General features: G+C 31.7%; 2 protein-coding genes across 2 annotated transcripts; one reads left to right on the top strand and one right to left on the bottom strand.

Annotated features, from left to right (window-relative positions):
• The first annotated feature begins 18,358 nt into the window (after positions 1–18,358).
• On the top strand, positions 18,359–28,054 carry LOC129284964 (uncharacterized). The gene is given in 7 exon segments (XM_054920488.1): positions 18,359–19,378; positions 20,231–20,352; positions 22,294–22,866; positions 23,505–23,949; positions 24,609–24,747; positions 25,558–25,645; positions 27,807–28,054. Coding segments are annotated over 7 exon segments (2,370 nt in total). The 5' UTR covers positions 18,359–18,493; the 3' UTR covers positions 27,925–28,054.
• A 4,603-nt stretch (positions 28,055–32,657) lies between these two features.
• LOC129285532 (ABC transporter C family member 12-like) lies at positions 32,658–61,246 on the bottom strand. Its single transcript, XM_054921272.1, is given in 28 exon segments — positions 32,658–33,589; positions 34,071–34,316; positions 34,941–35,062; positions 36,013–36,246; positions 36,249–36,768; positions 37,368–37,691; positions 37,901–38,081; positions 38,376–38,761; positions 38,930–39,082; positions 39,174–39,272; positions 39,436–39,636; positions 40,390–40,530; positions 42,039–42,206; positions 42,964–43,057; positions 43,152–43,258; positions 43,755–43,889; positions 44,792–44,899; positions 45,042–45,116; positions 53,294–53,359; positions 55,914–55,970; positions 56,851–56,875; positions 57,015–57,095; positions 57,191–57,305; positions 57,685–57,841; positions 58,823–58,862; positions 60,181–60,359; positions 60,499–60,888; positions 61,104–61,246. Coding segments are annotated over 27 exon segments (4,506 nt in total). The 5' UTR covers positions 60,832–60,888; positions 61,104–61,246; the 3' UTR covers positions 32,658–33,430.
• Positions 61,247–72,089: the final 10,843 nt, after the last annotated feature.

Genomic DNA, 72,089 nt, shown 5'->3' with positions numbered 1-72,089 from the left:
GGTCTTTAAATCTGCAATATCTTTGTAATATCTTCACTTTTTTTTTAATTTTCTTCCCATTAATATGCCATATTGATTTCTCACTACTTCTTCCCATGGGTGAACTCTCACCCCTTATAATCATACTCACATACAAACCACTTGTTTGTATACAAATCCATATATATATAGTCACATAATCTTGTAATTTCATTTCCTTGAAATACATTTGTTTGAAATCTATTTTCACGCACAACCATTTATTTTTCTCAAAACATATGTAAATCTAAAACCATTTCGTGCAATAGTTATAACACTCACAAGTAGTTACATTGGATAATTATATAGAAAAAGTTAAGTTACCCCAACCCTTCTACCACAAGAAAGGTTTCTTGTGAGTTTTTTCTCAACCGTTAATATCCCCATACTCATCCTTTCTCAAGTCTCACACACAATAAAGTAATCTACAAATGATTAGCACTATTTAGTCAATTAATAAAATTAACCACAGGTACTAATTATTACTTAAAACCACATTTAGCTATTCTTTTCCATCTACTTGGTCAATTTAGGTTCATTACATCCCAATCACCCCTTTCTATCACTTCTATTAGCTCTAACACACTTTCGTCTCAATTTTTATTCTCATTTCCTTTTAGTTTAGGGTCAATTTGAGCATACAGTCTTAAATTTTTATCGTTTAACTCTAAACCAGTCACAAAACCTTAATTTGACTCTAAAGAACCTTTTCATTATCAAAAGGTTTGAAAAAAACCCTTTAAAATGCCCCGATTCAATTTCTCTATAATTTATATTAACAGAAATTAGGATAGAATTGAAGCTAAGGGCAATACATGTTGAACTATAGTTTTGATTATTACAAAATAAGAGAAGTTTGTGTTTGACAAGTTTAATAATCAAGAAGTAATGGCTTGTAAGGGAATTAATCAACTTGGATTTAAATTTTTATATCTTGTATATCTTTCTCTTAGAATTCCTTATTCTTGAATACATGCCTTATTCCCAAATAGGCAAGAAACACGTAAACTCTTCTTAAATCTTTTTACTTTGTGTTTCTCACTAAAGAGATTAAGATTAAGTATTATACTTAATCCTAATCTCTTAAGGACCTCTTGTATTGCTTAAAAGGTATCTCAAGTGTTCTTAGAATCAAAATCTCAACATCTGAGTGCCTTTATTGTTTTTCTACTCATTGGTCTTTATTTTGGAATAACGACCTTATTCTGAAATAGCTTATTCCTAAGTAAGCCTTCCTTATTCCCAAGTATCATCTCTTTTTCCTATTTAAGAATAGCCTATTTCGGAATAGCTACCCTTATTCAAGAATAGTGATATGATCTTCATAAGCTTATATGTGTTGAGTCTTTCTGAAGTTTAACTTATACAAGAATAGTTTGGTCAGGAATAGCTTATTTGGGAATAGCTCTTCTTTTTCCCAAATAAAGTCTTTCAGAATAATGTCTCATAACTCTCTTTCAATACATGCTCTTTTCTTTGAAATAAGCTCTCCGTATTTTCAATTTGTTTGTTCTTCCTTATTCCTAAATTGTCTCGCCTATTTTGAAATATACACACTCATTCCTATTCTAGTTCTTATGAGAAAAATAGGGGTTCTTTGTAACCTTTTTAAAACTTTTTCCTTTTGCATTTTGTGTGCCATATTGATCATATAATGTTTCAAGAATCATTCTAAATGTGTTCTTAGGATAAGTTAAGCTTAGATTGATCTTAACCATAAAATCCTTATTCCCAAATAGCTTCTCTCTTCCAAAATAGTATCTCACCTACCTTGTTGGAATATTTAATGAAAAGTGGTATTACTTTCCTTACTTGCTGTAACAGAGAAAGCTTTGCCAAAAAGCACTGTTCCATTATCTCAGTTTAGTGATTGTTTAGACATCTCAAAGAAAAGAAGTCATTAACTCTAACGGCTATATCCATAAGTTTAACGGATCCTTTATGAGCTTCAACTATAAATACAAATATTTATGAAGACAAAAGTGACACAAATGAATAAGAGAAAACTCAAGTCATTCATATTTATTGGTCACCAACCTTCTGAGTTTATATAAATTTCTAGTGAGCTTCATTGATTATATATTAACTCTGAGTGAGAGTATCTAACAGTTGTTGTTCACTTTTGAACATACTTTGTTTGCCTCTATTTTATTGTTTCATAATAGAGCAACTTAGACTCAAGGAGTTTAAATAGGTTATTTCATTATCCTTGTAAGGGAGAGTGATTCAAAATTTAGTTAAAGTCTAGGATTGTACCAAGTCTACTAAGAGCCTGGATTAATCTTGGTAAAATTAGTAGAGAAATCTTAAGTAAAACTTGAGAACTAGATGTAGACTCAAGTGGTTGGAACTGAACCAGGATAGATATCTGTGCAAGCTTATCTTCCTTTATCTTCCCCATGTTTGATGATATCTCTCTAAACTCTCCATGTTTGATAATTTAGTTATCATTTGTCAAATTTTTATAAAGCCCAATTTACCCCCTCTTAGGTAAACCTTTAGTATGAAACTTACTTGATAAGCTATCAATCAAAAAAGTCTCCCAAGCTTCCATAACTTGATGCCTTAATAGAGAATTATCTTCTCTTTTCATGCTTCCTCTTTCTTTTCTTTATTTTTCATAAGCTAACCACGTCTTTATTAGCTAATTTCTATGCTATGCATTGCAACATGTGGAATAGTAAGGAAAATCCTCATCACGTGCACACGCTTCTTTTCAAAACCCGATCCTCTCACCTATATCTGCTCATGCAACATTTCAAAGAGTCAAAATATCAAATTATCATCAAAAATCCTAATCACTCACTAATTATTAATTTATGCTCAATTAGCAATTAGTTTTAGAATTAGGAAATTAGGATGTTACACCTAAGTAATCTCACTTCTCTCTGCCATAACTCGCATTTGCTAAGCTTGACATTCAAATTGTTGTTTTTTAGCAGTTGTAAGACAGTACAAAGATGCTTCGTTTGCTCTTCCTCTTCTTGAGAGTATATTAGGATGTCATCTATGAATACCATTACAAACTTATCAAGGTAGGGACGAAATATCCAATTCATATAGTTTATAACACTACTAGAGCATTTGTCAAACCAAATGGCATCACTAAAAACTCATAGTGCCCATATCTAGTGTGAAAACTAGTCTTCAATGCATCCTCAACCTTAACTCACAACTAATGGTATCTTGATCTCAAATTGATCTTGGAAAAGACAAGAGCCCCAACCAACCCATTTAAAAGATTATCAATTCTAGGCAATGGGTATTTGTTCATCACTGTCATCTTATTCAGCTGTTTGTAGTCAATACAGAGTCTCATATTGCCATCCTTCGTAATAAATAATACCATTGATCTCTACAGAGACATACTCAGTCTTATAAAACCCTTATCTAATAATTTCTCAAGCAGCTTTTTTAGTTTTTCCAGTTCAAAAGGAGACATCTGATGAGGAGGCTTTGTATTGGTTCTGTCCTTGGTATAAGATAATAGAAAATTCTATCTCACACTCAAGCAGTAATTCACACACTTCCTCAAAGAAAACTTTAAGGAATTCATTCACTATCCCTATCTTATCAATACCTTCATCATAAAGCAGCATAGACAGAGAAGAATATCATATAAGCCTGATAACCTGGCTGGATATATCCCTCTGCTTGCATCACCGACAAGAATCTTAACTAGCTAGGTTTTCACTATAGATGTAATGTACATATACAAGTATATCATGTTTCTTGCACAATCTAGTGTCGTATTATTTGCCAACAACTAGTCTATAGCCACTACTCAATCTATTCCAATTATAGGCTAACAAATCAAATCTATTGTAGTCATTCTATTTTCAAACCTCATATCAACTCCTAAACAGGCATGGTTAGTCTTAATAGAGACTCTCACCAGCATAAACATATTTATCACATAAGGCAAGATATGAGTAGACAATTTTAATCTCAACACATAATGTCTTCTTCATCCTAAAACTCCCAGAATTACTAGAGTTGAAGCTAGATCTCTTGCTAATCCTACCTGTAGGGCCAAGCGATTAGGAAAACCTGTCATGGCTATCTCTTCTCTTTTTTGTCTCTATCTCTTTTCCCTTTCTTGCAGTAATTCTTAGCTTGTTGCACATTTCACCATAAGATGTGATCTCAAATAAGGCCAACTGTTGCTAATACTCCAGCCTCATTTTCTCAAGTAACCTCTTTACCTTCCACTTAGAGTCATCATTCCTTATGAGATATGTAGAGTATTTGAATAACTGGTTGAACTTGGAGATAAAGGCTTCTTCATCTAGATTCACTTGTGTAACTCATGGAACTCTACTTCCTTCTCAACTTTAAAGGCTACCAAAAAGTAGAAGTCAAATTTTTTTTTTCATTTGCGTCAGGTTAGGCTTATTTTTTCTATTTTTGTGTAGGTTAAAAAATTTCATCTGTTAGCAGCACAATTTCATCCATGACTGGATGAACTGAGGAGATGTAAAATTATCAACAAAAGTCACTTTAATGAGCGTTGATAACCTTCACAAGCTTGTCTACAATCAGATGAGCTCTTTTTGGCTTGCTTCCTTGGTCCTTAACTCTAGCTTCATGTTTTAAGGCCTTTTTCATGCTATTTTATTTCCTTTTCTTAAATTACATTAAAATCTCCAAGTGAGGTATTATATCTCATTCTATGTTCAAATCACACATTAATTAGTCAAAATAAGGGTACAAAATATATATAAATTATCAATTACCACTATTGCTCACCTTAAACAGGAAGATATGGATGATACTATATATGTTACTTGAATTGAGGCCTTGATTTGAGAACTTTAATGTCTAATACATTCCTTTTTTGAAGTTTAATAGCTTGAGTGGGACAAGTTCTTCATAGTCATGCTCTATCCAATCTAAGGTACTAAAAACTAGATCAATAACTGAACCGATCAAAGTCAGAGGTCATGGGTCAAGGGTTCAACCAATGGTCAAACTAGCATAATTAGAAAATATATTTTAAATAAAAACATTAATTCTCAAAATACTCATCTATATCCAAGACTTAATATCAAACTATTGATATTTGTTTATATATATATTATGCCTAATTAATTTCCTCCTCCTAATTATTAATGTAAAAAATTAGAATAGAAGAAAAAATTTAAAATAATATAATAAAAATATGAAAAATAAAATAAACAATAAATAGATGTGTATATATAATTATATAATTAATAGGTGAGAGAATATGTAAATTAATTATTTTATTATTTTTCATCTCAAGAAACAAGAAAAAATAATTAAAGGCTTGCATTAAAAATGATTTACATACAATTTTTTTAATTGAAAATGAGAAAAAAAAGAAGAAGAAATGTGCAGTAACATGTTTTGTTAGAATCATGATCTCTTTTTATTTTTTTCAATTTCAAATTTTTAATAACTCAAGCCTTAACTTTATTTGATGCTTGCTTTCTCACCCCCATGCCCTTTCTCCTCCCTAGTTTGATGTTCTCTCCTCCTCTCTTGACAAATGCCACTTCTCTTATGGAGCCCTGGTTCCTAAATCTTACTTTTCCTTTCTCATATGTGTTTTCTACTCAAAATTTCATTTTTTTATAAAGAATTTTCCTAAAGTTGTCTTCAAGGGTAAGTTTCTATTTTTCATCTCTTATATTCTCCTTCTCTTCTTCCTTTTCCTTATGCTCTCCCTTCTACTTCTATCCTAGAAGAACTGAAACTTGGAGGTAACTAAAACTCATAGAAGTAGGGAGGAAGCCATTTTAGGGCTTTTAAATTTTTTTATTTTTAAACCCCAAAATGATAAGGTTTTGGGATGTCAAAAGGAAAAATAATTAATTCACTAAAACCTACTAGACCGAGGGATTGAATAAGTTAATCTAGTTTGTTCTTAAGTTATCTAGGTCAACTTGGGTAAACTAAATCCTACAAAACACAGCAAATTGGATCAAACAAATGGCCAGTTTGCCAGCTTACTATATGATTGGCCGGTTCGGTTCAGGTTTAAAAATAATGATCTAATCTACAACCCATATTGGGACATCTTCAAGATCAAGTTCTTCATGGTTTATCTCTTCGATCATTAGATGATGTTCTCTCTTAGCTAGTATGATTTCATTTAATAGCCAAAGGGGAGGACCAAAGACTACTCCAGATGCATTATTTATGGTTTCACATAGTTATGATAAAGGCAATAGTAATAGAGATGGATGTAGTAGTTATTGGATACATCCTCTCTATACTTACTGTAAGAAAATTGGTCATACTAAGGATCGCTATCCTAAACCATTAAAGAAAGTGTCAAGAGATAATAGGTTTTGTAACATCCTAAATTTTAATCCGTAGATTAAGTTAAATTAACCAAGGTCAATTAAGGGTATGAAATAAAGTAATAATGGGTTAGGAGTAAGTGGAGTAAGATTTGGGGGCTTAAGAGTGAATTTAAGGAGGAATTTAGGTCTCTATATACAATCATCCATGGTTATAACCCCAAAAAGGGATTACCATCCATAGTCAAGCTTCTTTAGAAGAGGGACATGCTCTCTATTCAAAATTGTCTATGATTGAGTTCTTCATTGCAGAAAACCATCCATGGTCATGGACATAGGGAGTAAATTTGGATTAGTAGCTTCAACTGCAACTAGTCATGATTATAATAGGCATAATTATTCATCGTTGAAATATTAGAAAGGAATTTTAAGTGTTCAAAAAACACAAAAAACTGAGGGAGAAGAGAGAAAGGTTAGAGAGATCGAAGAAGCTCCACTAGGCCTTAGTTTTTCTTGTGTTTTAGGCATCTTTGAGCTTGGATTTGCTAGAGGTAAGTTTGCCATGCTTCCTCTTCCTTTCTAGCTTCCTTTTAAGGTTAGGGTTTCCATGTTTTTCCTTGAATTTGAACCTTATGAGGATTTCTGAGTTTTTTTGGTGTTAATGGCCAAATTAATGAAGTTAATGGGAGTTATTTGAAGTTAGTTTTTTTCTTTTAGAACACTAATTACTAGCTATTTAAAGATCAGATATGAATTTATTGAGTTTTGATAAACTCTAGACTCGTTGAGAAAGAAATTGGATTATAGGTATCATAATTGTTGTTATTTAAGTTGTTGGCAAATAAAGGGAGTTAATGAGAACTAATAAACTCATTAGATTTGAGTTTGCTTGTGGTTTGGAATTTTGGCATTTAAAGTGTGTGACTAGAAATTAGAAGTAATGTGTGTGTGTGTTGATTATTAGAGATGATTGTTGTTTTAGATTGTAGATTAACTTTGTAACACATTGTTTGAGCTCAATTTTATCTCAGGAAGCCATTAGTATAAGGGTAACCTTTGAGTTCTCAAACGTTTATGGTAACCAATGGATTTTATCTTGTGTAAATGCTTGGTTGAATTGATTAATGGTTATTATAAATTGAATATATCTTTTTATATATTAAATTGGTATTTGAATGTTGTAGGAAATTATGCATATAAAGTCCCACAAATCACCTCAGACTTTACTTACACTAATCACACATCACAACACAATTACAACATAAATACATATATATAAGCCTTTAAATTGTTTTAAAAATGTGGGATCCTGACTTTGTTTGAAAACATATCAAACACACTTTTAAAGTTTAATAAAAAGGACATATAAAAGCAGAGACACCATACCCACGCATAAGAAAAATAAATAATTATTTTTCTTAAAAAAGTGCAATGTGCCATGACATGTTGTATAAAGCCACAAAATCTAGCTTTGTGTTATGCACCGTGCGTTGCCATTATGCGTTGCAGCACATGTATCAAATTTTTCTGCACTGATAGTAATCTAATATGAATTTTATCGTGCGCCATTTTCATATATGGTGTCTAATTGAAGTGATTCAAGCCATAAAACTAGTATGATAAACTATCTAATGAGACAAGTATGGGCACGATCTAATGGCCTAACCTTAATTTGGCTACTTAAGGTGCAAAAAGCCAATTTTCTTTAAAAAATAAACACCCTAAGTGTTCAAATTCCACACCTTACCTCATCAGATCATTTTAGGCCTTTAGCAAAGTCTAAAAAGACCTAATACACCTGATTAGCATATAAAATCACACATCGTAGATCACATGCACAATACAACCTCTCAATGCCACTTTTAACACTTATGGACTTACATGAGGTATTCCACTCACCACGCTGTATATACATTCACAATTGTTCCACTTTTACACATTTGAATTTCACATATGGGGCTAAGCCTTACCATATAATCAAGATTAACAAACATAGTTGACTTACACAAATAGGGCTAAGCCTCACTATTTAGTTAAGTTTCACACATATACACAATCATCACCTAAAAGTTCACATATAATAATAGTAGAACAAGTTAAAGAAATTAAATTTACAAACTTGCTTGAATAGTATCTAGACCTACCCACATATTCACCATTGTGATAACCTCGACAGGATACAATACAAGTTATACAAGCAAGTCATGAAAATAACACTACGAACACAGATATGCATCCTAGTTGGAAACTATAATACATAATGCAATTATACTTTCATTTTATTTCTAAGGTGGCTATATGACTACTAGAAATGAAGTTACTCCTTTCGTACTTCCTTTCCCAGCCTCCGAGAACTCTTTTTACCTATAGACAAGAAGTAATGGAGTGAGACATACATCTTAGTAACTTGGATAAGCCTTAATTATCAATTAGAAAGTAAAATCAATCAAAGTGATAGAGCAACACTTTTTTCTTCAATATAGCATATATACACAATGTGATATACATTCAACCACAATTAGTATGCACTCTTAAGTCCCACATAGAGAATACTCAACATTTGAACCAGGACTTCCTAGCCTTACACAAAATAGGGCCCACCAACCACTGCCTCAAACTAGGGTATTGTATATGGGTGGTTACATGCCTCTTGTGTGCTCACTAGAAGATCAAAATCAATGCTTGAATTACTAGGACTTCCTAGCCTTACATAGAGTAAGGCCACGACCTCCTACTTTAGTCTAGGGTACACTCATGGATGCATTCCTTAATTCCACTAGCGAATGAAATCAACACTTAGACCACTAGGACTTTCTAACCTTATATAAAGTAGGGCCATGGCCCTTACTTTAGTTTAGGGTACACTTGTGGATGCATATATACATGTGTGTGTGCGTGCGCGCGCGCGCGCGTACGCCACCACAAACATTTCAAGCATCTCTATACACACACACATGCACCATTTTTCATAAAATTTCTACTCTATCATTTTATAAAACATAGTACATATAATTTATATAAATTACTTATAAATAATTTTACAAGACAATAGATAAAAGGATTAATCTAGTTACCTTTCACCTTTATTACCAAGGGTTATTATTTCCATTAATTTTACTCTAAAGGTGTAGATTCCCTAAGCAATCTCTCAAATGTTCAATCTACATAATCATAAGCCCTTAATCAGTTCCCAATGCTTAATATAGAATATTAATTTGGCTAAGCCACATTCTTTAGCACATATAACAACATCATTAGCACCTTTTGTGTTCACTTAACCCATTCACTATAATCACTCACCTTACCCCATCTAATGACCATAACACCCTTTTTGCTCACTTAACCAATACTTAACCCTTTTTAAATTAATAATTTAGGCTAATATAAGCCTATATCCCCTAGACTCAACCATCAATCCTTATATCAACTATCAAACCTTAGTTTCACACATAAAATCCCTTTCCCAATATTTTCCTCAAATTTTAACCCCTTAAAAGAACTCAATCCAATTTCTCTATAACCCAACTAAGATAAATTAGGGTAGAAATGAAGTACAAGGTGGTACAAAACTTACCCTGCAAGTTACTAGTCAGAGATAACTCCCAACAATTTGAAAATCCAAGTCCTAGCATAGTTGACCTCTTCTCCCTCTCTCCCACGTGTTTTTCCCTTCTTTTCCTTCTAAGCCATGAGCTGATTCATGTCAAATTTATCTAAATTCTATGCCATGTGCCATGGTATATAGTACAGTGTGGCACTTATTATTGCTGCTCACGCTTTTTATTTTGAATTGACTTTCCACTACTCAATCTTATCCATTCACCTACTAATCAACACAAAATATCAATCCATTACTTAAAATCACAATTAATATACTAATTACTGATTTATCCTTAGTTTGTAATTAGTTTCTCGAATTAAAATTCAGGATGTTACAATGCAAGTGTGGCTAAATTGTTTCTTTAGTAAAATTTAATTATTAAAATGAATATGTGATCTAAGAAAACATGATTTGGCTTGAAACTTTAGCTTGTGAATATATTACATTATGGTTGCTTTAATGTGTTGGCATGATCACATGTTTGGGTGGGAGTTTACCCTAAGAGTAGTTAGTGTTATTCTTTTCAATATGAATATAACTAACACTATGGGTGGTCTTAGTGTTTGATTTAGGGTTGAGTCTTCCTAAAACTCACAATAGGTGTAAGCATAGGTTGCCTATATCATGTCCTTAACTCACTTTAGACTAGGTGTATAGTAGGACTTACAACACCGCAATGGATTTAAGATTTAAGAAAATCTATGGTCTGAAAGTGAGCATAGCACCTTTAGCTAGGTCACTCCTTATGATTGATGAGATTAGACTAGTCCATTCACATAGACATAGCCTTATTGATTTGACAGCCTATGGATTTGGTCAGCAATTATAAAGGTTATAAGGAGTATTGATCATGCATTCACTAATATCGTGAGATGTGATATTGTATTATGAACATCATTTGATTTTAGCTGCCCATGTTACATTCACTGATATAAGGAGTATTTGATTTTAACACGTGTATGATTTAAAGTTTTCTTAGTTACCAAGTAGTTTTACTCATTCCTATTTAATATTTTACAAGCAATAGCTCCTGTCAGAATAAGGAAAAGACATATGAGGCTTAGGAACTTAGCATTCCTACTGTATGCCTCTTTTGAATATTTATGTGTAAATTGATAATGATGATGCCAAGTAAGAACATTATTTTTTATTACTTGCACAATTGCTTAATGTTGGTAATGATTATTTATATTTAGTGGCCTAAGTTATGTTGTATTAGCTATCACTATTTTTTCAAGGCCTAAATACTAGTGCAAGTATGTTGTTAATTATTTTATTGATTGTAATTGTTTGCACTAGGATTTTTATGTTAATTATCTCCCCCTCTGCTTTTTATTGAATATATGGTTTAGGATTGGAAATGAGAATATTGTTCTTGTTTTATATATTGTGGTGTATTGTATAGGTTGTCTTATGTCCCTTAGGGCTCAACCTAGGCGGTTGTTTTGGTTGCAAGCACTATAGGTAATGTTTGGACAACTTGGAGGTTTTTAGTGTGTAGAGTGTCTCTTTAAATTTGAGTGTCTAACTCTTTGTTATAATATATTTTGAAAACAAAACCTATACCAATAGTTAGTTCATTTTCTAAACTCTCTATAAACACCTAAGTCACCTAATTGGATGTTGGGCAAAGAGCCAGGGTGTGTCAGAAGTTTGCCCTCATCTTTGAGTTATGATAGCACAGTGCAGTCTTTATGATTATTTAGTATGCTGTGGTGTATGGTGCCTACATCATAGTGCATGACATAGAAGAGGTCAAGGAATAGCTAATATGTGTAAGCCATAGCAGATGCTCTATAATATGTTAAAATGACATTTTTTACCTTTCTCTTCAATTGGTTTTTAATTCAAATGTTATCCCACATTTCCAATCACTTGTCAACTCTGACTTGTGCTTGTTTAAGGCTTGTTAATATATTCTCTAGTGGTTAGATTTTTGGGATCCTTATGGCTTGGAAAAAAAAATTATATGTTCATTTTCATTAACCATAGTAGACCTTCAACCTGGGTCTTTTTTTTCTACTATGGTTAGCTCTTTTTAACTACAATTAAACCTTATTTACTATGGTAATCTTCTAGTTTATTGGTTAAGTATGTGGAGTTAATCAGGTGATTTTGCAAGTTTCTTGTAGGTCAACTATCTAATCCTATCCTTGTTCATTTCTTTATCCTTGTCTCTTTGTTCTTGTTTTATTTAAGTCTTCTGCTTCTGCTATATTCATTCTATCTTATTTGTGTAGTATTTGACAACTGCATAATGATTTGTTGAAATTTAGAAGATCTACTTCCAGGTGCAAGTAGGGATTTTTGTGTTTATTGAAATGAAAGCTATGATCAAGTCTATGTTTTCATCTCGTTTTTCCTCTTCTTCCATTTTCCTTTTCTTTATGGCATGATTATCCTTCCTTTTTGTGTTTCTAAATTTTTATCCTCTCATGTTCTTATATTGCATATTAAAACAATTTGCCACCTTTGAACTTCTCATTTTAACATTTGATATTCCTATTAATGGCTCTCAGTGCCCGTTCAAGATTCTAGTTTGTGGTTATAGGATAAACAACTACTTTAAAATTAGCTCATCGCCTTCACACGCACCAGATATGCCAAATGAATGAAACTTCTATCAAAGTGATATAGTTCCCAAGTTTATTGACCTCTTTTTTCCTGAATCACTGCATCCACACAATGACCTTAACTTTTAGGAGAAATCGAATGCATTAAAGGAAGGGTTAAAGTTCATTTTTGTCCTTGAACTTTTTTTATGGAGTGCTAGGCACCTTATATTGATAAGTGAGGTAATTTTCCTCCTAAATTATTTTTTCGAGGAAAAAAATCCCTTCCATCAATTAGCTATTTAGTCTCCCATTTTGTGGTGATGTGTTATAGTGTGGGCTCCAAGAAATTTGATAGGTTAGTAGTTTAACCATCCTTTTAGCCCTCCAACATGGCCCTCCTTATTATCTATACTCTTTGCCTCTTGTTACCTTACTTGTGCTCCTCAAAACCAAAGCATTGTAGCAATGATTTTTTTTATTGTAGAACATTTTCTAGGGGCCATTCCACAAACACTTACAATACATTAAAAGTCTAAGTTTCAAAGGAAAAATATGATTGAATAGTGGTCTTCATAACAGAGAAGTAAGCTAGAGAGTGGAATGGAACACCACACAATTCCAAAAAATAGTTTCCATATAGAGCTAGTAATTCAAACCAATTAAGCTTTAACCCTCAAAATTAAACTAGAACTGACCCTAATATGGTATAGGGCTAACCTTAGGTCTTCTCACAAGGAGGTGATTCATACTACCTAGGCAAATTAACTTGGTGAATAGATTATCCAAATGAGTGAAATTGTTAACTAATTAACTAGTGAATTAAATTTGTAAACTAAACCTAATTATGATTGGTGAACTTCCCTGTTAAAGGAGGAAACATAGGACATTGTTAATGCAAGAATCATAGCTTCTAAATGATTATGGAAACTCACTCAATTTCTCCCCCTTAGCTGAAAAAGTGATCACTCAAAATAACTATCCTAGGAAATCTAGCATCACCAATTCAATTCCTTAGTTTCTAATTACAAGCCCCTTAAGTAACCTCACTAGCTTAGCTTAGAGATTAACTAAGTGTTTAATCAAATCTCCTCTCCTAAGGCCATGGTCAAGAGCTATACCCAAGCACAAAACCATGCAACTTGAGAAATTCATCAAGCATTTACCAAACAATTACATGCAAAGTCAATGTAAGACATTTACTAATAGAAATCACATATTATAATGCAATATCATGAGGTGGCTGAAATTACCATTAGCAATTCAAGCCAACAAACTTGTTCCAATACAAACATTTACAATCCAACCATTAAACTAATGTCAAATTGAACTAGAATCAACCATAGTCATAGTCTACTAATGAAATTGAAACAAAATAAAGAATAAGTTGAGCTTAGCCAAATATAGTCTTTAATGCTCCACTTCCATCAACTCCTTCCTAGGATTTCATGGAGAATTTAGCTAGAAAACATCAAAAACTATCTTGCTCCTTCAAGAACTCAACATAGCCATGTGGTGTTCCATGGCTTTTAAGGATTTAAAGCTTCAAAACGCTATGAAAATGATAGGGTTAGGTTTGGCCTTGAGAGAGGAATGGAATGGTGGTAATTTTATAGAGGTTTGATGTCTGGACGTGGAGATGGAGTGGCTGGATAGCTAGAGTTTTAGATAGAAAGAGGAGAAAAATAAAGAATAAGATAAACTAGAGAGAGAAAATGAAAGAGATGAATGGGTGTGTGGTGGAATGAATGTTTAAATCTAAAAATCCTTTATGAAAGAGCTGAGTGGCATGTTTTTGCATCAGATTTGGCCTGAAGAATTAATTTAAAAAGAAATTAGAATCAAGGAGAGCTTCACACTATATGCACATGCCCTTAGGTGGTACTTTCTCATTGGTTGAGTGATAATTCCTATGCTAATATGAATAATCTCATGCTTTGCATTTAGGAAATATGATCTACCCCATCCATTAGCCATTTTGCATGCCACCTCAGAGTCACAAATTGATACAAGTCCAAGTGCACATATGTCGCTTATATCGTAAAATAAACAAAATTAATCAAATAAATGCATGTGACATAATAAATCATATTTTGGGTCATGATATTAATTATTTAGATGTGAGAGAAATAATAAAATTCAATCCAAGGGCTGCTCCACATAAAACATTTATGCACGCACACATGGACAAAACCATAATTAGGTCAACAAAGTCAACAACCCTAATTTTGTGATTCTTAATTAATATCTCTCAAACCATATTGAATTTTCAAAATATAATTTTACATTCATTCTCCTAGAAAACAAACACATTTGGACTAATCTATTTATACATTTTCGAACCAAAATAGCCCTGGTACACAACTTTGCCCTTTAGGCGATTTTCTTACTTTTAAGACTATGAATACACCGAAATGAGGAATCTGACATATAAAATGGGTCCCAAATGAATAGATAAATTGTGTAAATAATGTGTTTTATCAACAGGCTAACTTGAACAAGCTCAAAAAATTTAAGGCTGACCTTAACAAAATAAGGCTTTTTTCAATGTCCCAAAAATTCAATCCAAGCTTGATCAAATTTAGGTTTGAAGGCCCAAATAGCTGAATAAAATAATTTAGGTACATTTTAAAAAATATATAAAATACAATAAATATTAATCATTTCTTTGAATTTTAGGTCATTTTATAGTAAGATACCATATAATTGAGTACATTATTATAGATATTTTCTTTAAAAAAAATAAAATGTTTACATTTTAATATTTTAATTATTTTTAATCTCTAAAAGATCCCTAATCACACTTAGCTTATTTAACCCACTATTTAATAATTTTCCCCTTAGTTAGGTTAAGTAACTGTTGATTAATTTGTAGGATGTTACAACAGCAAATTGATGGAAGGGCTTTTGTGCTCTTAAAAAAATAGTTCAAGAGGAAAATTTTCCCACTTATTAGTACATACAGGGTACCTAACATTTCTTAAAAAAAATTTAGGAGATAAAAATGAATCTTAACCCTTAAAGGAACGAGAAAAGGGTACATGATGTTGAGAAATTTTGCAAGGGTTCCTCATAACTAAGGTTAATCATAAGCTAGACCTAAGATTTGACTTACAAAGTCATGCTAGGTGAAACTCTATATAGTTGAAAGTAAATTCAACTGCATGTATAGGAGTTTAAGTGTTTGGCATGATTGTTAGATTCTTTCTAATGCTTTCAATTTTTGCCTTTAATGGAGAAGAGCAACTTGTCACAAAGCCATTGCTCTCTCTCCTAAAAACTAATTCAGTAGGGTGTGCAGACACTCGCTTTTATCCCCAGGACCTTCCCAAGTCCTTTTGATGTGGGACACAACAATTCTCTTGATCAATCCGTGACTTCCCGTCATGGGTGGCACACCAGAAGGGCCTATCATAATTGGGCAAACCCATGTCCGACTCTAATACCATTTTGTTCTGGAGCAATTACTCTCTCCTCAGAAAGCTAGTTTAGTGGAGCATATAGCGCACCTGCTTATATGCCTAAGATCATCTCCAAATCCTTTCGATGTAGGATGTAACAAATTGCTCTGTATTTGAATTAAATTACATCCCGTTGCCAAGTTGGGGGAATAACCGCTCCAGCAATTATATACTCAAGTTGATCAAAATGTACAAGCACAACAATTCAGCCATTATTTACTCAAGTTGATTAAAATATGTCAATATCTAAATGTTGTTGAATTATATAAATTTAAATTTATAAATTTGTACTGTACCGGTATTCATGGTTTTAAAGGAGAATCAAGGCTCGAATTCTCACCAAAAAACATGACTATATATAGCATTGAACCGTCTCACAAAATTACCTTGATCAATAAGAAGATACCTATGCATAAAAAGAATTTAATTATTTTAGAAAGATACTTATTTGACTCATGATGCAAGGATAAAGAACAAAGAAGGGATTTCGTATGTGTCTGACTTTAAATGTCCTATATTCTTATATTTTTGTTTGCAACTTTCAAGAACTTTCCAACTTAATTTTTTTTCTTAACTAGAAACCTTCATCATGCATTGTATACCAGAACCATCCTTCATAGACTAAAAAGTTTGAAAAGTGAGTTGGCAATACTCATCACCTATAATTTAATTTGCTATGCATATACTTTATGTTAAATACTAATATCTTCTGCTTTTAAGGAACATGCTTAAATAATTATGTGTGAACAACCTTAAGTTCTGCAACGGATGGATTTGCTTTCTTTTCTTGTCCGAATTGGACAAGCACAAAATATTAAATGATATCAAGGCGTTGATTACAGAACGCTCACAAGTTAATTCTGTAGCTAAATTTTATTTGGGATGACCTTGGAAAAAAAAATTATGTACTAATGTATAAGTATTTAATTTCTTTTTAAAGAGTTTCACAACTTGAGTAAGTGGTGGGGAATGGTTGGCAAAAAAGGGTAAGTTTTGGGGAATTGTATAGTTTTAGGAAAAATTCTTAGGTAGACCGAGTACATCATGTCATTTGTGATCTGTCCAAAAAAAATGCTTCAAATGATCTAAATAAAATCTTGCATGACATTATTTTAATTTATTTTATTCTTATAATAGAATGTATAATTAATTTATTGCCTTTTTTTCTCTATTATCATTGATATCAGAATCAATTTATATTTAATATTATCTAAATGTCATATTTTTATTGGATAGATCACCAATAATGTGGCACACCTGGTCTATTTGAGAATTTCTCTAGTTTTTGTGTATTTAAAAAATTCTCAATTTAATGAATAAAGATGGATAGCTGGCCAAAAAAAATGAAAGAAAAAAAGAATAGAGATAGTTAATATTTTAAGTATTATCTACATTATGTTGTCTTATCATAAGGAAATTTTTTTCTTTTTTGAGACCTGATAAAGAAGGAGAAAGATAGAAGTTTAGATTCATTGTATAAGTTGGATTCATGGTCATTTAAATCATCTATATTCAATGTCAACATTTAAATTTCAATATTTTTTATTTTAAAAGAAACATAATAAAAAGAAATATAGTTATTAGCAAATTAAATTTTTTGAATAAGTAGAAAATTAAAATCAACTAATGCATTTAGACAATCACAAGTTATTTAAAAATAAAAGTAATGAAACAATAACAACTCCTACAGTTCAAAGACGTATGAAATTTATTTTAAGACTCAAAATAAACATTAAAATCAATGTTTTTAGAATCGGACCGAACATTGAACTGGAAAAGTCAGCAGTTTATAATTCGCATGGTTCAACCGGTTGGACCAATGGTATATATGAATATAATAATATAATAATTAAATTAAAAAAATTATATATGAATATAATAATTTAAATATAAGAAATACATATGTAATTGCTATTTAACTTAAAAAATCAAATATTTTAAGTTTATCATGACTTAACAAGCCACATATACAATATAATATCAAATGATTAAAAAAATTAGTTATTTTTTAAAAAAAATTTGATAAAAATAAAATTTTTTTTTTTTGAACAGTCCGGTTTTTGAAAACCAGATTTGGTTCCTAGCTTGATTCCGGTTCCCGATCCAACCGCCAGCTTAACCCGGCTCAACTCCTAAAACGGTTTTTTCCTATAAACCAGACCGGTTGACAGTTCGACCGTCCAGTCCGGTCTGGTTCTCAAAACAATGATTGAAATTTAAAAATTAAATTACTCTCAATTTTCTCTCCATCACATCCGTTACAGCCAATAGTGGCATGGAAAGACAACCAAAACAAGGATAAGCCTAAAACATCTCCTTTCTTTTCGCATAACAAACTACTTTCCTCTCCTTTTTTCTTCGTTGAGGCCTTCAAAATTTAAAGCAAAAACAAAGTTCTCTGGTGATGAATTTATTTTTGAAATCGTCATCATGTTGTCAGTATCACCACCTACCAATTGTATTCCCCTGAAATGGCTTCATCTTCTTCATCATCTTCTCTCAGATTCTTCAGATATGCTTCAATGATAAAAAATGGCCTTCATGAATCAGTATTCGATTATTAGGGTTTGAATCATCAATCAGAGAAAAACAATAATGGCTTCGTCCCAAGTTGAATTTGCTTCATCATCAACCTCGCCATTTAGTTGCATCAATACGAGGAATCGCCACCACCATCATCGAGCCCCACAAGCCAAACATTTTTTCAACCATTTCGCCAAAGACCAACTTAACAACGACAATAATTCCCATATATCTTGGGACACAAAGAACAACCTTGGAACCCTACGTTTTGCATCCAACAAAAGAGATCAAGATGAGTCGTCGTTGTCGTCCTCAAGCCCTAACCGAGAAGAACCATCACCGTCTTCGTTTTCGTCATCGTCCTCGCCGTCATCATTGTTGTCACCGCCTTTAAGAAAACAAAAACCATCTCCTATTCCTGTTCCTTCAGATTTCTCACCCTGTGATATCTCAAACCTTGGAGCTTCATCACTGGTTCAAATATGGGAAAAGAGACTAACCCAATCATCATCAAACACGACGACGTCCAAGTCATCGTCAACTCCAAAATCAAGCCCTAACGCATCATCTTCACCGCAAAGTTCATCAGATGATTCATCACCACAAGGGCAGATTCACAATGAAGGAGATCATTATCAGAGCGAGAGATCAGTACATAGGGTGGCAGATATTATTAAAAGGCTAACTTTGACGACGACGACGACAAGCAGTGAAGAGATTAACGTGGATAATAATAATAATCAATCTCATCAAGATCAGCAAAATTATGGCATGGGATCTCCAGAACAATTACTAATAGAGAATAATAGGAGCTTTGTGATAAATTCTCCGAGAATTAGAGGAAGACAAGCCTTCAATGATTAGCTTATGCAGATGGAGCGTGATCGTCATCGCGAGCTCAATAATCTTGCAGATCGTGCAGCTGTTTCCAAGTTTTCGCATAGAGGTCGGATTCAGGTAAGAACGTTGTTATATTGTGTCCTTTATTTTCATTTTAACAAAGAAAAAGTTATAACTAGGTGAATATTTTAATAAAAAAAAAAGTTATAACTAGGTGGGTTGAATATTTTAATTAGCAATTGTATATGCGAGAAGACACCCTTTGAGCAGGCACCCTTTGACATATGCGTCTGGTTTCCGTACTCATCAGGATAAGACCTTGATTGTTTAAATTAAATCTACATGATCAATATTTAAAGATTTTTATTTTTATTTTTATTTTATATTTATCCAAATAAAAAATTATAATAATTATAAATTTTTTTATAAATATGTTCATTATCCATTTGGACGGTATAAAATTAATAAATAAATTTAAAGTTTTAAAAACATTTAATATTAAATTTTGACTATTTAAATTAAACTTGAATCATCCAGATTGGTGATAAATAATGATCAAGCATATTTATTCAAAAATTATAATTTTTAGACATTTTTATTTTAACAAATATTAAATAAAAATAAAATTGAAAACCTTTGAATCTTGATCATCTATATTAAATTTGAATGGTACATATATTATCAAAGGTAATGAGCATCATAGTGTTCATCTCTCTAATAAGCACCCAAACTAGACGCTTGAAATATAGTGAGGAATGATTATAATTATGGGAAAAAAATTAATCTCCTTTATCCTTCTCGTTAATTTTTTGTTTGTCTGTTTCAAACTATCCTTGAGTTCGTAAATAGCCATTGCATCACGTTGTGACTCTCAATTAATTAGTTAGGGCATTTTAGGCAAAACAGTGCAAGATTTCTTCCAATGTATGATCTTGTCATAACTGGGTTTGTGTGTTATTATGCACGCAGTCATTACTTCGACTAAGACTAATGCAGCATGGCATGGTAGCTAAAGATGAACGTCGCTTGCCATCAACAACATCACAAGAGATCAAGCAATTACCTCAAGGATCTGTTATTATGCGCTTAAGGTTCTTAGCTTCTCATCTAATTAATTTCATGTTTGATCTTTCTCACTTATCCTTCTTTTTGTTTCTTTCTTTTTTTGTCCTTTTATCATTATCATATATCTTCATTTTTAATTTCTTTTCTTTTTTTTTAAATAATCCAACCTTACTCTTTAACATTCTCTTATTATGGAACGATGCAATTTTTAGTCTCTCAAGTTTGTCCCAATTGTCAATTGGGTCCTTGATCATGTTTAATTTCTATCATTGTAGTCCTTTAAATTTTCTTCGATAACTGATTTCGTCCTTATTGTTTTAAAAATGGTTGCATCATTAAAATTTGCAAACTTTGACAATAGATTATTGATAGCAACTATGAAAATTAATGAAAAGAAATATAATTATCTAGATAAAAAAATAGACTTTAAAATTTTAAAAAACAAGAAAATAAAACACATTATAAGGGATTATATATCAATAAAAATTAAACTCATTTGAGGGTTATTTTTTTCATTTAGCTATACATACATGCCAAATCATCAAATATACATTACATATTAGATTATTTTGAGCTCAATTTATGTTTTAAAACATAGAGAACTTACATAATAATTGAAAAAACATGAGGGATCAAATTGATAAAAATTAAACTTAAGGGACTAAATTAATAATTGACACAAATTTGAGAGACTAAAAGTTTCATTATTTTTTTTAATTCTATTGCTCAGTATCTTAGAAAACTTGAGGGTGTTGTTATTACCATTGGCTGCATCAAGAGAAGCTGATTCAACTCCCTTGATTAGTTAAATAAAGTGTCCTTGGGTCGCTCTTTACATTTTTCATACATAGTTTGTTGTTAAATTTATCAATTTGTTTAATTAAATGCTTTTTTTTATCATTATTAACTTATTCTTACATTTGATATATAATTAGTTGACAATTAACAAGCGTATGTCACTAGGGTTGAAACTTTCTATATAATGCAATTTTTCTCTCATCCCATTACTCCCTTAAAACTTGACATCAAACTTAATGGTCTATCCACTTAAACGCTAATACCGTTAACTTACACTCAAAGTTGGCATGTAAGTTTGTACATTATTAAATTTGACTTCAAATTTTGGGCAGGGGTGTGACCAATCAAAACTTATATAATATAATTAGAGGGATCAAAATTGTATTTAATAATTTATTGTATAGTTTCATGAAATAAGAATAGATAAATACCTACTTGAATTATCCTGTATTCATAGATTCATAACATGGAAAAAATATTACTATAAATGTGTAGAGTTCTTATCTCACCACTATATTTATAATTGGAAAAATATAGCAATAGGTCCCTATACTACTTTCGTTACAATTTGGTTTAGTCTATATAGTTTTATTCCGTGATTCCCAGTCCCTTTAATTTGATCCATTTGCAAAATCCCTATAAAAATGCATATCACCATTAGCTAGCACCTCTAGAGTTAATTTTGCTAATGTATACTGTTAACCCCATTATTAATGTGTATTGATGTTGCATTCTCCCACATTCTGTTTAATTCAAATATACAATGAAGCTTTTTTTTTTTTTCTTTTACCCTATTACCTGTCATACCTGTCAATTTATTTGTATGTCAGCATATTTTTACAATATGAACAAAGTGGTTAACATGAGTGACTGCAAAATTAACTCTGTCATTGCTAATTCATGATTGTTATGATCATTTTTAAAATTATAAGAACTAACGTTGCAGATAGATTAAACTAAAAGGTTTGAAAACAATAAAATAAAACTGTAGGAACTAAAAACAAAGCACAATCTAAATACAAGAATCAACTATTCTATTTTTCCTTTATAATTTCTTTGAATGCGTGATATACTTGCATACAAGTACATATATATTCACAACCATTGTGAATATCTATTAGATTCAAATTGATTCGGTTGAAATTTGATAAATTCTCAATTAAATGCAGGGAAAGGTTTAGCACAAGAGTAACAAATGGAAGTGCAGTAGAAGCAGAAGTAGCTGAAACAACAACTCCTTGTAGAGAAAAAGAAAACATAGTCACACCACCACCATTATATATTAATCCTCCAAACCCTACCCAAAACTCTCTGTCCCATGCAGATCAAAACAAAGAAGAAGAAGAAGAAAAAGAAGCTAGTCCATGTTCAGATGTCTCGGTACCGAGTTCTGAGGCTCAAAACGCGGAAACTTCTTCTCCCATGGTTGATCTGAATGCAGAATCCGAGGTATTAGAGAATGTTGAAGTAAGGGAGGAGAAGCATGATGATGTTGCTGATCAATTAATCAGTTCTGGTGAGGTGGAAGAGGAAGAGGAAGAAGAAGAAGAAGGAAGTGAGGATGAGTATGGTGAGAGAATCTATGATAAGATAGAAGAGATAGAGACCAGCGAAGCTAATTTTGATTGGATTAGTCAGATTTCTAAACCTAAGAGCTATTGGGAAGATCTTAGGCAGGCTTGGTATAAGGAGATGCTTGATCATGAATCACAAAATTATGACATCTGCCAACTGCTTCAAAGGTATATATATATTGAGGTTTGGTTTCAGTCAAATTGCATTTTGTTGAGCTATCTAGATCAAATGGAATTTTTTAATTTTGACTTTCTATTTAAAAAAATTATAATAAATTTTGGGAAGCCATAGTTTTTGTTCCTTCAAGTTTTGATCAACCTAGATTAAAGTACAACTTACATTGGTTTTTTTATTAAGGAATCAATTATGGTCAACTTTGGTTAATGTTGACCATATCAATGACAAGTCATTTTTGCCACATCAGTAACATGTCGTCTTTCGGAATCTTAACCAAACTTAATCATAATTTTGAAGACTATTTCCTTAATTAATAAAAGAAACTATAGGGACCTAGCAAAATTCTAAGGAACAAAAACTATACCTTTTTAAAAAAAGAAAATTAAATTAGTCTTTATATAGTTACTTCTACTTATGAGATTTATGACAAACAGATTCTCTTTATGTGGTATGGCTAATTGTATGAAATTATTCTTGTGATCAGCGCAAATGATTTAGACTTTCAGTCTTGTGTCTCTATTATTTCTTAGTGAATTCCAATGAGTGTTTGCCCTAGCTAATTCCATGCCTGCTAATTAGAAAGACAATTTTGTCGCTCCATGTATTAATCCATTATATTGTTTTGCAGAAAAACGGTGTCAAATGTTTTAGGTAGTGACTTCCGGGAAAGAATGGACAGGTTAATGGAGTCTCACCTGCAAGGAACACAAACAAATTTTTTGGCTAGTCGAGATGATGATGATGAAGTCAACCACCATGGGAAAATGGAGAAATTGATAGCGTTTTTACAGCAACGACTGAATCCTGCAAAAAGTGATCAAGAGAAGGAGATCAAAGAAGAAGAGAAACATGAGGAAGAGGAAGAAGAGGAGATTCTGATAAGTGATTCCTATAATGGAGAGAGTGACTCTATGAACCAGTCATCACCATCACAATGCAGAGACAATTTTAACGAAGATGGTGATGATTCTGAGTTTAGATCAGTATCTGCATCATTAAGACAACCTTCTCAATCTCCCTCTTTCTTTCAGTATGCTCGCCAAAACTCTTCACCCAGGAATCCTCCTTCAATTGTAAGTTTCGTTAATTGTATTATTATTTGCAGGAATTTAGAGTCCGAAAACATACTGATATACCTCCGGTGACAACAGATTTCTTTTTAACCACACATGGGAAACCAGGTCACAGTTACGAATCTCATATGAAGTTTCATAGTAGATACACCAAATTACAAAGAAAGACGAGGAAGCAAAGGGGGAGTTTTCCAATCGTGTATCTACTGTGAAATTCTATCCAAACCTAGTTCCTCACGTGTGGTTAAAGAAAAGTCTATCCTCACTGGATCATTATCCAAAGATATTTGAATATGAGGTTTTTAAGCTACTTGTCCAAATTGTAAACATCTCAGAGTAACACTGTTAAGACCATTTTATCAAAAGTTCTAAAATATTTTTAAATTTGTTAACTAAAATTTACAATTAAAAAATCAATAAACCCTCATTAAGTTAATTTGCCTCCCTTCCCAATTTATACTTAATTTTTAAAGTTCTTTTCACTTGAGTATAAAGTTTTGGGAATTTTTTATTGTATGAAGATTTATTTATTTTATAATTAGACATCAATTTTAATTTGGAGATATAATTTCATGTAGTTTTTTTTCCCCTCAATGCCAGTTGTGTTGTTTATGTTCATTCTTCATTTTCATGACACACAATGCTTCTGTCACTTATAGGAAATGGAGCTCATCTATGATTTGAGAGGGCATATGAAGCAGCTCTGTCAAGAGATGTCTGAGTTAAGGAAATCAATTAGGAGCTGCATGGATATGCAAATGAGCTTACAAAAATCATTGGATCGAGAGAATCATACAGGTTTGATTGTTGTGACGTTATTGTTGTTTAAATGAAATAATAATTAATAATTTTTAGCACAATATATTTTTTTTAATATTATCATGAAGAAATTGATTTTAGCAACGCCTGACCAATATATATATATATATATATATGTATGTATGTATGTATATATATATATAGCTTAGACCACACATACATCCTTCTCCCTGTTTGGATTGAATAAGTTCATCCGAATTTGGGACCAGCTTAGTTTAATGGCGATCTTGCTTAGCTGCAAACGTGTATTACTATATATTATACAATATAAATATGTAAAATTATTGAAATGGTTAGATTCAAACCACATATTTAAAGCTGGTTAAAAAACATCATATTAAAAGGCTTGTTTCCAAACAAAAGTATTTAGTTGTATGTGAGTTTATTGATTAATTTACAATATATATGCAGGCAAATAGATTGATTTTAAAAATATTTTATAAATCTGGTAAGGTCTAGAATGATCAAAGGTGTAAGCAGCTTTTTTTTTTTTTTGGGTGCTGTTTTGCATATATTGATTAATTGATTTAATGATAATTTCTCTTTTCATTTTAAAAAATATTTTATTCGAATATATATATATATATATATATTATTCTTTCCGTTTATCCGCTGAATTGGGTACATGACCAAAGGAAAAAGAGAAAAACAACACATGAAATTATAAAATTATTTAAAAAAAATGTGAGCAATTTAGCAACTATATACGTATGTTCATGTTTGTAACTTACTTTTCTGTCTACCTCTTTATAAAAAGAAATGCCATAATTTATATAAAATAATTCGCAGCTAAAGGAAAGAAGTCCCATGAAAGAGTATTGAAGAAAGGACACTGCTGTATTTGCTCAAAGTTGAAAGCTGATTCACTTTTATATAGGTATTTTCCCTGATCTATTTTGCAAACCCTTTCTTTTTTAAGTTTCTCATATTATTTTTATTAGGGAAATTTTTAATCACATTGTCATCTACATATAAGATGCAATTTATGAAATGTCACACTACTAAAAAATAATTAATAGTTTTATTACAGATTCTATGATGAAACAATTTTTTTTGGAGGGGGGACCCTTACATGTATGAGGAATTACATTGAAAAATATTAATTAGCTCTATAAAAAATTAAATTAAAAAAATCTTATTTGACAAGGACCTAAATAAAAATTTAGTGGTTGCCAAAAATATGCTGTGGCAGGTTAAAATAAAAAACTCCCATCAACGTTAATCTTAAAACAATGTAGAAATGCTCCATGTATATATATATATATATATATATATATATTCATATAAAAAGAATGACAAATAAATCCTTCTGAAATAGAAAAATGATAATTTGATCCCCTGAAGTGTGATAATGCATTCTAAATTTCAAAGGACTTAATTGTTATTGAAGTTTTTGATCACATGACAAAAATATCCCATAATTTAAAAAAAGTGAAAAAATGGTTAGAGAAAATTGTAAATGTCTAGACCTCTTTAATCATTTACTTAACCAAACTTGTTAATTCTAGAACCATAAAGATGTGAATGAAAGAGAATGGTGAGAGAAAGCTACAAATGCTTAAACCACTTAAGTCATTTATTGAACCAGAATTATGAATTTTAAAACCAAAGTTGTAAATGAAAAAAAATGTTTGTTGCACTTTGTTAATTGTAGAAAAATGATAAGAGAAAGTTGTGAATATCTAAATCATTTTAGATATTTATTGAACTAAAGTTGTGAATTTTAGAACTAAAGTTGCTGCACTTTTTAAAATTAAGAGGCATTTTTATCATTTCATCACAAGAAACTTTAAAGAAATTATTATATTTTGCACGACCAACTTGTCATTTAAGTATTGTAAAATAAAACTAAATGACGAATGCATGTCAACCAAGGAATCTACAAAAGGGCTGATCCCATGACCAATTACAATTTTAAAAAACAAGCTTGTCGAAATAATTAATGCAAACAAACGAAGCGCGCAACCCAAAAACAAGTTATACCTAAGTACCGATTATTCACAAGTACTGATTATTTATTTCTTACTATATAAGAAACTTGCTATTAATTATGGTTTTTCAATATTACTTTTAATTTTTTTATTTTTGGTGAAAACTGAATTCCATTCATAAACAGAAAATACAGAAATAGCAACAAACAGGTTACAAGGATAAACCAAAATCAATCACCATCAGCCTCCTTCTAAAGGGAAAGGTGGTGGATGATATTACTTTTATCCGAACTCATAATTATTACTCTCTCTCACACACACACACACACACACACACACACACACACACACACACACACACACACACACACACACACACACACACACACACACACACACACACACACACACACAGATTTTTTCATTTAAAACTTTATTATATTTTTGAGGTAAAATTAATGATTTAATCCTTGTAGTTTTGACTCCCTTATAATTCAATCCCTGAACTTTAACTCATTGTAATCCAATCCTTATAATGTTAACTTGGTTGTAACTCAATCCTTGAACTTTACCTTTTGGAAGTTAGTCCATATAGTTTCAATCACTTAATAATAACTTTTAACATAATTTTAATCTTTCTAGTTTTATTACTAATATTAAAAATACTATACATGTTAAAAGTTCAAAATATTATAAAAATTAAAAGTTTAAAATATTTTTAATTTTTAATTTTAGTTTTTAAAATATAGGGACCAATATTTAAGTTGTTGAAACTATAGAGACTGAATTGCAAAAGGCAAAGTTGAAGGACTAAATTATAACCGAGTTAAAACTATAAGGACTAAATTACAATGAGTTAAAATTTAAGAACTGAATTACAATAACTAAGTCAAAATTATAAGGACCAAATGATTAATTTTTTTCTATTTTTTATACAAAGTTAATGACTTAACAAATTCTCCTTATTTCTAGTGAGGTAATTAAAAATGCCTTATATAATAGATACGGGTGGAAGTATTGCAGTCTATCCTAATAACTTGTATCTATATGTATTTTGAGATCTTGAATACAAATCTTATGTGATATTACATTGAAATTTGTTTACAGGTGTGGCCATATGTGCACGTGCCTAAAATGTGCCAATGAGTTACAATGGAAAAATGGGAAGTGTCCAATCTGTGAGGCTCCAATAGTAGATATTGTTCGAGTATTTGTTGATGCATAGGTATTCTTGGTGGTCATATACACATATACACAGTGTCTTGTTATGTATATAGATATCAGGAGATTATAATAAATCAATTAGTTAATTAGTGTTTCAACGTAGGAGTGAAATATTAATATAGTATATGGAGATCGGGCTTTTTGTATATATACATATATAATTCATTTTTTTCTTCAAAATTAACTTCATCTGAAGTGAAGTGAAAAAGAAATTAAATAGGTGCAAGATTTACATTTAATATTGTGAAGCTTACAACAGTACGTAGCTGTATATATTTTTCTCATTCTCTTTTTTTTTTCTTTCTTTTTTCCCTTTCATTTCAGTACTTATTTATTAGATTCTTCATTTTTATATTATCAAAAAAAAATGCCTGCATTTTACCCAGTCAAGTTTACTAGTATTACCTGCAAAAAGATAGCAATTTGAGGTGAATCAATTAACCTATCCTTTTCACATATATGCTTTATTTGTGCAAATATGTATATGTATAGTTTTTTCATTTTTTTTTCCTTTAGGAAAATATAATGGGAAAGATGTTCATATAATAAATATTATTTATTTAATAATCTCTCCTTGTCTCAAAGTCCTAAAGCTTATTAATTAGGTTATGGGAAGGGAACAAACTAGCATAGGAGGGGGGAAAGGTGTAAGCTTACATATTGGAATGGAGATAACATGGAGGAATGTGTGACGATTTATTTTATTGAGTATTTTTCTAAGAATATACTCATAAATCAAGTAGATACTTTATTCTAATCATAATTTAATGAAAAAATTTGTTTTTTATTTTTTGTTTGCATGCATTTCACTTTTTGGAATGCCTCATAATTATAACCTTGCCGGTGCATACATTTGTGAACACAGTATAGGAAAGCAGTGTTACCTGATATAACTAGAAGCAATTATCATAATTCAGATGAAATAAAAAAATAAAAATTAAAACTAGGCTAATCCTGCATTCCCTCTCCTGGGTCTCTTAGGCATTAGGATTTTCATGCCATAAAATTCTTATGCATTGTTTTTTGGTACAAAGAAAAGTGGTTTTTAGGGGAAAAGAAAAACAGAGAGACAGAAGCACCTATTTCTTCACCCCCCCCCTCTATATATATTTTTTCTTTTTAAAAAAATGTTAATGAGAATTTTACACCCTAAACCTTTAAAATGTGTGAAAATTTTATCCAACTTTTAAATTTCAAGTGTCTGAAATCTCATTATTAAGTTGGAAAAAATGATCATTATTTTTAAAGGTTAATATAAGTGTCATATTAGTGTGTAACTAAGCCCCATAATTATAAAGGTAATGACCGTTTTTTTTAACTTAATGAAAAGATTTTACGCACTCAAAATTTAAAAGTTGAGAAATTTTTATATTGAGCCCCACAGTCACGGTAGACTTCATACGGATAAACTAGCTACCACACATCATCAAATCTCATTGAAGTGCTGGATGACTAATAAGGAATCTTCTTACTGTATGAGTTAAATTTCAGTGCATATTTGGTATATGGAAAATTGTTCTAAAAAAAATGAGATATAAATATATCTAAAAAAATGAGATTGGTGTTCTCCCCTGTTCATTTCTAGAAAACGTTTTTCTAGTTACCAAACAGTGCATGAATTTCAAAACTTGGATCCATGTTTCTTAACATATACAAAAACAAAATCATCCTCTTTTCCAACATATACATAAACAAAATTAAATCTCAGACATTACAATAAATGGCAATCAATTTCTTGTTTCTTCCTTTCCCTCAAACAGTGCAACATAGTAAAACAATTATATATAGGAGGGTTTATTAACAAGGAAAGTCAAAAGAAGTAGGAAAAAAATTGACGACATTTAACGAGCTTGTTGATGTAATAGAGAAATGGATTTTGCCCCTTCAACATATACGGCGCCGCTTGAACAATGAAAAAAGATGAAAAAGTTACTATATATCATCTATGCATCCACTGTTTTATTGATTGTTAGCAGCACAAAGATTTTCCATAGATTTAATCTGACATCTCTCACGCTGCCACATGTCGCCATTATATTCCACGCATAGAATCCAAATCCATGAGTCTCACTTAGCCAAATATCAAGCTTGCATCTATGGCCAAGCAGAAACATTATACCATAAATATTTCCTTCCTTCCCCCTTCCCACGCCATGCATGAACTTGAGAAAGCTTTAGGACAATCCATTGATGGATCGAGAGTGGCACACATGAGGGGTAAAATTAGAAGATACTTTTAAATGAGAAAAATACAACTATTGATTCTATATTTTTAGTGTGTTTTTATACTAGTCCTTATACTTTTTTTTTTTTGTTGCTCAAGTCTCTTAAATTTCATCAATATGTAACATTAGTCCTTGTCATCAATGATGAAGGATGTATGTATATGTATAATTTTACTGCTGAATTGGTAAAATTATGATGAGTTAGATATTATATGGACAAAATAATCATTAATCTTTATGCATATCTGCCCTAACTGCCGTGTAAGCCCTTTGAAGTTGCATTCATCATGCATTTAAGAATTCTAATTTAATGTGCTACTTGTTCTTTTTGCATGCTGCATGTATTTTTGTACAACTCAGTATAATTTTAAAAGTTCAACATAAGATGTAACAATTTGTATGCACACGTTAGCTACTATTAAATCCTTATGATCATATTTTAAGAATATAAGAATTAACATTGCAAGACATATGAAACCAAAAGGACTTGGAGCAATGAAAACAAGTATAGAAACCAATAGTTTTACTTTCCTTTTTAAATATGGGAGAATGACAATTAAGTCTTAAGGGGACCAATTAATTCAAGTGAAGTTCCAATCAATTTCATTTAGCTAAAAAAGTCCCTTGGATTTTTAGTGGTAAAATATTAACGTTTACTAGTTTAAGGAATCTGCAAGTTTGGCTTCCAAATTTGTAACTTTGTTGTGATATATTTGCAATTTATTTTTCAAATTTTAATAAAAAAATAAATATTCAAATTTAATGTTAAAAATATTAAGTCTAACAATTTTAAGGATTTGAAAGTTTAGCTCTTAAATTTGTAACTTTATTGTAATACATTTGCAAAAACACAAATGTTTATATTTAATGTTGAAAAATATTAAGTCTAACAATTACAAGAATTTGGAAGTTTAGCTTTCCATTTTGCAACTTTGGTTTAATGCATTTGCAATTTGTTTTTCAAATTTTATTAGAAAACACAAATGTTTATATTTAATGTTGACAAAATAGAAGGCTTAATAAATATTGTTTATTATTCAATCTTGTTAAAATTTAAAAAACAAGTTATAAATTTATGACACTGAAGTTGCAAAATTGATAGTTGAACTTGTAAATCTTTGAAACTATTAAACTTGATATTTTACCACGAAAGGATGAAGGGACTTTGTTGGCACTTTAAAATTAGTTGAGACTTAATTTAAATTAATTGAGCTCTTTAAATATTAGAGGCAATTATGTTAAGGAAAATCTCATCTAGGGCCCCATGTGAGAAAAAATTGTACTCAGGGCCAATGCATTATAAAATTATTCTACAGGCCTAATGGCTCTCTTTGCAAATGTGTTTTAGAGTGAAAAGATGCAATTGTCCTTAGTGAGAATGAAAGAACTTTAGGTTCAATACCAATGGATAATTACTTGTTAATATGTGGATCTAAGATTGTGAATTTTTAAATCTGTAGTTATAAAAATCTAAACTTATTGTCACAATGAACCTTAGTTCTAAATATTTATAGTCATAAATTTTGAACTTTAACTTGTGCATAGATAAACTTGTACTTGTAAATATTTGAACTTTAAGTTGTAAATTTATTAAGTTGGCCAAAATGAACATGTCAACTTTAAACAAGAATTTTACTATCAATGAGCAATTACTTATTAATACATGAATCCAAATTGAATTTTTGAACATGTAGTTGTAAAAATCAAAACCTGTTATCACAATGAACCTTAGTTCTGAATATTTATAATCATAAATTTTGGAATGTAACTTGTGAATAAATAAACTTGTACTTGTAAATATTCAAACTTTAAGTTATAAATTTATTAAGTTGGCCAAAATGAACATGTGAATCCTAAACAAGAATTTTACTACCAATGAACAATTATTTGTTAATATATGAATCTAAAGTTGTGAATTTGTGAACATGTAGTTGTAAAAATTTGAACTTTTATTTGCTGCTTCTTTTAACTAAAGGCAATTGTGTTTTCTCTCTCTAAAACATATTTTGCAAAAAAGACTCTCAGGTCTACAAAATAATTTCAGAATGCATTAGATTGTAAGTGTAATTTTTTCTCCTCTGGGGCCTTAGGTGTGATGTTCCCATTATGTTAAGGGATGGGACATTGTGCAATTGTGTCATCGGTTCAGATGTGAAGCTAAAATATGAGCCGTGTATCATCATTCATGGCTCTTGTATCATGATGAAATTTATAGAGAATTTGCCTCTTTTTTTTTTTTTTTTGGTTATTCCTTGTCACATCAGAAGAATTTTGAACATCGGATCTACCCATATTACAGAACACCCTATCAATACCCTTGGCATCTTAGTTAACATCAAGTAGCTATTATATCATTTTTCAATTATATTTTTAAGGAACAAAGTCCAACAGTTTTTTCTCAATTTGATCCCACAATCCTATATTTTAATATGTATATAATCTATGAGAATCAAGGTATATACCAGCATCAAATTTAAATTAAAAAAATAAGAACATCAAAACAATGGGCTTTTGGCACAATATCGGATCTTCAACATTATTAAAGTACAATTTTCTATTACAGCTACAGTTCCCCCCCTTCACAAGTACAATGTTTATCTTCCCTGCAAAGTTTTTGTCCCCAACAAAATGGTTTCCAAAATGTTAACCAAAAAGAAAAAAGTGACATCATGGTGTGAAATTGAATCTCCTACAGGATATCTGAGTACGAAATTATAACCTTTCATGTATCAGACCAGACCAGACTTTTTATTTTCGACCAATCCAGGTAAGTAGATGCAAGAAGCTATAGCTTCCTGCTTGTTTGAATCCTCAAGATGGTAAGCACTAACATATATCCATCTAACATTAAAAGACAGCCAACAAAATCCATACTACTTTATGCCAAGTACTATGAAATTTTTAATATCTTCTTTGTAGGGGGTAGGCTGTATGAAACCAAATCTATCTGCATGAACCTGGTGTTGAGTCAGACTCTCTTCTATAGGTTCTTGTAGAAACTTCCTTAAGGCTTGGTTTGGATGGGGAGAAAAGAAGAAAATAGGGAGGAGAGAAAACTAGGAGGAAAATTTTCAAAAAATAGTAAATTTCTTTACTATTTTTAGGAGTTTCTTCGCATAATTTTATTTCCTTTCTGTTTCTCTCTCCATCCAAACAAAGGGTAAGTGTCACTAAAAATGTTCTTTGACAAAGGACAATACTTTCAGTGCTTTGTATCGGAAGGTTGATTGCTTGATGATGAAATGCAAACAGTAGAAGTAAACTATCTCATCATCCTTCTTCTCAGTGCTCCTTGTTTTCTTCACCAGAATTTTCATCTTCTGTTCCAAATGCAAGGGCACGTAAGTACTGAGCATTTGCTGGTCCAGTACTTTGAACCATCTTGTAAAATGCACTTCCTTCTTCTAGTAGGAGCTCCTGAGGGGTGTTGTATTCAAGAACCTGTAAGTTAAAGTAGACAAAGTATTGATGTGCAGTCATAACGTTGTCTTGAGAATACTAATTCATTAAACTGAGAAGACTTTTTACCTAAAAAAAAAAAGAAAATAAACTAATTTCCCAGATCAAGATCATATTTTGTGATAATATCAAACAAGGCTATTATTTTAGTTGCAACTTGTTATTTGTTTTTTCATAAAAATTCCAAATCAGATGATAGCTATAATTACAAAAACTCACCAGGTTACTAGAGCAATTTGTAAATTTTAGTTTTCAGTATTGGATGTTTGATTTGATATCAGATTCAGATGGCATCTTTTGTTACCACTTATTTTTTGACTTTCAGATGAAAATAAATAGTGAGATGCAACCAAAGTGATAGGGTCATACAATATTACCACCAAGGGTATCCTGATCCAATCTCTCACATTAACATGCCCTGTTTTCTACTAGCCATCAGCAAGAAGGAATTAAGAAAACAAACCTTGCCATTATCAATCACGAGAATCCGATTGCAGTCAATAATTGTATTTAGTCTGTGTGCAATAACAAGCATTGTGCAGGACTTAAATTCTTGGCGAATAGTTTTCTGTATAAGGGCATCGGTTCTAACATCAACTGCTGCGGTAGCTTCATCTAGAACAAGAATCTTCGACCTTCGTATCAAGGCCCTAGCTAGACTTAACAGTTGTCTCTGCCCAACACTGAAGTTTTCACCTTGCTCAGAAACCTTAAATTTAGTTCAAGAGATTACCATCAGGTTGGCATTTGCCTTGCTTCATAGGTTTAATAGAAAACTTCAGATAAATCTATGAATATAATTTAATTCAATTACCTAGTAAATCTAGTTACCTTTCACAAATACAAGTACCCTGTGACTCAGTTTAATTGAATTGAGATTGTGCTAAATAAATATAGAAAAACTTTTAATGGTATTGTATTTTATAAAGTGGGAAAAGGCTGGCTGCTGTTGTTGTTTGTATTATAGATTGTGAAAATTATCCCAATACAATAAATGGACTTGTAAATTTCTTTTGTGATAGAATGAAATTGGAAAGTTAAAATTTGAACAATGAAAGGATCTTAGTTGGAGGATTAGACTGTGAAGTTACTTTTGCGTTGCTTTCCAATTCTCCAATTAATTCGATACCATATCCCTTGTTTAATCATGTGCAGTAAATGTAGATGTTACTTAAATGATTGAAGAACTTAACTAGCATCAATATGATTTAATTATCCAGCTGTCACATGCAGTTCATCTACTATAAAAAAAGAACATGATTGAATAATTGGCATTGCAATTGAAATTAATCTAAGCACTTTGAATGAGTAAGTTCAAGCATAATCCCTGTACCTCAGAATCTAGACCAAAGGAATTTCTGCTAATCACACTTTTCAAATGTGATCTTTCTAGAGCCTCCCAGAGCTCAGCATCAGTGTGTTCCATAAAAGGATCAAGATTGAATCGAACAGTTCCTAGGAGGCAAAAAAGCACAGATATTTAGAAAAAAAGGGTAAAGTTCATATACAATGGGTGTTCAAAAATTAACATACTAGATTTTACATGTTCGTAAAACCTATGCTGTGTATGACCAACATATATCCATGTATTTATGACAATTGCCCCTCTTCATATAACATTTTTAAGGTATGTAAGCATCTTCTGGCTAGGATAGTTTGTAAATGCATACCATTCAAAGCTTGGTTCTAATTTATTAACAACTTAGTGAGTTCCATAATAATAGTACATTACTGTTTGATTTTATACTAAAAGAAAAGTCTTTGTAACAAGAAAAGGACAGATAAAAAGAATACTTTTACTGTTCCTTCCTAAAGTTATATCATCCAAAACTTCTCCGAACTAGAAGAGATGTCACAACACAAAACATGGAAGGCTATATATATCCATATCATTTCTAAAGATTTCAAAATCAGATGTTAAGAAGTTAGCTATCATTATTTCATTTTGTCTTTCCGTAGCTTCTTGTTGCACCATCACATGAGAGATTAATTAATAAAATGAAATATCTTTGATTTAATGAAAGGTTGAACTATGAGAACACTATATTTTCTATAGACTCCTTTGCATTCAAACATCTATAGCTAAAAGCTTGCATGGTAGGGACTAATAACTAAATCTAGCTAGTTCCAGTAGTGATCAACCACACCAAGGGACCCTTATTCTTCCTACAATCCCATGTTATAAGTATTAATGGAACGGTCGCAATAAATTCCAAAGGCATTTCTGAAGTCTATACACAGTGGAATATTGGTATTGTATAACCTCTTGAGAAGAAATCATCATTTTTGTCCTGAGATTTTATAATTAATCAATAAATCAATAAAATTTTATAAAAACAAGAGTCATCTTCTCTGAGTACTTTGAAGAGACATAGAATCGTATTTATGAGCATGATGATGCATACCAGAGAAAAGAACCGGTGATTGTGGTATGACAGTAAGAACTTTTCGTAAATCTTCAACTCCAAATTTAGAAATATCACAACCATCAATAATGATTTTTCCTTTTTGCAGTTCCACAATCCGGAATAATGCATTAAGCATGCTAGATTTTCCTGCACCCGTTCGTCCAACAATTCCTACCTTCTCAGTTGGAGAGACTCTAAAAGACAACCCATGTAAGACTGGAGGAAGTTCAGCCTGTAACGCAAGCCAACATCCTCAAATTCAATTGATCCTGATGATGGCCATCCAGGTGGTGGGCGGTTAGTCTCAATTATAGTTGAAGCCTCAGTTTCTAACTCGATGTATGTGTCAACACGCTCAACAGCATTTAAACTATTTTCTGCTCTACTAGCTTGTCTAAGGACACGGCTCAAGAGGTTTGTGATGTTTAAAGAATAACTGAGAAGTAGACCCATTGTAGATGCAAACATGGCTTGGTTTTGGGCTGCTGCATTCTGCATCACAGCAAATGTTGCAATGAACCAAATCATGAGGCCTCCTAATATTTCCAACCTTATGGTTAGCCACCGATTTGAACTAATATTCACCAAGGTGAATCTAATGTTATTGTCCATGAATCTTCCATTAATGTGTGCCATCCTATCATATGCTTTGTAAGCACGGATGCTTGCCAAACCATTCAATGCTTCTGCAAACTGTGCATAGACAGGAGATCTTGTGATTGAATCCAACCTCTTCACCTCTCGAGATGTGCTCTGTAAAGTATAGCATGAACTAGAAAAATTAAACCACAAATTATGATCACTGATGAAAATTTAAAGTAAACAACTAACGTGGGCTTGCTTTTTCTCTATGTCAAGTCCAAATGGCTTCTGCTCGAGGAGGTGCATGGAAAATTTCAATAAAACCATTCTTGGGCCTTCACTAAATTGCTCAAGACTTTGGGACGAAATGGTCCTTGACAATACCTAATACTAATTCGGTTACCCCACTAGAGACTGATGCTCCCAACCTTGCCTTTAGCCTGTTAAAAACTTTCGCATAGATTGCTCTGACATCAATGTTATCCCAACATGTATTTTACATATTATTTATTGATTTTCTTTTCATTTACATCTACAATAAATCCTGAATACCTCTATCTCTAATAGTACCCTAAAATTTTACAATAATCCGTAATGAAAATGCAGATTAAATAGAAACAACTTGTTAAGTTTATCATTTCTATAAATCAGAACACTCTCAAATCGATAGATGAAACAAGAGAAGTTCAAGGAAAAATATAGATTGATCCCAAAAAAAAAAAAGGAAAAAGGAAAAGAATAAAACACAAATGTGGAGTTATGAAACAAACCTGGTAATACAAATAAGCTGCATAAAACAAAATCAGAAGTGGCATTACGGCCCAGAGGGATAATGAGCTCACAGTGCCAATAAGAACAAAAGTTGAAAGGAGTTGCCAGAATTGACCCATAAACATATTCACAAAACTAGCAACATTGCGATCAATGTCTCCCAGGTCTCTTGCAAACCTATTAAGTATACGTCCAACAGGATTAGTATGAAAGAATACCATTGGAGCCCGAAGTATTTTACGTAACATGGCATCATGCAATCTTTTGGCAGCATGAAGACTTGAAAGGATCAGCCAATAAGAGTTTGCAAGAGTTACAGCTACCTGAAACCAACAAAGGAAATAACATTTCCATTACAAGATGTTGATGAAACAGGAGCTTAGAAAGTTATGGTCCAATGACAGTAAGATTTGTCGAAGAAAAGTGTTTTACATAAAAATTCTGGTCAATAGTGTGTGAGTTGAAAGGTGCTTAATGTAATGTCAAAGTTTTGTACTTGAAAGCATCATGAGAAGGTAAGAATATCAGACACCTGCCCAAATGAAAGAAGCGCATAGATTAAAATAAAATATCCTTGTTTATAGCCCGCTGCAGTACTTTTATTTGTCCACACACTTAACCATGTGCTACTTGAAATTCGAAGAATTTCTGTCATTACATAGCATGTGAAGAGTACTAAAACTGCCCAGAGTCCTCCCAGTGCAGACTTGTACCTATAATTTACACAAGATACGATGATGTAAAGCTGTGGTCACGATAGGGTAAAGTATTTGACTAAGCCCTTCATATGAAAACCATAAAAGCAACCAGGAGATTATTAAATCAAGAGTAATTAGCAGTTAATTTACTCCCACAACGATATTTCTGCCATTTCACAGAGGAATAATTCTGTTATTAGTGATTCTGACACATAGTGATCAAAATCATTTCATTTATTTATTTTTTTCAAACTACGACTCAAGAAAAATATAATAGAATTATCTTAGTTCCCTAAAGCTTACTCATACCTCGTCAAAACTTTCCAGCTAACAACCCCTGTTTCCCGCTCTTCTTCTTTAATAAGCATGGATTTCTGTAATTTGCCCTTCTTTTTATGGCTTGTACCATTTGGCATCTCTAAAATCACATTATTGGCTGCCGGTAGAAAAATAGACTTATCATAGGCATCTCTGTCATTCATATGATTTAGTCTTTCTTCCATTTTGCCCGCATTTTCCATTAGTTTCTGGAATAGTGGCCCACTTTTAGATAACTTCTCAAAGGTACCCTGCTCTTCGATTATGCCTTCCCTAATCAGAATGATATGATCCACCTGAGGGAGGAAATGAAGTTGGTTGGTGACAAGAACCCTGGTTTTTCCTTCCAGCCCTTCCTTTATACAGCTCTTGAAAACCTAAATGAAATGAGATCACAGTTAAACTGTGTTTGACCAGCATACCCAATATCTGACTTTAGGATGTCTTGAATGAAGTATGTTGCTGAGCACCAATCCCTTCCATTGTTTTCTTAATCATTGAAATAAAGTAAAGGGTTGCATTCCATAAGAAGTTAAAAATTATACCTCTCGAGCAACGTGACTATCAAGGGCACTTAAAGGGTCATCAAATATGTACACATCTGAATTTGAGTATACAGCTCTCGCCAAGGATACTCTTTGCTTTTGTCCACCACTGATATTGACTCCTCTTTCTCCAATCTCAGTAAAATCACGTCCCTGAAGAAATACATGAACGAGGAAGAGATAGCATTCTACATTTTACTTTTAAGAAGCAAAATTAGAGATATAATTACATATAAACTCTTACAGGAAGTAAGTCAATATCATGCTGCAATGCAGTGACATCAATGGCCTTCTGATACCGTTCATATTCAAACTTAGATCCAAATAGTATATTTTCACGAACCTGGGGAAAAAACACATGATTCAGGATTGAAACTGGTGACATAAAGGTACATTCATTAGGAGGAAAAAAAAGATATGAAATAAACTTTTTAAGAAGTTCAGGAAAGTTTAAATGAAATTGATAATTAAATAACAAAGGAGAACATAAGCAAGCTCCAACTGACAGTAGCATTAAGAATCCAAGAAATCTGAGGGACATAAGCAACAGTGCCTCTGATTATAACATTTGCATCAGTTATGGGAGGAAGCTCTCCAATCATGGCTGACACAAGTGATGTTTTCCCTTGTCCGGTACCACCAACTATTGCAACTAAGCTGCCATTCGGTATTTCAAAGTTTATATCTGATAACACAGGCTTCTCCATCTGCCAAATCCAATAGTTTCTCAGAAACAAATTGTCTTAAATGAAATATACCAAAATAATCAACATTGAATTTTGACGTGTCAAAATAAGAATATCATTTATGGTAAGAATCCCATTCATTTTAACCACAAACTGAATGTGTGGTCTCACAAGAAGTGCCGATCCTTATTCCAAAAGTGCTAGACTGGTTTTGGGGGAGGGAACAAGAGCAGTAGTATGGCTGATCAAAGTTCTATCCATTGTTTCATAATTTCAGAAGTACTGCATAGAAGTTTTACATGCATATATTTCTATTAGAGTCTGCTGATGGACAAAAAATGCCAGAATCTTTTGATAAGTAAAATGCATCATAAATTATTAAAGGCTATGCTGTCAAAAATCTATAAGAAAAAGGCCGCAATAGTTATTTTGTTGTCTTACAATTAGTTACTGCATTTTTCTTTAAGAATTAGCATATAGAATGACAAGGGCCCCAAGCCCCCAAGTAAGAGAAAAAGAATCCATGCTTTGCTGACTAAAAAACACCTTAATACAGGAAATTAAAAAAAAAAAAAAACTCTATCATTACCTTTTAACTTATACAACAAAAACATGGCATTTTAACTACTTACCCTTTACTCCCCCGTATTTAGAAGATTATTTATTCACAAAAGCATCAAAACAAACAAGAGAAATTTTAAAACAAATAATCACTGACCTTAGCAGTGGAAGTGCATTGTTTGATACAGAAATAAGCACAGTTGAAACACTGACCTTTGTATCCCATGAAAAGTATCCATTCTGGATGGATATGGCTGGAAGTCCTGGTAGAAGAGGTGGATTGGGTTTTAAAATTCGCTCCTCAGCTAAGAATAGTTCCTGTAAACGTTGAAATGACACATTTGCACTTACAACCTGCCAGAATACAGGATGAAGCAGAAAACTTCAGTCTTCCCCAATAGAAGGAATCATGTAAAGCAAAATATCCTCACACTGTAATTAATTCTTTTAACTATCTTCTCTGAGAAAGGAGTTTAGGGAATTATATTAAAATAGGCAGACTGAGATTGTAAAGTAAAATCCTAGAATTTACAAAGAATTCATTTTCGGCCAAAAGAACACATATATGTATTTGAGAAAACAAAAGGAATAAACAATTATTATTGGAACAACTTGTAGTACTTTTTACTACATTTTGGCTAATAATAGTATTAGTATTAGTATTACAATTAAATCCAGACAATAGATTAGCTGCACTTAATTTTTCACAGACTATAATAAATTGATAGAGTTTAAGACTTGTGCTTCTCAATGTCTTGTTCCATTCTTCTCATAGTATTAGAGCTGATCTCCTTCAGAAAAATTTGTAATTCCTACCTCCTACACTGGAGAACCTAAGGGCACTACTAGCACTGGCAGCATAACCCTTCCAGGTAACTGTGGCAGAGTGCATCTGCCTTAACAAACCAAAACCATTTTACTCACACTTGGATATTGGATTCAGGATCATTGAACTAAATTGACAAGCAAGCTACTGCTGTTTGAACAGTTTAGCAGCTACATATAAAACACCTATAAAAGTTAAAGTAGCAAATGGGTCACTTGTTAAGGTTAATGGTTTGGATACTGTTTGCATTTCTGATCATTCTGTTCTTGAGTGAGTCCTATGTGTTCCAAATTTTCTCGTAACATGCTCTCCATAACCAAATTTCTAATGCCAAGGAAGAAGATAGAAGAGAAAATGAAGCAAGGATAGAAATAGATAGACAGAGTTGAGAGGATGAAAGAAGAAACAGAATTCAAATTCTGATTATGCCAAAAGCTAACAACAAAACTAACAAGTTGTCTATATATAGCCATCAGTCTTAAGTCACTAACGACCCTAACTACTTACTTCTTTATTCATATATAATTACCATATCAAATTCTCAGAGAAACCCACTGTACTATGAATTTTACTAACAATAGATGTGTGCTTCAGGACTTGGAATCCAATAAGACAACAGGCAGTGCTAAAGCTGTGTAAAGGCTCCACATTTTAAACTTTCCTTTTTAAGTGTTTGTGGAATACCATGACTTTTGCTTCATTACCACTTCAGTTTCCAACCCATTAAATGGACTAATAGCTACCAATGTCAATATTTTCTTTCCTCATATTATGCTTTTTTAAATGCATGAGTCTTTATTTCCACATTTTAAGAATCCTTTTAATCCTTTTTTTAGGGTGTTTGGCATCTCTCTCTCTCTCTCTCTCTCTCTCTCTATGTGAATATATTCTAGTTGAACTTCTGCACCCTTTTTCCTTCGTTTATCAAGTAAAAAATTAGCAATATGCAAAATCTTGCTGTTACTTAAAATTTTTTACAACAGATCATAAACAAAAAAAAAAATATGAATTCCTGTGACAAGAGGCAATAACTAACCTGACTTAACAAACTGGGAAGCATATTTAAAGGAAAACGCAAAACTGCAAATAGAGATAAAGAGGTAAATGCCCTTGCAGGCGTCAACTCTCCACCAAGTAAAGTGAACATTCCAAATGTGGTTACAGTCACAAGAACTGGGATACTGTTCAGCATAAAAGTGTTAAGCTGCACCCAAAAAATTGAAGCGTTAAATCTCAGTCCAGATTTTGGCAACAAACGTGAATTTTCGGTCCTATATAAATTGTAGACAAGAATGTGACAGATTTCTGAATAAAAATTGAGTGCATGCATGTTCTCAGGATGTGAAAGTACTTCCTAAACCACTTAATCAAGTATCAAGGTAAGAGGTAATCAATATCTCAGTTAAAATCAATAGTCATACTCCAACTCATGAAGAGCAAGCCAACATTAACTGCACCCGGATGTGCAATGAAGTTGTGACATATTTTGTTTTAATAGTTTGAGCACTACACTGCAATTACCCCAGAATTTAAGTTTGTCAGTAGTTCAGAATTCAGAGTTCTCATTCATCAAACTGAATCATTTTGCATCAATATATAGTTTAGGTGTCTAACTAAACTGAAACTAATTGTGTAACATGAATGGTCCTGTGCCCAAGCCCATTATAAAGGCATACTATATACTAACAAAGTGCTCATAGGCACAAAACAGCACACTGGCCATGATGTGTAACAAAAGCAGATAATACTGACAATTACTGGAAATTGATCTACCAGCACAACATTATGATATATCTCTCGATTAATATTTGCTTGCGATTCTTATCAGGATGGAAAATGTATGTCAACCTGAATATCTACTAATTTGGTCGTACTATAGTGTCTTCTGTAATTTAATAATATATCTAATGCATGTGCTCTGCAGAACAATCCCAGTCTCTTGATTATGTCAAAACTCTTACAGCAGATAGAAGTTGTGCTCTGCGGAACCATAAAAGCTCATCATCTCGTATGCTTTGAACTCTAGACTGGAAGCTTGTCTCCCATGCATAACACCTAAATCAAGTCAATATAGTGTGAGAAAAACACTGTGGGGGAAAAAAATCAGTACCCCACATTATAGAGTACAATTGATTAAATTTATTCATACTTTACAGTGTCCATGGCAGTCAGAATTTCATTCATGAGGCCAACTCTCTTGTCTGTCTGCTGCTGTCCTTCCCTGATGAATTTTCGCATTTTGCTGAGAACAATCGTCTGTTTTCAAAAGCATTAAAAACTAATTGACATGCTAATAGGTGGAAAGCAAACGAAGGGATAGAGAACCAATTCTTTTCTAGAATATGAACTTGATAATTCAAATAAAGTTGCATTTGTTGTATTTAACACGATGACAGGTGTTTGTTTCATCGTGTAATGCACAAAATGAATTTGAAATTGACCAAGCAATTTGAATTATCTTTCTAATCACTAAATAATTAAATAATGAACAGTGCAAATTATGCAATAGAAGAAGTGAAAGTTATATTATATATTAAAAAAAGGACAATCAGCAATTCAATGATAGTTACATTATATATTAAAAAAAGGACCTTCATTTTAATCCCCCCCCCGGGGGTGTTTTGATGTCATAACAGACATAAACAATAGAGTTCTTAGATTGAGTTCAATTTAGATTGGACTATGATTACAACAGCAAGAATGATTAAATATAATGTTCACACGTGTGATAACAAACAGGGGAAGAACTTGCCTGCATTGGGATCATGAGAACTAGCATCAGTAATCCAATAAGTGAAGCAACACCTAATTGCTGGTATAGAAGAGCCATAGCCATTATGATACGGAATGGTGATGACCATAGTCCATGAAGTTGCTGGCATATTTGCTGAACATGGAAACTATATATTAGAGAGGACATTTATACCAAGAGAATATTGTCTTGAATATGAAGCATTATAATTATTGTTAAGTATTTGCAAAAAAAGAGGATGTGTGCAGATTTATAAGACAATCAAGAAGGTATCATGATTATTATGAGTATAATGAGTTTTAGGGATAGGCTTATGTTTTAGATACTGACTAAATAATTCAGTACCTCACAAACCTGATGGAACTCTCTAAATTTCTGTTTTATTTATGTATGATAAGGCTGAACAGCCTCTATTACAGTGAACAAAAGAGAGGAAAATTCAGGAAACTACAGCAAAAGCACAATTTTCTGGGAAAATAAAGGAAAATGAAGAAAGGTCAAACTTCCCTTGTAATTCAAGATTCAAAAAACTCCTCTCAGTCCAGACTTGCCTTCCAAAACACTACATGATTCCTAAAAATCAAGAGCCCCCATAACCCCTTTTCTGTGTTAAATAGAACCTGACACCCTTGTTGCTTCTTTCATAAATTCTTTTGGGATGTGTTTTACTGAGCCCAACAAAACCTTTCTCTTTACAATGACAAAGTATAAATTGAATTGTATAAATTAATGAGTATCATTGGCCCATTTTGTCCATCAACTCCACCTTACAAAGTTTAAAAACAATCGATAACAGATAACTCAATATCATGAATGACTCCACCCCACTCTCACAACCCAACATCATTTATTAAAATCAATAACAATTTATCATTGAAAAAGGTCAATAACAATTGAAGTATTCTGGGATTGGAAAAAGGTCATCTTTAGTAAACCAATCTTTGTTCCAAAGCATATCATTGCATGTAAGACTTGATATGTTGAGACTTTTAGTTGATTCAATCAACTACGCCTATTCAATCAAAGACACAATTTACCTGTAGAGCACTGGCATCTGTTGTCATCATATTCATAATCTTCCCAGAGGAAAACTTGCTACGATCCTCATGCATTAATCTCAAGGACTTGTAAAATATACCTGCCACCTATTATCAGGGATGGTTACATCATATAAATTGCATGACAAGAAATAAAACGTCTTTACAAAAAAAAAAAAAATTTATGTAGGAACTTCAAAATTGGAAAAGTTGGATGGGTGGACATAGTGAATTGAAAGAGATTGCGTACCAAAGTTGACCTTAGCTGGAAACCAACACGCATAACGCTTTGAAAATACTGAGCCTCACAAAGTACACCAAATGACTGAGAATTTAAATCATAGTCAGTTTTTCTTCATCTGCTATTGGATGCTTTCAAAATTACAAACTGCTTCTAATACAAGAAACAAACTATACTTTTGAGAGTAGAGATATAAACATGTCTGCTCAATAATTATCAATACAAAGGTTTAGATATGATAATGCCAAATATTTTTTCAATCAACCTTTATCCAATTTTTTTGATAGTGATGGACTTATGCATGAAACATCTTGTGCTAATACTTCCCAACAAAATGGGATAGCTAAGAAGAGAAATAGTCATCTTCTTAATGTTACAAGGGCCTTATTGTTTCAAACTAATGTGCCCAAACATTATTGGCGAGAAGCTATCCTAACTGCAACACATATGATTAATAGACTTCCAACTCTAGTCCTTAGATCAAAAAGTCCTATGGAAGTCCTCACTCACTTTTTTCCTAATTTTAATGCATCAAATGGTCTTATACCTAGAATCTTTGTGTGTTGCTTTTGTTTATGTGTATTCTCAACAAAGGACCAAACTTGATCCTAGAGCTCTTAAATGTGTGTTTGTAGGGCATTCCTCTACTTAAAAGGATACATATGCTATTATCAAGGTAATGATCAAGGTAGAATCTTCTTAATGATGATCAAGGTAATGATCTTTTCCTTAATGAACTTCCTAGTTCCTCTCCTAGTGAGTCTTTCAAAGCACCATCAACTCTTGAATCTACTCGTCCACTACAAGTCTTCATTTGAGAGAATAAGAGAACATCTCAGTCTACACAAATTCAATCATCTAAACTAGCTCCTGCTGCTCAAACTTCAGATCTCATGCCTGAAAATTGTGAGGTAACTCCTAATTCTCTTGAAAACATTGAAATTACTTCAAATTCTCTTGATGTTTCTGACAATGAAGATGTTCCTAGGGGTAACTTTGAAATGCTTGATTTTAATCTACCTATTTCTTTGAGAAAAGGAACTCATAGTTTTCTCAAATGGTCTGTATATCCTTTGTCTTTATTTCTTTCCTATAACAAATTGTCTTGTGGTCACAAACCCTTTTTGACTAGCCTTCATCCCATTTCAATACCAAAACCTTGTCCATGGCAGTAACAGCTGAAAATTAGGTTAAGGCAATGAAAGTTGAGATGGAAGCATTTGAGAACAATGATACACGGGATCTTGTTCAATTACAAGAACGAAAAAAGATTGTTGGGTGTAAATGGGCCTTTACTCCCAAATACAACTTTGATGGCTGATTAGATAAGTATAAAACTTAGCTTGTTGCCAAAGGATATGCTCATACTTATGGGGTTGATTATGAAAAAGCTTTTCCCCAGTTGCAAAAATCAATACTTTTCGTATTATATCATCTCTCACTACTATTCATGATTGGGAATTATTGCAGTTTGATGTGAAGAATGCTTTCTTACATGGTGATTCAAAAGAAGAAATCTATATAGAGGTTCCAATTGGATTTGTTTCACATCTTCCTCTTCGTACAGTTTGCAAGCTTAAGAAGGCACTTTATGGATTAAAACAATTACCAAGGGAATGGTTTAGAAGGTTCTCAAAAGCTATGATCACCATGGGGTTCAAACACAGTCAAGGTGATCATATTTTGTTTATCAAACATTTTGCTTAAGGTAGAGTGACAGTTTTACTTGTTTGTGTTAATGATATTATAGTAACAGGAAATGATGTGTAAGGGATTCTACTTCTGCAAAGTCAACTGATAAAAGAATTCCAAATGAAGGATTTAGAAAGATTAAAATATTTTTTGAGTATTGAAGTTGCTCATTCTTGGGTATTTTTGGGTACTGTAAACTTAAATTATGAAGGAGGACATTAAAGTCAAAAGTTTTCCGCTTGAGTAGGTGTAAAACAAAATATTTGCATTATAATTTTAATAAGAGGTCAGCTAGTAGTAATTTGGAAGTAAAATTGGGAAATCAGACTATACCTCAAGTGGAAAAATTTAGATATTTGAGATCTATTATTTAACATGATAGGGAAATTGTTAGGGACATTGCACACAAGATACAAGCTAGATGATTTAATTTGAAAAAGGCTAAAAGAATTATTTACAATTATAAGGTACCTAATAAATTTAAAGAGAAGTTTTATCAAACTGTTATAAGACCAACAATGTTATATGGTAATTGTAACATCCTCAATTTTTAATCCAGATTAATTAAGTTTAAATAGATTAGTGAAGTGAATCTTTGAGCTGTGTGGCCAGAGAGGCGTAACGGGCGTGCTTGATCTCGATTTCAGTACCACTGCGGGTCTGAAGGAGAATCGGGTCACCCGGGGGTAGAAGAGGAAGAATTTTTAAAGGTAGTTGTTTTATGCCACGCGCCACGGCGTGGGGTTGGTCCGCCACAGCGCATGCATGCCAACACGCCTGGAAGAAGCTCTCTATGCCATGCGCAGTGGCATATTGTGCGTCCAGTGCGGCGTATGGCCAGAATTTTGCAATATTAAGTCATGAATCTCAAGTGAAAATGGAGAGAAAACAAAAGAGAACAAAGGAGTAGCAAAAAAGCTGAGCTAGGGTTTGAAGAAATTGATTGTTGGGAGTAATTCGGAGCTCATAAACACCCAAGTTAAACTTCCTAGCTTAAATCTTCCTCTCTTCTTCCATTTTCTTGATGGTAGAGGTGAGGGTTTGATTTCTAATGGTGATTTTCGATCCATAGAGGTTATAGGTCTAAACTCATTGACTTAAATAGAGTTAATGGGGGTAGATTAAGCTAAGTAAACTTGATATTTATGATCTTATGATAATTGGTGGTTAGAGGACATTAAATGTCTGAAATTCCCATAAATTTAGTGGTTAGGAATAATGTGGCTTCATTAATGTCCATTTAAGAGCTTAATGTTATAAATGAGAGTTAAAGGAAGCTAAGAAACCTTATGGGTACTTCTAAACGAGTTTAGAGTAAAGATTGAGTATTAAGAAATGATGAAAATGCTAGTGAAAAAAATAGCTCAAAATAGATATTAATGTTTTACATGGTAAATGCTTGTAGTATAATTACTATTAGCACCATTCAAGCTTCTTGAAAGCTTCGGGAAAGAATAGTTGAGGGGTGAAACCTTTGACCTCTCAAAGGTTTGAGATAACCGGGGAATTCTATCTTATACTTGTGTGTCTATTAATTTATTGATTTATGAATTATCATTTGAAATGTGTAAAATAAAAGAAATGCAAGTGTGGCTTAATTCGTGAAGAAATCCACTAGATCAATTTGTGATTGTTATGCCTTATGATGAAAAACTTCTTGAGAATAATAGTGGTGGATTTTCGTATCAATGTTCATTGGAAGTGCAATAATTTCTATAAATTGAGAAGCAAAATGAATCTTTGTTTAAGGAGTTCAATGATCTTTGAAAATAGAGAAGTTGAATGATTTTAAAAGTGTGAGGTACAATGAAAATAGGAAAGTTCAATGATTTTGAATGTGTGAGGTACAATGATTGTGAATTGGTAGTTCAACAACTTGTTTAGTTTTAAAGTTCTATGAAATGTGATAATGTGAAATTTTATGAATTGTGTACGTGTAAATTATCGCATGAATGTCCATTGCATGATCTAGAAAGGCGGGAGTTCGCCTAAGAAGCGGAGTCGATGATAAATCCACGTGGTAAGACCCCATCCGTGTGATAGATTGCCTAGATTGATTCTATCCATATCGTCCCACTTATTCAACAAGGGACTGTCCCGCTAATTCAACGAGGGACTGTCCCACTGGTTCAATGAGAGACTCGAACCTAGCTAGCTATCCACCGGTTCAATGAGGAAGCTAGTCTAGGGTATATGACACCCCATGGTATGAGAAATGAGGGAGACCGTGATCCATAAGTGAGTTGAGTATACCTTGGTCAGGTAATCCCCTCACAAGTGTTTAGGCTAGGGAAGTCAAGGAATATAGACTATCCCATTAAGTTATAACCCACGGTTTCATGTCAAAGGAATAAGGAGGATACAAGGGAGGTGTGATTATGCATATAGTGAGAAAAAGCACTTGTTGTCTATATTGAGTTCATAATATGGATATGTTGAGTTGAGTAATAATTTTTGCCATTAGGCTTGTCAATGATTTATGTGAGCAATTCCATTTATATGAAAGATGCTAAAGGCATTGTTTTTCCAAGTGAATGCCATTATGTTAGCTAAGTTGTGAATTATTATTTCAAATGTTCTCAAAGGTTAAAGTAATAATATTTACTGCTACTTGCATTTAAACTAATTGTTATGCATTAGTATGGGCTAGTCGGACTTTGGTAACTGAGTAGTTATACTCACCCTGTTATTTTCAATATTTCAGGGAATAGCTCAAAAAGTGTGGACAGAGGAAAACAACCCGAGGCTTAGGATCACAATCCATTTACAATAGACCTCTTTATTTTGGGTAATTTATGTGTATGACAATTTCGATTGCCAATTAGGATTTCCCTTGTTGTTACTTACTTGCATTAAGTGAAAGGTAAATTGTAATGGTATTTTAGGGAGAGAGTTGATTATTATGTGTTATATTGATAAAGTTAAAATACTAATGTAAGTAAGGGTAGTGCATATTATGTGATGATTTGAAAAATCTTGATGAAAATTGTGGTAAATTTCCCCTTCTATGATTTTGAGTTAAGGGGTTGAGTAGTAAAAATTTGATTTGAAAATATTTCTTGTGTTTTGGTGCTTTGTACGAGTTAATTTTATTGAGTTGTATGTGGTCATTTGGTGTCGGTGGCCATTGGTTCTTGATTTTGGGTTAGGACACTTGAAATTTGTGAAAGTTGAGATAAAGGTGTAAGTTTTGAAAAGAGTATCCAATTCTTGTTTTAAAAATAATTTCAACCTAAGACCAATGCCATAAGTTAGAGCCCGGAAAGAGCTTTCCATAGACTCCTAGTTCACGTTATTTGGATGTCGGACAGAGATTTGGTGCGAGTCAGAAGTTGGCCCTAAAGCTGTTAAATTGACAGCAAAACTCACTGTCAAAGTTTGTGCTTTGCGCCGCAGCGCATGGTGTCACGAGCCGTGGCGCGTGTCACAGAGGTGAACACGCCGCGGCGCATGTTCAACGAGCCATAGCGCACGCCTTTTAATTTTTTTCAAAATTTTCCTTGCTCCAAATTTTTGCACCTATGTAACCACTTGTGTGATAATCCCTTACTTCCGCGTATTTGCGAACTTTGTTTTACCTTTTTGCAAGACTTGATTTGACTTTAGATTTATAATCTTGGGGACCCCCTTTTGTTACCCAAAGAGAATTTTGTATTTAATCATTATTATTATCTCATTTTCCTAATTACTTGGAATTTGGGTTTTAATTGTGGGATAAAAGGAGGAGGATATTACAGTAGTAAATGTTGGGCTTTAACAGGACAGCAAAAGCATAAAGTTGGAATAGCAGAGAGGAGAATGTTGAGATTGATGTGTGGACATACACATAAAGATAAAATCTAAAATGAGCACATACAAGAAAAAATAGGCATAGCACCTATTGAAGGAAAAATGGTAGAAAATCATTTGAGATGATTTAAATATGTACAAAAAAAAAATTGCAGGAGGCACCCATGAGGAGAGTAAAACAAATAACTTTAAACCCTATTAAGAAAAATAAAGGAAGACCAAAGAAAATACTTTTGAAAGTTGTTGACTGAAATATCTTAGTTAATAACATTTCTAAAAGTTTGATAGATGATAGAGTACAATAACATTGTACAATCCATATAGCCTACCCCATCTAATAGGATAAGGCTGCTTGTTGTATTAAGGTTGCTCATTCAAAGCATGGTATCTTCATATCCCAATAGAAGTATGTTCTTTATCTTCTTATTGAAACAAGAAAGCTGGGGTGCAAACCTATAGACATTCCAATTGAACAAAATCATAGACTTTGTAAGGAAGGAAAGCATCCTAACAAACAAAAGCAAAATAAAAAACCTAGCAAACCTCCTCCTCCAGAGCCTCCTGTTAATAAGAAATCTTACTAAAAGCTTGTCAGGAAATCGATCTATCTAGCTTATACAAGACCTGACATTGCCTATGCAATGAGTGTGGTGAGCTAGTTTATGCATGATCCTAAAGAGTCTCATCTACAAGCAATTTATCAAATACTTGAAGGGTGATCCAAGAAAAGGCATTCTGTTCAAGAGGGAAAGACAATTGACCATTGAAGCATACACTGATGTAGATCATGGAGAAGATATGGATGATAGAATATCTACATCACGCTATTTGATAGGATATAGAATTAATTAGATTTAAGATTTTTATTTTATTACAATGATCTTAGGATTTGATTTGAATAAATATAATCTTTTATATTACTATGTTATCTTTTAAATTATTTTAGAATATTTGCATTTAAATATTAGGATTTATAAAATATTATGCATTTAATACTTTTATTTCTATAGTTAGTTTAATGCCTGTAAATAATGCCCTAACGTGCACGCACATTTGATTGAATAAGAATTACTGTTATCTCGCCTCTCTTCTGAGTTTCTCTCCTCTCTATATTATATCTACTCCCTAACTCTTGTTTCTATATTCTCTTCCCCATTCTCTTTTGCCGTTCTGCATCAATTGGCATCAGATCCTAATTTCCACCCCACTTCTGCTATCAAACTCTCTCCAAATGATCTTCCTAAAATCATATCCCTGTCACTACCAGAAGCTAAATCACCCATATCCACCAATCAAATCTTCTATCCACCATCTTTGTTGTGTCCCGCCTCCAAACACTGTTTATCTATCAAAGATCATTACTAAGCATTGCTACACGTGCCATTACATGCTGATAATGGAATTTCCTATTTACATCTTGCTTCCCTAGAGCCATCATCAATTTTACTCTTCAGAGGAGAGTTCCTTCAAACGGGGGAGAAATGATGGGATATAGAATTAATTAGATTTAAGATTTTTATTTTATTACAATGATCATAGGATTTGATTTGAATAAATATAATCTTTTAGATTACTATGTTATCTTTTAAATTATTTTAGAATATTTGCATTTAAATATTAGGATTTATAAAATATTTTGCTTTTAACACTTTTATTTCTAAGGTTTGGTTAAGGCCTGTACATAACGCTTTAACATATTTGCTCTGTACGCACATTTAATTGAATAAGAATTACTATTATTTTCCCTCTCCTGAGTTTTTCTCTTCTCTCTATATTACCTCTAGTCCCTTTTTCTCTTTTCTATATTCTCTTCCCCATTCTCCTTCCCCGTTCTGCATCACTACTATACGTTTCTTGGCTCAAATCTCATTATTTGGGGAAGCAAAAAACAAGATGTGGAATCTAGATCTAGTGTTGAGGTTGAGTTTAGAGCTATGGCACTTAGAATCTATGAATTATTATGGATAAAAATAATTTTATCAGATTTGTAGATCAAATGGGAAGGTCTAATGAGGCTCTACTCAACAAGTCCGCTATCAACATTGCTCATAATCCAATACAACATGATAGGACAAAGCATATTGAAATTAATTAACACTTTGTCAAAGAGAAGTTGGAAAGTGGTCTAATTTGTACTCCGACATTCCTTCTAGTGATCAATTGGCAGATTTACTCACAAAAGGATTGTAGGGTGAACATTTCATAGATTAGTGTTCTACCTAGGAATGGATAATATCCACTCTCTAGCTTGAACGGGACTGTTGAAATATGTAAATATTATTTTTTATTCTTTTAGTGGGTATTAGTTGGTGGTTAGAGGTTGTATGTATTACTTGATAGTTGGTAGTTAAAGGTTGTATAAGTATTTATTACTCTGTGTAGTGATACTCTTATAAAAACCCCTGTAAGCCTTTGTAATTAGGATGGTAAAAAAAAAAAAAACAAAACAAAACAAAGCCCTTGTAATTAGTTGAATAAATATTAGAGACATTTTCTCCCACTTTATTTGTCACTTATCATCAACGTCAATGATGCAAGAAGGTTCTGTTGTTCAAGAAAATGGTGGATCTTGCTCTGTGGTTATCTCTCTCCTTCTCTCGCTTAACTAAATTCCATAGCACTCTCTTCATGCGCTGATCAACTTTTTCTCTTCAAGTCTATCAAGTTTTTCTTTCCTATTTTCTATAGAGATATATGGCATTTTGCAAAGCTAGCAAAGCAAGAAATTTAAGTAAAGGAAGCACCCACGAGGCTTAAATAGTGTAGGACAGTGTACATACCACTCCTACAAATATGGAGAACGCATAAATGTAACCAATCCAAGATGGATCTCCTCGTTGCATCGACTGCATAAGAGTTTCAAACTATCTTGATACATTTTACAAACCCTAGAGCATAGGGTAAGTATAAAGCTAAAATGATAGACTTTAACAATAAAACTATCATTTTGAAATGAGGAAAATTTGATAATTAAAAGCATTGTTAATTCTATGTCAGCCAGTTGGGAAGCAAATGAATATCATCATATTCTCAGTTAAGAGATAAGTTGGATAATTTGGGTGGCTGCACATTAACATAGCCCTAATTGTTCAAAATATATGGAGTCAGAACTGTGGTTGATTCTAATCTAATGCAGATAGTACATGACCAAGAGCTAAAGGCGATTCTTTCTGTTTTAGACATTGATAAACAAGATCTTCATAGTATTTGATAGAGATCTAAGTAAGCATGGGGAATCACCATGATAGACCCACTTATAAGGAGAAAGAACGATGTTACTTAAGTATCTCTACAATTATTGTTGTTACTTGTTATCCAACATGAGACTCCATCAATATTCAAAAATGGCTATCTTGACTAGGTCTCAGATGAGTAGAAATTGTATTAATTTTCAAGATGAAAAATACTTTAGAAATTGGAGATTTGAAGAAATTTCAACTCTTTTTAACAAGCTAAGCTGCACTTGGTATGAAGATTTTCTTGCATTATTGAGCTTCATAGAATATCTTTTGACCTTCAGTTTATCTGTTTGGCAGGATTCCTTACCCACACCCACATCCTAATTCATCTTTTCCTTGTACAATTTTTTCTTCTATCTAAAAAGACACGTGTGCAGTAATATGGTGAGCCAGACAAGCAATAATATTTTTCTTTGCCCTTTCATTTTTTTTATAAGGTGATTTTTTTTCCCTTTCCTTCTATTGTTTTCACATGATATATCCTAGTTTTCCCCCCAAAAAAAAAAATCCTAGTTTAGTGTTGTAAAAAATGAATAAATCCTAGTTTAGATTATGCAAAATAGGCTTCCTAGCTGATGCGTTTCTGATACTTCTTGGTTTTTGTCTTTTCTTTTTATTTCCCTAGTAACAACATATCAACTTTATTTAAGAAAAGTTACCTGTTGCTAAGTTTTCTTGGTGAAAAAAAAAAATAGTGAAAGTCAAATTCATGGAGGCCAAGAAAAATAACTCTTAGAATACACGGCCCAAAAAAAGGATGAACTAATGAGTAAGCCAAGGGACTTAGGATTATCAGACATCTCTTCACTTCCTTTTTTTCTTGAGAGAAAATGAATACAAGACTGTTTGAGGAACAAATTCAACGTTTATCTCTCATCACAGTTTTTGTTCATCACGGAGTAATGGTATGCTTTCCAAGTATATATAGTAAAGTGAATTTCCAAACACAACAATTCACTTGTTTGACTCATCTTAGTGCATGTTTGAATACATCAAATAATCAATTTTAAGGATTAAACCATGTTTTTGTGATAATATATCGAAACATCTCTGTTATATGCCAAAATCAATTATGACCCAAAATCATGATTTATAAAATAGAATTTACATGATTTTTTATATATTTTTATGAAAGTATAATTGAAAAGTAGGTAATAATAGTTTATGAGAGAATTATAGTTTTGGGTTGATAATTAATTTTAGCATATATATGGGTGTTTGGATATTTTTTAAAAAACTATGGTTGCGGATTCATAATTAATTTTGATATGTGTAATGAGTGTTTGGATATTGTTAAAAAAAAATCATGGTTTTGAGTTCATAATTGATTTTGACATGTAACATGGTGTTTGAATATATTTTCACAAAACTATAGTTTTACCTTAATTTCAATTTTGCTTTTCAATTCTGGTTAGAATCAATCTTATTAATTAATTTTATAAATCTTATATACCACATAACATAGAATTCGTTTGTTTAAGATTAAAAATAAGTGATTTTTAGATAGTTTAGAGATTTCATAAAAAGATATTTATTTTGTAGATATTTTATAAAAAGAAAGTATTATTTAATGTTTACTTACAGTAATAAAGAGTAATTATTAGTTAGTTATTTTTAAATTTTATCATATCTTCTTTGATTTTTTTTTATAAAAATGATTTATTGTTTAATTATTTTAATATTTTATAATATCCTCACATATCCCACTTTTTTAAAACATTTTCTCTCATCTACTATATTAGATTCTTAAAATAATCAAAAATCTTTTTTTTTTTAGAATTTGATTATTTTCAAGAGTTTAAAGAAATATCATTAAAATTTACAAAATATTTTTTAAAAAAAAGTAAATGATTTTTTCATAAAATAAGCTAAAACAAATGGGCTCATAATTAATTATATTAAAAATCAATCATATTAATCAATTTTTTTCATAATCTAAGTTTTCTGATGGATATACAAATGTACCTTGTCTATTTCATGAGTGTGTTTGCATTTGTAGACTAATTTTATCATCATCAAGAGATTGGACAGCTCTTATGCACACTAATAGGCCTTTAGTTTCTAATATTCTTCAAGATTATATCCTTTCCAATAAATTTCTTCTTCTGTCCTTAAAAAGATAACAACAGTTCACTTTGGTCATGCAGAGAAAGAAACTTACTGTTAATAGATGATTCAGCAAAATAGGCCCCACAAACTGAGAAAGATCATAACAAATCTGCAAGAAATTATCACTGATAAGATTCTAAGGAGTCAGCAAAGGCAAAAGTACAATGTTATTGCATGGTTTTGTATTTCATTGCAGACGCAGGATATATAAGATATGAAGGAAGTTGTCCAGAATAAACCGAATGCAAACAACATTGAGATTACTGACTGCTATAAAGCTCCTATACAATTGAAATGCCAAAACCCACAAAAAGGGTATAGAGTATTGGAAAGTCATAAAAAATTAAAGATGGCTTGACAAACCTGAATTTCTTTCCAGCTCACGTTCTCTCAATAATGAGGAAATTAGGATCTTTGCTTCTGACACTTCTATGGAGTACTAAATTTAACCCAAAATAAAGTAGCTATTAAATGGTTTCACTTATAAATACTAAATTATTAATATTATAAAAGAATGACTTGTAAAATGTAAGAAGTTTGAGTCATAAATCTTGAAGATTTACTCATAAACCTATAATGTTTGACTTGTATATATTAAAATATAAATATTTCAATTTAAAAAAATTTCAAAAAAAAATTGATCACTCAACGGTTGCTGGCCACTGATCAACGGCAGCCGATGATCGGTCAACGCCTACTGATGTTCTGTCAATGTCAATCAAAGGAGGGGTGAGTTTAAGGGCATTTGGGTCTTTTTACAAGGAAAGTAATTACAACCAAGTCTCATAGAACTTAGGAGTATTTTCACAAATTTAGTTATTTGTTAATAATTTCCTTAAGCAGGATTTATATGTAATTTTCCCTATAAAAAATAATACTAATGATGTTCAGTCATAGAAATAGCTAGCAACAAAAACACATCTACTTATAAGTAATTACACAGTACTAAAACAACTAAAAATGATTTAAATGAAAGTTGAAATGCCCACCTTAAATGCACCTCCCCACCAAAACCTACATGAAAATTCAAGTGAAATCAGATGACCTAAGAGTAGAGGAAACTTTTCCAATAATAAATATATCTTGAACAGAACAAGGACAGATCAAACATTTAGACAGGGTAGAACATCACAATAAAATAGCTGATAGGTACCTTTTTCCAAGACTATTATTCAATGCTCTTAAAAGCCAAGGGTTAGACCTTTGACGTTCTAATATCCAGCACTTCCGGAACCTACAGAAAAGGAAAATACCATGCATGATAGAAACAGGAAGAACAAATTTCACATGAATTGATACAAGGACAAAAAGGGAGAAAAGTGTCCAAACTTTTCAAAAAGTGTGTCTGTATGATCCCATGTGTCCAAATTCCAAACATCATTTTCAGTGATGGGTTTTCTATAGCCTTGTTGCATGAGTGGAGTCATCCAACCAAAAGATAATCCTACAGATAGTGAGGAAAGAAAAACAGAGAGAGAAGGCAGATCAAGCTCTCATGACAAAAAACTGTAGTTATAAAAAGTACTGCTGCTGCAAAACATATTCATTACTTAGCTGTTTCGTTCTTTTTCTATTTTCACTCTCTCAATGATCAAGTAAAATGCAAGGAAGAAAAAAATAATAATAATAATGCTCAACTAACTAACTAAATTGTTCAGGTTTTCAACAATAGAATTTTCAATCATAAAACATGACTTTCAATTTCTAAACAATATAATTAATTGCAAACCTGAGAATTGTAGATGATCTTTCCTTTCACAAGTGTTGAAAATCTCAGTTAACAAAAAGAAATTAGAAAAATCTCATGTTCAAGCATCACATACTGGAGAATACATTAACATGTCTCTCGGGGCAGACTTCTTGTTCTCCACAAAGTGGTTCATGCTCAGCATTCTCATGAAAATCTTCTTGTACTGTTACATAGCCAGCATAAGGAACTAAATTTGGAATGTAAACAAGAAGGACAATTCCAAATAGCACCTACATCAAAAAAGTATCCACAAATAGGCTATCGTTACGTTCATAAATAACTCAACAATACAGCATACTTCCCACTTGTTTTGTGGTGACTTAACTAAACCACTATCACCCCATTTTACATAAGCTTACAAGAATCTTAGATTCTTAAACTATACCTTCCAGGCTCAGAGCCTGAAACGCAAGAATAAGATTTGATATAGCTACCATGCTAGCTTTAGTGCCATACTTGATTCATCAGCCTATTAATTGTTTCATGCATTACACGAACAGATTGATATTTTTCAATAAACCTGTCAAAGTGGAACTCCTAAAGTGTCATCAGTTCATTATTGTCTAGTCATTGTTTGTATCGCTCAAGGAGTTAATTGCTGTCTAAATCATAGAATTTATTGCTCTATTTTAGGAGTCTCACAAACATCTTTCATAATTACCTTTAGGAGTTTACCTAGAACTTTAATCTCTAATTTTAGAATAATATAAATAAGACACGAGAGAAGCTGCTAATTTGCAAATGTGCATGCAAGCCATTCTCATTCATTATATGTAGGTCTGTATCCAATATTTCACAACATGTATTTGTTTAAAATTATTATCGAAAAGTTAAGCTAATATTGGCCCTCCAAAAGTGCCTATATTAGCAGCCAAAGCCACAGTTTCCGTATCAAAGATTAAAAGACAATATAGAAAGATATTTTAATTATAATTTAAGTCTTTACTTTCTTGTTATAAAGGTACATACTATAAGCTGAAATGCTTCGAGATTTTAAACGGTTCCAAAGCCAAAGCGGGCAATCATTACAAGCAAGTTTCTGCTTATATATATATATATATATATATTTATAAAGTATCTAACACTAGTTACCAGCTTCAATCAGGAGTTCATCTGTTATCACTGCAGTGAGGACAATGAAGCAAGATACAAGTATGATGCAGCGTATTTAATACTTCAATTCAACACAATGAGGAGAAATCGAAAAAGACCTGACAGAACATAGTGCTGATGAACAGATACAGGGCAGATCTGCAAAAATAATATCAAAGAATAAATATGACATCTATGCCGCACCATGATTCAACCTTTTCTTCAATGACTATGTTGATCATCCAAAATGGAATGAATTTCAAATTTGCATCGTTGAATACATTTAAAGATTTTTTTTTTTTAACAAAAACATCACATATACCAAATAAACTTGTCACAATCATACTGATTATGGAAATGGATCGAAACTCCTGTTAGAAAGGAAGGAACACACTATTGGAGGAAAATACATTCTATTGTAAAGATTAATATAGAAAGATTAAGAGGGAAGGGGAAAAAGAGACTTAAGCCCGTAATAATGTTGCATTCCTGAATAATACAGAGCATGTTCTGATTTTTTAACAAAAGAAAAGATCGCCTCAGTAGGATGCTATGTGATTAGTGAGTTCATTGATAGAAAAGAATATATTCAAAAGATCACCTCAGTAAGATCACTCCAGTAATGCTGTCCAGGTTTATTCGAAAAACCAAAAAACAAGAAACAAAAGAAAAGAGTATATTCCAGCACCTATCAATACTGTAAGATACCTTTTCTCCTGTTGTTTAGAATAATAACTTGACCTTGACCAACTTACCAAAACACACCTAAAAGTCAGAAATCTTTTAACAAATAACTTGATAATACTAATATGTGTTCATATTCTAAAACAAGATTCACTATTGGGTATGTCCAAGGAGCGTTTCCATGCATGGTCTCAAATTTATAGGCCTGTTTGGCAACTTGTTCGGAGAACGGTTTTCTGTTTTGCAGAACAAAAAAAAAATGTGTTTGGTTTCAAAAAGTGCTTTAGAGAGCAAAAAAATAAAATACTATTCTGAAGAATAGAAAAACAAAAACATCTTTTAGATGTTTTGGGATTATTGTTCTGGAAAATATGAGAGAATAAGAAAAACACCAATTTTCATTATTTTTTTCTTCTCAAAACATGTTCTATATCTCTTATTCATAGTTTGACATCTTTCCTTTACATAGCCTTGCACATCTGGAGAAACTCCTATAGAAAACTATTGTCAGACAAAAGTAGCAGATAAAAAGATGTAAGCTAAAGCAACACTGACACTCAGTTATATTTTAATATGCCAACATAGCTGAGCTTTCTTTTCGTAAGTATACATATCATGGCATCTCTGATCTGTCAATCACATTGAATCACATATATCAAACTGTGAAAAAACATATAAGCAATAAAAGCATAAAAATCCAGTTTCTGCACACAAAATAACAATTGCGAGAGCTAAAAGAAAATAATGAAGAGATATAGTTGGCCCTAAAGTAAAATACTTACAGAAAACCAACCTGCTATAATAATTTATCACTGACAGAAGAAGATTAGCCATTACAAGATCTGCCACCAAAACATAAAAGACTCCAAACCTCACGAACCACCGAAATTGCTTTATATAAACCTTAGTTTCCATGACAATAAGAATTAACATTGAGGACCAAGTAAGTGCTTCAATGATCAGACCTGTTATCTGGAAGAGCACAGAAACTTAAGTGTTACTTAAAAGTCCACTTTGCTCATATATCAAATTTGTTATTCAACTATACATGATGAACTAAAGCCATCAACTATCAGTTTAGCTAAACACATTGGAGAAAACGCACACCAACCTCAAAAGGAGCAAAACCAGAATCTCCATTCAAGTTGAAATCAGAAATGCCATATATCAATCTCAGTAAAGGTTGAGCAGCACAGTAACCAGCCAACAATCCCAGAAAATAATTATAGTAATTTGAGCGCAGACAAAACCTATGAGCTTTGGCATTGCTAATAGTCATCCATATTCGATATAAACAAAGGCCGGTAAGAACCAAATTGGAGACAGAGATCACAAGAGTGTTCATTGCACATGGTGTATAGGACCCAAAAGCACTATCTACTAGATTAGCCCAAATGATGTTCTTCTCTGGCTGGCAGTACCAAATCAATGGCTCAAAAGCCATCTTTCTCTCCAATGATGTATGTTCAAATAGAACTGTTTTTTTTTTCCAGCTTGGTTACTGCAACATGAAACGGCACAATCTTCAAATGAGAAATAGTAGTGAAAACATATGAAGCAATTGAAATTGGAAACTGAAACTATGAAAGTGTAATTCCCACATAATTTTTCTTCACACACAAAAGCCCGGATTTTATTACCCTCCAACATTGCAGGAAAACCCAGTAGTGATTTGCCTTTCAAAATTAAAACTTATTAACGTACAAGAAAACTAACCAGTAGCAGAAGAGAGACAATAAGAAGAACACAGAGACTGAGCAGCTAGAGAAATTAGAAAGCACTTGATGATTGAACCATTGAGTCGCTTTTGGCAAGACAAATGTAGAAGAGTCCACTCCACTCGTTCATGCATGAGAGTGAGACAGTGGTACCATCTATTCTCGTGAGCCGTGATTCGGCGATTTAAGCAAAAACAGACACCAAGTCACCAACCATGGGAAAAGTACGACAAAAGACAGGCCAATATGAAAACGTCACGGCTGACGTAATCTACCCCATGATTTAATTTAAGGGTTAATTAGTGATTTTTGTCCTCAAGCGTAAAAAAGTCACAAATGATTATAAAATGCGTTAGGGTCGGTTTCCTCCGTTTCACATTTAGAAAGTAAAATTTTACTTTCAGAAAGTTAAAAGTTGTTTGGATAGAATATTTTACAGAAAAGCACATCCTGAAAATACATTCAAACAGTAGCTGAAAGTGGATTTCTGAAACGTAACTATTTGAAGCTTTTGAAAAGTGGATTTGAAAAGTAAGATGTTATTTGACCATACTACCTTAAGTTTAATATCTTATTTTTTTATTTAAAAAATAGTTAATTCATTAAAAATATAATTATTATTTTAATAATAATAATTAGGTATCAATTTTTTTAGTATTATAAATTGAGCAATTAATCATATTAATTTTTAGCATTAATGTATAATAAAAATTACAAATCTTTATTACATCTTTTAAAATTACAAATTAAAAAATACAAATAATTAGAGATCAAATTTTCAGCATTATAGATCAAAATTTATGTTATTTATAATCTTTATCACATTTTTTAAATATTTTGAATATATTACATTTGTATAATAAAAATTATAAATCATTATAAATCAATATCCTTTTTGGTAATTGTACATTCAAAAGCACATTTCACTATCACAAACCAAAAAACTTTCAATGTATCAAATTGACTTTTGAAAAAATATATCCAAACACAAATTTCGTTACAACATCTGACTTTCATTAAACTGACTTTCATCAAATGAACTTTCATCAAATGAACTTTTGGCAAATTGAAAACCAAATGCACACTTAGTTTTGACCTTAAATTTTAAAAATTCATTTCCTCATCAACTTGTCCCATATTATATTTTTTATTATTTTTTATTATGAAATATTTAAGTAGACAGCATCCACTTATCTTTTAAATAAAAGTTAAAAAGTAAAAATAACTTTTAATCGAATAAAAAATATTATAAAAATTGTGAGACCTATTATAACTAACAAACATTAACTCTCAATTTGGATGGGAAAAAAAGTTGAGGGAAAAGAAAATGAGAAAAAAGAAAATAGAGAGAAGAGAAAACTAAAAAAAAATGTTATCACTTATTATATTTGGATGAACAGGAGAAAATAGAGAAGAAAGAAAATGAATAAATATCATAATGACTATAATACCCTTATATCAATATATATCATATTAAATGTAATTATTTTTGAAAAAATAAATTGAAAGAATAAATTATATTAAAATTAACATCATCAAATTAGTTGTTAAAAAAATGTAGAAAGCTAAAGATGCAAATTCTGTTTCTATTTCTTAAAATCAAATTAATTATATTAAAATCAACATCATCAAATCAAATTATATTAAAATTAGTTGTTAAAATTAAATTAGTTCTTGAAAGCTAAAGACACAAATTTTTATGAAGATCAAAATTTGATTGTTTGTAAGGAATTAATGTGGTTGAAGCGAGCAAAAGAAGAAAAGAGAGGGGAGGGTAGGTAATGGAAGTAAGAGTTTATTCTCAAAATCTCTCCACTTTTAGGGAGAAAAGTTGGGAGGAAAATGTTGTAGGTTTCACACTTCATTTTCTTCCCAACTTTTCTTTCCTCTCACTTTTTTTCCTCCATCCAAATGAGGGAAAATGCATTTTCTCTCTTGTTTTTCTTCCATATTTTCTTTTCTCCCATATTTTCTCTCCAACCAAACAGAGTATAAGTATTTTTAATGTCAAGTAATGACAAAATGAATCTTTAAAATTGAGGAATAAAATTGACATATAGTTAAATTTAATGTCATTTGTGACCTTTCATATTAGATTCAAGAAATGACCCTTAATCTTTAATTTAATATATCAGGAAAACAAAAAAATTATGAGTACCATAGTTGAAAATTGCCCTTGCTAATTAGCTTCGGCCTCCAAAAATTAAATCCAAGAGATGTACAAGTCATTTGCGTTCTTCAAAATAGTGTTAAAATCTTGATTTTTATAAAAACGTTCACTTTCCTTCCGTTCACATGGAACAAAAGTTGAGAGCAAAAAAATAACAAGAAGAAGAAAAGAAAAGGAAAAAAAAGAAAATAGAGAAAAAAAATAGGAAAGAAAATACTATTAGAGCTATATTACAATATATTTGGATTATGGTGTTGGGAGTTAACTACTTCCTTCATCTCTATATATAAAACATTTTTAATCAAATAACACGAATTAATAAAAATTAGTTATCTAATTAAAAATACAATAATATTTCAAAAAAAATTTAATTATTATAAATATATGAATCTCTTTTTTTTAAAATAAATTAATAAGACTACTTATATTTTTCCTTTCCAATTTAATAAAGATATAATTGTTCATTCATAAAAAATATACTAACAACCTCTTATATTTAAAGACGTAAAAAGATTTTAAAAAACTTCTTACATATAAGGGGACGGAGGAAGTAGCTTGCTTGGGGTTCGTGTAGGTTTACTTGCTATGTTTAAAAATATAAGGTAATTTTAATCAAATCTCAACTTCAATAAAGTAGGTAATTATCTTTAAATTAATATATATTTTTGTATTTATCTTATTTAATAAAGTATTTCACTTTAAAATAAATATAAAATAATTTATTTATTATGAATATTTTTTTTAAAATACATTAATTATATTTTAAAATATTAAAAACATTTTGTGTTTTTTTAATATTTAACTCCTGTTTCCTTAGTTAATACACACATTACTCGTTGTGGCCTCCACTCTCCAGCGAAGCGATCAGGAAGGTAGTTGAAGGTGTCCATTTTTCTTTTCCCCCTTTTTTTTTTTTTTTTGATATATGTCCATTTCCCATTTTCACTTTTTCTTTTCCCCAGCCGGCGGTCATTGGCCCTATCAAACTTGGGAAAAAATTACAAGTGGTGTGTGGGGCTTTTAAAAATATACCCTATTTGTCTCAGTGGTTTTGTTTGTTTGTTTTTTCGTTTTTGGAAAATTTGTCTCTGGGGTTTCGAACTCATTGAACTCAAAGATTTGAGTTCAAAAACATATTTGAACATTTTATGTTTCATTTAAATACAATATATTTTAATTTAAATTTATTATATTTAAATTTTAATTATTTTTATAAAAATACCATTTTAATTTTTCTTTTATAATATTGTAAAAAATTAAAGTCAAATTAAATATTCCCTCCATCCCAAATTATAAGACACTTTTAAATAAAATCTCATGTATCAATAAAATTTATTAAATATACTTTACAATCTTACTTTTTCATGATAAAAATATAAACTTTGAAAAATACCCTTCATTTAATAATCCATTGATAAAAGAATATTGAAGAGAGAGAATATATGGGAGAGATAATATTAAAAATATATCATTAATAAAACCTTCTATTAAAGTATTATATATTTTGAAATGTTAAATCTTTTCTAAAAGTATTTTATAATTTCAGATATATAGAGGAATAAATATGTCTAATAAAAAAGACACCTAAAGTTTTAAAAGCATACAAAGAAGACAAAAGACCAAAAAAGAAAGAGACTCTTTGCTTGCCCAGTGGAAAAAAGGAGACTCTGAGATTGAACGCTGAATAGAGCAAGCTTGAGAAAGTAGGTTAAAGGAAGAGGAGAAACAAGTCCCAAATTTCTACCTTTCCATTGTCATGCATTCACTAATTCATACGTGGCTGCAGAATACGAAATGGTAAGGGGCATTCTTTTTTCCCATTGTCATTTTGGCTCAGCATTTTGTATTCTATTTTTTCATTGTCAATTTGCCATTTTGTCTTCTAAATTATATTTCAATTATATCTCAATTACCATTATATTTCGATTGCCATTTTGTTCATGTGAGGTTTTGGAGACTGGAAAATATATATGTGATGATGATAGACTTCTCTTTAGGGACGGGCCTACTCATTAGCTTATGAGAGCAACAAGACTAGAAAAATTGTACAAAATGACTCAGAAAAATTTCAATGCCCCTCAAAAAAATTTCAATTCCCCCCCTCAAAAGAAAAAATTCACTTATCTCCCTAAAAATTTATTTAACTCAAACCTAATTTATATGTTATAATCTCAAATATTGATAGTTTTAGAATGGAGAGAATAATAATTCAAAAAATAAATTTCTTTGTTTTAAATAAAAAAATTAATCTACTGAAGATAAACAAATTTTACTTGGACTGTTTTATTTAATACATCATTATATCTTCATGTACTATGCCTTATTCTTTAGCAATTGACTTTAACAAATTTTTAATTTGAATGTAATTTAATAAATATTTAAAATGATATTTTTTAAAAAAATCATATTTATCTTGGGCAAAAATTTTGCCCCCACTATTCAATTTTTCTAAGTACGTCACTGCTTCTCTTGAACTAGTTTTGGAGACTAAAAAACAGACTTGCAATGACGATAGGCTTCTCTTGAACCACACAAAGAATTGAGTTACAGTTACAAACTTTGGATGGAGTTTCACAATAGATACACCAGAGAGAGGGAGAGATGGAAGAGGAAAAACTAGAAGAAAGCCTTTTTCAAATAGCATGTGTTTTTCTCTTCTAAGTATTCAACACATATAGCACGTTAGTTTTAGTTGGCAGTTACCAAAGCAGCTCCCTCTTGAAACCATGTAACCACTAGCCCTTGCTTATTTAACAAAATAAATAATTAACCCAATTCTAAATTAAGTATTAGTCTGGACTTAGGTAACTCTTTTTATGGTCCACTTTGTCAACGGTAGGCCATGTTCCAACATTTCTTATTCACACTTAATGAATTCTTTCTCTTATTCATGCTAGGCACTCTATCGTATCAGAGTAGACACGAGCCTTCCTTGGAGTATTATCATACTAGAAATCCTTTACAAACCTGTGTAACATTCCAAAATTTATTTAACAATTAAATTAATTAATTAATTAATTAGAAAGTTTACTTAATTAATTGGGTTAATTAGGGTTAATAATTAGGCTAGAATGACCATTTACGCCTAAGCCTCTAAGAAGATTTAAAATAGGTTTTAATAGCTGTTAGCCAGATTAAGCCTAGATTTTTAAGATTAGTGAAACTACTTGTTTTGGACTGTTCATCACAGTGGCAATGTAGCTCACAGTGGTGAGCGCATCATGATTTAAAATCACACAAACATGATCAATTTTCATTTTTGAGAGGAATTTGAGAATTTGGCTGAGAGAGGGACAAAGAGCTTTGTTAAGGTTTTTCCATTAAGGCTCTGGGGAGTAGTTCAAAGCATGCAAGACCTTAGGTAAGCCTTCTACCTCATTCTTCTTGCGTCATCTTGATTCTTTAAACTAGTTTTTGGAGTTTTATGAGGCTATCTGAAAGTGGCAGCATTTATGGGACATTAGATGATTTTAATAAAGCCTAAGAATGCTCATGAATTCTTTGATGAATGAGTTTTGATTGTTGTTAGCATTAAATGCTATTAATGATGGTTAAGGTGTAAACCCTAATGCAAAATAATTAGAATAAAATTGATAAGGGTAGTTAACAGTGACTATTAGGCTTATCAAAGGTTGAATAAATTAATGAAAGTTAGTTTTAGGATTAGATAGGCTTAATTACATTTAATGGAAGAAAAAGCCTTAATCGCTATTTAGAGATAATTAATGACAATTAGTCATCAATGCTATGTTATGGCTTTGTGTCTAGAGCATAGTATTACGGCCTTATGTTGGTGGGAAGCTCCTTCCAAAATTCAAATTTGCACTCTTAGGTTGGTAAACCCAAGAGTTTATATAATGACCTTAATTTTTAAATTACACAAAATTTTATCTCAATTGATATTTTATTTAATTGTTTTAGTTCTATGATAAATGAAGATTAGTGACCTAGTAGAATCTATACTAGAAGCTTATCTGAAGGTTCAGAGTTCGAATCATATTGAGCAAAAGTTTGGTTTTAATTTGTTTTAAAGTTTGGAAAAAATTACCAAAGTACTAGTGTTTTTTATGTAATAATAGAAAAAGTTGTGCCACTTTTTGTCATTTTCCTAATTTTCCATTTTGTCCAGATTTTTCCTTCTCTTCTCGATCATTCAAATAACAGAGCAGTGAGCGAGGAAGGGATCATGTCGGTTCTTCACAGCTCTTCTCCTCTTCCCTGTTGCATCTCCTTCGACCTCACAGTCAGCTCTGTTCTTCCTCATCACCGTGTCCGCCACTAGGAGAGTGTCATCACCGGAATCTTGCCTTGCCTACCGCCCTGTTTCTTTTCTAGTTTTTTTCCTGCTTCACTATTGATCCTTTCTCCTTCTCGTCTCTTCGATTGCTCAACGATGTAAGCTTCTTCCTTCTTCGTGGCGTCATTTATGTGCTGGAGTGTGGAACTCACCCTTCTTCTTCCTTGTTCGTGATGCTGTCATGGTTTGAAGGAATTTTAAATTTTTCTCTAGCTTTGTGGTGGTTGATTGAGGTAAGGACCTTCAAATTTTTCCCTTCCTCGTTGATTTGTGTGTATAATTAGGCGATAAATATTGTAAAAATTTTCCCTTGTTCTTCACTCTGTTGCCGCGTGCATTTAATGGGGAGGGCAAGTTGATATCAAATTGAAAATTTTAGAATTAAGAGTAAGATAAAGATGGATGGCTTTGGTATCCTTAGATTTAAAATTTATTTTTGTTAAAGGAATTTATTGTGGGAAGCTGTATTAATTTAAATATTTTCTTAGAGCTCAAGTTTGACTTAAGAATTAAAGCATGAGGAGAAATTAGTACTAAGAGAATTTGAATTTGTAGTGAACATGTATGGGTGCTACCAAGAGATTTGTGGAAATGCTTGAAAGAAGAAATCTGTGGAAATAATGTAACTAAATTGGTATAATATAGCTTGGAGGAATATATGTACGAGAAATGGCTTGAGCTATTGATTGAAATTTAAAAATATCAAAATAGGAGAAAGGATTGGATAGGATATTTGTATAGTATTTTATTAAGTCTAAAGGAAACATAAGAATGGTTGATTAGTTTATTATGATTTATAGTTGAGAATAAGCCATAAGGAGGTACGAGAATGAATTGAGATTTGTCAAATGGTTTAACTAACTCAAGTGCATTTAGAACATAATTAATTAGAGTATTATCTATGATATTATTCGGAGTGAATTTAAATTCTCACTAAGTGATTGAAAAATTACTTGATAAATGATTTCAGAATTATGATTTATTTGCCAGGAATTAATGGCATCATTAGAATTAAAGTGAAAAGATAAGAGAAGCAAGCTTTAGAATTCTTGGGAAACTCTCAGGTGAGTGGGTAATGTCCCAAATAATCTCTTACAAAGTATTTATAAAATTTCTTTATTTGAATTTTTATAGCATTTCTTTATAAGTTATATAAATATTCTTGTCAATTTTATTTTTTATAATTTATGCAATTCTTTTACTTACCTCACTTTTATATTAATTGGTTTATTATGGAATTTGCTTTATTTTCATTAAGAATTATGCTATTATTAAAAAAAATGTTTAAATCTGATACGTTATTAACTGATTATTTATTCTAAATATTTCTATTTTTTTAAAATTTTATAATTTATATGACAGTTGTTAATACGGTGATTCGTGCATGGAGAACAATGAAAAAAATTGATAGTTGAGTATTATAATTTGAAAGGAACGGTTTTCAATGAATGTTTCAAATTCATGCATGATTGATTTAATTAGAGGGCCTGAGTTCAGAACACTGGATACTAACAACAGTTCCGTTAGCCCTTGGCGCGCCATAGTACACCTAGTTAGCAGGGTGCATTAGAAGTGTTAGCCCCGTGTGTGGGCCAACACACATAGAATGGAGGATGTAGTTTCGTGGATATAATGCACGGTTGTTATTCACGAGCTTTGTACTTGCGCCTGTTTTTTTTGTGGCTTCTTGCCACGCCGGATATGTTATTTATTCTCATGGATTATATGTCCATGCCTGTTAATTGTTCTGATTAAGTCCCGTTAAAGAAGGAATTTTAAAACTATTTTTTTAAAAATTTAATCTCAGGAAGTAAACTACCATGTTTTTTACTAAATGTGGATTTTATATTGAGTAATATATATTTATGTATATCCCAAGATGTTTATATATGTGTTGAAATTTAATAATTTGAAATTTGAAATTTTAATAATTTCATTGGTATTTATATATTCTTGGTTTATATTATCTTTAATTGATTATTTTACTAAATTTATAATTGGCTCATTGATTTCTTTTCATTATTTCCTTCAACTATGAATCGGGACACTACTCATCGAAAAAATTTTCTTTAGTCTCAGATATTGAAATTGACCCTGCATCTCTTGCTGATTACTGAGGGACACAATTGTTTTTAAAACCGTAGAAGTATGTGTTAATTACTTTTGATGTAAATATATTTTATATTATGAAATTGTAACTTAGTGCTCCACGTATACCGTAGTAAGGTCTTAGTTTTATTTTGTTAATATATAATCTACTGGTGTGAAGCTATTTTCCTTTGCTGGAATGATTGGCTGGTTTTGTTATTGTAGGAATTTGGGGAGGTTCAAGTTACAGAAGAGACTCTGTGGAAATTTTTACAAAATATTTAAGACTTTACAAATTTTATATATATAAACCACATATTGATAATTCAGCTAAATTTCTAGTTAATTAAGGCTTGTGAATGTGAGATTATCTCATATTCTGTGCCGGTCATACTTTTAGTATTGGGGGTGTGACAGTTTAGGTAATTGGGAACCTTCTAATTGCATATGATTATGTCTACAATTTTAATTAGTTTAACATGTAATTAATGGTGTGGGATGATTGGCATGGATTTACTATGTTGTTGTGATCTTGAAAATGTCATTCAATTAACTATATGTTTGATTTTGATGTTGGATTGATAATTATCTTGATATTAAACATGTAGATAGTGTACTGTGAGTAATAGGCCTAGATTGGCTATAAATGGTTGTTGATGTTATAGTACTGGAATGCATGTTTAAATGGTATATGTTTATATAATGTGGTAGAAAAACCTAATTTTTTTCATGTATCTCAACTCAAGAAGTATTAGCCGCATCCCTCTCATATCATTAAACCTAAAGATATAGAACTCCAAGAGAACTTGACTTATAGAGCTAAACCAGAATGGATTGTAGATATAAAAGAATGCCAACTGAGAAATAAGAGCATCTGTCTAGTGAAGGCCTTCTAAAAGGACATGACTCCTAGTAATGGCATTTGGGACGCTAAGGACAAGATGAGGCAATTATACCCATACTTGTTCACATTGGTATGTTTTTGTATTAGATTTTCAATTTTGAGAACAAAATTTCTAAAAAGAGGGGAGAATTGTAATGTCCTTAAACTGTTAAACTTGGAATTCAAGTGTAAATAAGGATAAATTTGTAAAATTGAACATTATTAGACTAATGGTGTTTTTGAACCATTAATGTGTTTATTAGACCTTTAGACAACTTTAGAAGTGAGCAAGGATAGAGTTCAGGTCAACCAAGCCCGAGAGCAAAGCCTAGAATTTCCTAAAGCCTTATTGTACTAGGGCTTGGCTTCAATGTCATTTTGGAAGTATTTTGAGCTTGATCTTTTGGGTAAACCTTCCCTATCTTCCATCTTCATCCTCCGTGCATTTTCGTCCATACAACCGAACCCATTGGCATACATAAAACCTTGAGGAGTTGAACTAAGTTTCTAAATATAGGTTTGATGACTTTATAGTGATTTGAAATTTTTAGTTAGTATTTGGATGAACCCTAAGTGAAAATCTAAATATAAAGAATAATGTGGGTAGAAATTCGATGTTATCTAAGTTTATAGGTGTTCAATAGGATTAAGGAAATGTGTTTGGAATGTTGATTGTGTTAAAGAGAAAATTTGGGTACCCAAATTTAGACTAAAAAGAGCAATTGCTACAGTTGTAAATTGATGGGTATAACATCCTATATTTCAAATTTGAATTTTTAGTGTTTCAAAAAGGGGTAAATTGATAAAATTGAATGATTAATGAATTCATGATGTTTTTAGACTACTAATGAGCTCATTAGGTCTTTGGATAGCTTTATAAATGAGCTAAGATAGAGTTCGAGTCAATTGTGTTCAAGAAGGTGGCAAAAAAAAACAGCATATGGACTCATTGTGCCATATGTCACAGCGCACACTGTGTTAAATTAGATGCAAGCTGTGTTTAATTTTGGAAGAGGAAAAAGAGAAAAAACTTAAAGGGTGATGAAGGCTAAACTCATGGTTGTTACAGCTTCCCTTTGTGGGCACTTTGGAGGCATTATGGGCTTACTACACACTTGGGTAATGTAACATCCAAAAAAAAAATTTAAGATTCGAATTTATTTTAAAAAAATAAAATAAAATATCTATAATTAAATTAAAATTTAGAATAATTTGATAGAGGTCCAGAGTTTTAATTTTACTAATCAAAAGTTTGCTTTTATTTGATTTTTAATTATGAAAAAATTATCAAAGTTGACCCAGACTTTTGTGCTACAATAAAAAAATGTTGGGCCCTTTATCGTAATTTTCTCCAAAGTCTAATATCAGCAATTTAAAAGGGAAAACAGATGCAAAAACTGAAAAGAAAGAAGGAAAGAAAGAAAATGAACGTGTGAGAGAGAGAAAGGAAGAAGAAAGGAGAAAGAGAGGGAGTTAGGCTCAGATCTAGGAGGCTTTGTGGCCGTTGCAAGCTCGGCTACGCGATAGATAAACTCCCTACTTCAAT

This window comes from Prosopis cineraria, unplaced genomic scaffold (genome assembly GCF_029017545.1).
Source record: "Prosopis cineraria cultivar Desert tree isolate PC_DT_omini unplaced genomic scaffold, ASM2901754v1 PC11, whole genome shotgun sequence".
In the NCBI taxonomy this organism is placed as follows: Eukaryota; Viridiplantae; Streptophyta; class Magnoliopsida; order Fabales; family Fabaceae; genus Prosopis; species Prosopis cineraria.
Note: the sequence above shows the minus strand (reverse complement) of the source record. Positions and strands in the feature narration are given on the sequence as shown.